Genomic DNA, 72,089 nt, shown 5'->3' with positions numbered 1-72,089 from the left:
ATTATTACAGTGTAGGAGTCTATGTCTCTTTGTATGTCTATGAGAACTTGCTTTATGAATCTGGTTAGCTCTTCTTGTTGCATTGATCCCTTTACCATTATTTAATGCCCTTCTTTGTCTCTTTTGATCTTTGTTGGTTTGAAGTCTGTTTTATCAGAGACTAGGATTGCAACCCCTCCTTTTTTCTTTTCTTTCCATTTGCTTGGCAACTTCCTCCATCCCTTTATTTTTGAGCCTATGTGTATCTTTGCATGTGAGATGGGTCTTCTGAATACAGGACACCGATGGTCTTGACTCTTTATCCAATTTGCCAGTTTGTGTCTTTGATTGGGGCATTTAGCCCATTTACATTTAAGGTTAATATTGTTATGTGTGAATTTGATTCTACCATTAAAATGCTTGTTGGTTATTTTGCCTGTAGTTGATGCAGTTTCTTCCTGTCGTCAATGGTCTTTACAATTTGGTATGTTTTCCCAGTGGCTGGTACTGGTTATTTCTTTCCATGTTTAGTGCTTCCTTCAGGAGCTCTTGTAGGGCATGTCTGGTTGTGACAAAATCTCTCAGCATTTGCTCATCTGTAAAGGATTTTATTTCCTTTGCTTATGAAGCTTAATTTGGCTGGATATGAAATTCTGGGTTGAAAATCCTTTTCTTTCAGGATGTTGAATATTGGCCCCAACTCACTTCTGGCTTGTAAGGCTTCTCCTGAGAGATCCACTGTTAGTTTGATAGGCTCCCCTTTGTGGGTAACATGACCTTTCTCTCTGGCTACCCTTAGCATCCTTCATTTCAAGCTTGGTGACTTTGACGATTATGTGTCTTGGGGTTGCTTTTCTCAAGGAATATCTTTGTGGTATTCTCTGTATTTCCCATATTTGAATGTTGGCCTGCCTTGCTAGGTTGGGAAAGTTCTCCTGGATAACATCCTGAAGAGTGATTTCCAACTTGGTTTCATTCTTCTCATCACTTTCAGGTACGCTGATGAAATGTAGATTTGGTCTTTTCACATAATCCCATATTTCTTGGAGGCTGTGTTTATAAAAAATACAAACTTTTTTTTCTCTAATCTTGCTTGTCTTCTCACTTTTTTCATTGTTAATCTTCAATCTCTGATATCCTTTCTTCTGTTTGATCAATTCAACTATTGAAACTTATGTATGCTTCATGAAGTTCTCCTGCTCTGTTTTTCAGCTCCATCAGGTTGTTTATGTTCCTCTCTAAGCTGGTTATTCTAGTTAGCATTGTGTCTAACCTTTTTTCAAGGTTCTTACCTTCCTTGCATTGAGTTAGAACATTCTCCTTTAGCTCAGAGAAGTTTGTTATTACTCACCTTCAGAAGCCTGCTGCTGTCAATTTGTCAACCTCATTCTCCGTCCAGTTTTGTCCCCTTGCTGGCGAGGAGCTGTGATTCCTTAAAGGAGAAGAGGCTTTTTGGTTTTTGGAGTTTTCAGCCTTTTTGCACTGGTTTCTTCCCATCCTTGTGGATTTACCTTCCTTTGGTCTTTAAGGTCAGTGACCTTTGGATGGGGGTCTCTGAGTGGATGTCCTTTCTGTTGATGTTGAAACTCTTTCTGTTTGTTAGTTTTCCTTATAACAGTCAGGCCCCTCTGTTGTATGTCTGCTGGAGTTTGCTTGAGGTCCACTTCAGACCCTGCTTGCCTAGGAATCACCAGTGGAGACTACAGAACAGCAAAGATTGCTGCCTATTTCTTCCTCTGTTAGTTTCATTCTAGAGGGTACCTGACAGATGCCAGCCAGAGCTCTCCTGAATGAGGTGTCTGTTGGCCCCTACTGGGAGGTATCTCCCAGCCAGGATACACGAGGGTCAGAGAGCCACTTGAGGAGGCAGTCTGTCCCTTATCAGAGCTCAAATGTTATGTTGGGAAATTCGCTTCTCTATTCAGAGCTGCCAGGCAGGGACGTTTAGGTCTGCTGAAGCTGTGCCCACTATCACCCCTTTTCCCAGGTTTCTGTCCCAGGAAGGTGGGGCTTTATTTATAGGTCCTTGGTGGATTGCTGCCTTTTTAAAGAGATGCTCTGCCCAACAAGGCCATCTGGTGAGGCAGTGCCTGCAGCTGCTGAGCTGTGTTGGGCTCTACCCAGTCTGGATTTCTTGGCAGCTTTGCTTACACTGTGTTTTTGAAACTCGAAAACGCTGATGCCTACTTAAGCCTCAGCGATGGCAGACGCCCCTCCCCAGACTAAGCTTGAATGACTCAGGTCAAGCTCAGACTACTGTGCTGGCTGCGAGAATTTCAAGCCAGTGGATTTTAGCTTGCTGGTCTCCATGGGAGGGGAACCCTCCAAGCCAGACCACTTGGCTCCCTCAGCCCCTTTTCCAGGGGAGTGAACAGTTCTGTCTCGCTGGTGTTCCAGACACCAGTGGAGTATGAGAAAAACTCAAAAACTGCAGCTAGCTTGGTTTCTGCCCAAATGGCCACCCAGTTTTGTGCTGGAAACTCAGGGCCCTGGTGGTTGTGTGGTACTGGAGGGAATTTCCTGGTCTGCAGCTAGTGAAGACTGTGAGTAAAGCTCAGTATCTGGGCTGGAGAGCAGTAAACAGTCCCTAATGGCTTCCCTTGGCTAGGAGAGGGAGTTCTCTGGCTCCTTGGACTTCCCAAGTGAGGCAACACCCCACCCTTCTTTGACTCACCCTCTTTGGGCTACACCCACTGTCCAACCCAATGAGATGATCTAGGTACCTCAGTTGGAAATGTGGAAATCACCTACGTCCTGCGTCAGTCTCACTGGGAGATGCGCACCAGAGCTCTTCCTATTTGGCCATCTTGCCTGGGGACTCCTAGAGATACTTTTAAGGAAGCAAAGATGAAAATGAAATTTGAGGCAGATAGTGCAGATAAGACATCTTTCCAAAGGGATACGGTTGAGAGGCAGAGTCTAGATATGAGGCTATAGGATATACCAGGGTTTCCAGCCAAACCTGAGAGCTTTTGGATTGAACCATGGAATGGAAGGAACTAGAAGAGGGCATAGGAGGGAGCTATTTGGAACACTGGGATGCCCAGGCAGACCTCACCTTATTAAAGCAGAATAATCCAGGGGAAGAGCCAAAATAAAAAATAGTCTCAACTACAGAAAACTTCAGGAAAATTGTTTTGTTACTTTAAAGGAAATGTTTATTGTAATATCTTAATTTAGGATACCAATGTAATGTCCAATAGTGACATGTTAAAAATGGTCTTGGTGGTCTGGGCGCATTGCCTCACACCTGTAATCCCAGCACTTTGGGAGACTGAAGTGGGTTGATCATCTGAGGTCAGGATTTCAAGACCAGCCTGGCCAACATGGTGAATCTTTGTCTCTATTAAAAATACAAAAATTAGCTGGGTGTGGTGGTGCATGCCTGTAATCCCAGCTACTTGAGAGGCTGAGACAGGAGAATCACTTGAATCTGGGAGGTGGAGGTTGCAGTGAGCCGAGATTGCTCCATAGTACTCTGGCCTTGGTGACAAGAGTAAAACTCTGTCTCCAAAAAAAAAAAAAGTTCCTAAAGAATAGGTGCTATGGATTGTAATTAAATTTCATATGTTTTCATATTTGTTATTGCTTCTAATATATTTTTAAATGCTTTTCGCTCACTTAGGCATAGCATTTTTCTTGCAATTATGTTTGCATTATTAGTTAAGTCTTTTCCTATGCATTGTGAAAAGTCAACTTTCTTTTAATGCTGCAACTACAGTATCACAAATCTCAGGTTATTAGAACTCAAAATGAGCTTTGAAACATCTCCCATGTCACTCTAAACTAGGAGAAAGGATAACATTTTATTTTCCATTCTATTCATTGTTAATTACCACCAGGACCTTATCTCATTGCAATGAAAACAGTCAGCAAAAACTTACATATCACAACAAATTTAGGAAGATCCTACTATAAATCTGTTGAGAATATAAAGGGATTCAAAAAGAAAACTTGTCTCTTAAGATGATGAATGTATTTCTTCAAATACATTTCCATATTTTAATATTTCTAGAATCTGAATGAGTCTTTCATTATAAAAGAACTTTGCCAGACCCAGTTAAAATTCATTTTATCCTTTAAACTTGTCATTTAATTGATAATATGCCTTGCCATTGAGGGTGTTCAGGAAATAAGAAAACATTGCTTTTAAGATTTTCAACATTCCCGTAATTCAGAATTATTTGCTTTTTTGGATCTAATTTCAACCAATAGGTCTGAGATAAACTTGATCTTCCTACTAAAGTGATTTACTTCTACTCACCTTTTCTTTTGGCCGGTCGAAGAGCACCTTTGCTTAGTAACTTAATACCCAGTAATTCTTTTCCCTGTTCTGACAGGAACCATTACCATTTTCTTTAAGATTTTCAGTTTATTTTTGAGTCTTCACTGTCAAAAGATGACATTTTGGTCTTGATCAGATAACGTTGGCTTGTCAAATTTCTTCCTATCTTCTCCACACCAAACTCTACTTTTATTCATTTTTACTTTTATTATTCCAGTCAGAGGTCTTTTCATCCACATAAATTTGTTATAGATTTGCCCCATTCTTGACTCCCTGTTTCCATAGTATCTGTAATGCGCTTCTATTTTCTCCATTTTGATTCCTTCTCTTCAGGTTTTGAATATAACTGACTTCACTGCACTTCAGTGCCTTAGATGTTCCATAGAGTGCAGAAGTCTGAATTCAACTCTTTGTTAAAATCACTTTCAGTAGTTAACAATTCTGTTCTGGTTACAATATCTCATAGTTTTTTTTTTTTTTCTTACAAATTTATCTTTTTGATATGTGCAGAACTTATACTGATGACCTCCCTCAGACAACATCAGCTGTACTTCTCTTATTACTTCCTTTTCAGTAATGTCAACTGACTTTTAAAAATCTATTCCTTAATTGCTCTAATCTTCCAGGTTTCTAATTCATTGTGTTGGCTGTATGGTGTCTTTTTTGATTCCATATGAATTTTAAAGTAGTTTTTTTCTAATTCTGTGAAGAATGTCGATGGAAGTTTGATGGGGATAGCATTGAATCTATAAGTTGCTTTGGGCAGTATGGCCGTTTTCGTGATATTGATTTCTCCTATCCACAAGCATGAAATGTCTTTTCATTTCTTTGTGTTCACTCTTATTTCTTTGAGCAGTGGTTTGTAGCTCTCCTTGAAGAGTTCCTTCCCCTCCCTTGTTAGCTGTATTCCTAGGTATTGTGAATGGGAGTTCATTCATGATTTGGCTCTCTGCTTGTCTATTGTTGGTGTTTAGGAATACTTGTGATTTTTGCACATTGATTTTCTATCCTGAGAATTTGCTAAAGTTACTTATCAGCTTAAGGAGCTATTGAGCTGAGGCAATGGCATTTTTTAGATATGGGATGATGTTACCTGCAAACAGAGACAATTACCCTTTATTTCTTTCTCTTGCCTTATTGCCCTGGCCAGAAATTCCAATATTATGTTGAATAGGAGTGGTGAAGGAGGGCATCCTTGTCTTGTGGTGGTTTTCAAAGGAAATACTTCAAGCTTTTGCCCTTCTGTATGGTATTGGCTGTGGGTGTGTCACAAGATATGCCCCAACAATATTTAATTTATTGAGAGTTTTTAACATGAAGAGATGTTGAATTTTATTGAAGGCCTTTTCTGCATCTATTGATATAATCATGTGTTTTTTGCATTAGTTTTGTTTATGTGATTAATTTTATTTATTGATTTATGTATGTTGAACCAGCCTTGCATCCCAGGGATGAAGCCAACTTGACCATGGTGGGTAAGGTTTTTGATGGGCTGCTGAATTTGGCTTGCCAGTATTTTATTAAGGATTTTTGCATCAATGTTCATCAGGGATATTGGTCTGAAATTTCCTTTTTTTGTGGTGTCTCTGCCAGGTTTTGTTATTAGAATAATGCTGGCCTCATTAAATGAGGTAGGTAGGAGTCCCTCCTTTTCAGCTGTTTGAAATAGTTTCAGAAGAAATGGTACCAGCTCCTCTTTCTACCTCTTATAGAATTTGACTGCAAATCTGTCTGGTTCTGGGCTTTATTTTTTGCTTGTTTTGTTTTCCAGGCTATTTATTAGTGTTTCAATTTAGAACTTGCGATTGGTCTATTCAAGGATTCAACTTCTTCCTGGTTTAGTCTTGGGAGAGTGTAAAATCCAAGAATTTATCCATTTCTTCTAGATTTTTTACTTTATTTTCACAGAGGCATTTACAGTATTCTCTGGTGGTTGTTTGTATTTCTGTGAGGTCAGTGGTGATATCCCATTTATCATTTTTTATTGTGTCTGTTAGGTTCTTCTCTATTTTCTTCTTTATTAGTCTAGGTAGCAGTCTATTTTATTATTATTATTATTTATTTTTTCCAAAAAAACCACCTCCCGGATTCATTGATGTTTTTGAAGGGCCTTTTATGTCTCTTACCTCCTTCAGTTCCCGGATTCATTCTTTATCTCTTCTTTCTTTGCAATTTAATTCACTTTAATGTCTTCCCATAATTTCTGATATACTGATTGCTACTAAATACATATTTGCTTGCTTTCTGGATATCATCACTGAGATGGGTATCTTAAACTCAAAGTGACCTACCTGACTTTCAAAACTGACTTTGCACTCTATATCCAGGAAACAAACTAGATGCTGCTTATTTTAATTAACTCTTTTACTCTGTTACTAACTCAATATATTAGAAAAAAAGCTCTTCTAATTCTACTTTAGAAATATCTTTACTCAATCTCTCCTTTTCTTTCTATTACCAAATCTTTAGTTCACTTTCTCATCACCATAAAAAATTATTCAAACCCCTATGTCTGTGTCAAAGCTGTTTAAATCTTATTTCTGACTGACCTTTTCAGTGTATTCTCCTGCTGTTCCCCCCTCATTCTTGATACTGTGAGCAATATAACATCTCCTTAATTGTAGTTTAAGGAAGAAAATGTTAGAAAGCATACTACTTTTATGCTTTTGATCATTTTGTTTCCTTTGCTTACTGTGCCTGTTGTACCTTCTCAGCAAGCTATAGTTCTACTCATTACATAAACCCCAATGCAAGTGTTCTGTTTTTAAAGGAAAACTTGCTTACTTTTATGACCAGCTAGAGATAGTTTCTCCCTTCTCCATATCTCATTGTGCCTTTTGTTGTTTGGAAGTAACGTGGAAAATCTTATGTATATTGTTATATCTTGCTAAGTAACAGATTAATCCATAACAGTGTGGCTTAAAACAATACATGTTTATTATACCACAGTCTCTATGGATAAGACACCTAGACATGGCTTAGCAGTGTCTTCTACTTCATAGTCTTATAAAAAGCTGAAATTAAGGTGTTCGAAGGGTCTGCAGTATTAGCCAAAGGCTTGACTAAAGAAAGATTCACTTCCAAACTCAGTACCAACCCCTTAGTTTCACAAAGGCTGTTGGACTGAGGGTCTTAGTTCCTTGCTGGCTATTGGCTGGTGGGTACTTTCCTTTTGTTGCTATGCAGGCTTCTACAATATGGAAGATTTTTTTCATCAAAGCAAACAATATAGAGAGTCTTACAGCAAAAGAGAAGTTAAAATGTTGTAACCTAATCATGAAAGTGTCATCCCATTACCTTTGTTATACTCTGTTGGTTAGTAGCAAGTCACTAGGTTCAGCTCGCATGCAAGTGAAATCTATACAGGAAGTTTAGATCATTTGGTACCATTTTAGGAGGCTGTCTACCATAGCATTCAATCCTCACAACAACCCTTTGAGAAGGACAGCAATACTAACATTGAGAGGTTAAGTAATTTGCTTGTGGTCACATAGCTATTAAGGAAAAGAGATCAGATTCAAAATCAGAGTCAACCTCAATTATCTCTGTGCTTATTCACCCTGAGTTCTCAGGAAAAGAATATAACTGTGGGAACAGCAGCAGTAACTCTGGGGAAGCAGCAGTAATGAAGGTGGTATTTTATGCTAATATGTCACTGATAATATCACTCAGCTCCCACCTCTCTGTGTCTATGTCAATTGGAACCTATTCTTACAAGAAAGTTCCTATCTGCCTGCTAGCCAATGGTAATGTCTTCTGGTCTGATTTCTGCCTTTGGCCTAGGTAATCATGGCCAAGAAGGCTATGAAGAAGAAAAGTAGTTTCTTTCTCTAGGTTATATATATATATATATTTTATAGACAAGAATTGTATAATTAGACATATAGTAATTATACATATAAAAATATATTTATATAAAGTTATAAAGATATAATTATATATATAAAGAATTATATCTCTTATATCTTATATAGTACAATGAAGTTTCTGGATTTCTGCCAGAAGATAATTTCACAGAGATGTTATTAATGGGCCAAAAGAGAGGTCTTGGGTCATGTCCTTAATGCAGTATTCAACATATCACACTGTATTACAGTGAGTTGCTAATATACCTGCCTTTCAAAGCTGTTTGTAGATAAGACTGACCATACCTTACTTATCTCTTGATTGTCAAATGTCTAGCGCAATGAAATTGAGCCTTCCTGAGATGTTTCATGTCAGTTTATTCACAAATGCTTTTGATCTTCATGAAACTGTCAACTTTAAGAGTGAAGCAATCTGAACAATTTCCTCCATTTTTTTTTTTTTTTTTTTAGATAGAATCTTGCTGTTGTTGCCCAGGCTGGAGTGCAGTGGCATGATCTTGGCTCACTACAACGTTTGCTTCCTGAGTTCAAGCTATTCTCCTGCCTCAGCCTCCTAAGTAACTGAGATTACAAGTACCACCACCACACCCTGCTAATTTTTGCATTTTTAGTAGAGACAGGGTTTCACCATGTTGACCAGGCTGGTCTCTAACTCCTGACCTCAGTTGATCCACTTGCCTCAGCCTCTCAAAGTACTAGGATTATGGCGTGAGCCACCACACCTGGCCAACAGTTTTCTTATATGATTCTTGTTGGTGATAAGGACTACAAATAAACTAAAGAAATTGTTTTCTTCCAGGGTCTTTCACTAAAAGTTTGGTTCTATTGTCTTTGATATGTATTGTGTAATTGGGGCTCAACATAAAGAGTTTTGTCTCATTCTGTGATATTGGTAAGTAGTCAAAATATGGGTAATAGAATAATAGTGGTAGTGGTATCTCACAATTTCTCCACTTTGGAATATTGTCCGTTAAAAACCTTTGTTTTTGAAAAGTTTATAGGGGCTACAAAACCACCTTCTCTTTGAAGCCTCCAGTGATAATTTGACAGATACTTTAAAATTTGTGTTTTATATGAACTAAAGGGCTGGATATTGTTAGCATTATGAATACAATTATTTCTGTCCCCAAAATCTTTGTCCACTGGAAGAGATGTATTGGTCCACAAATATGAAATCATTTATTAATTTGTGGACTATTTATAGGAGGAACAGTCATCACAAGTAAACTCCTTTTCCTTGAAGATCTATAGTATTTGCCTGTATTAGTTATGCTTTAAATTACTTATTTTAGTTGCTGTTGTATTCAATTTGTTTCTTATATTAGTAGCAAACTCCTAAAGAGCATGTGACTGAGTAAGATTGTTTCTTTTAAATCTCAGCTCAAGAGTCCCTTTTCTAAGTAAGCCCTCCCTAGCTTCTTGCTTCATATGCTTCCTCCTCCCAAAGCATCCTGACTATATCTCCATTTCTTTCTTTAGCTTGTAAACATTTTTTATGGAAAAGAATTATATCTGTAATATTTTAATCTCCAAATTTCTGGCACAGTAATAGCTTTTGGCTTGTCACAGTGTGATTCTTGGACTGATCATATTGGCACCACTTCTGAGCTTGTCAGCAAAGCAGGATCTCAGGACCCACCTCAGACCTACTGAGTCAGAATCTGCTATTTATCACTGTCTGTAGATGAATATGTGCATGTGAAATTTAATTAACACTATTTTAGGAGATATTGTATATCATAGTAAAGGGTTTTTTCATATAGAAGGGTTTTTTCTTATATAGAAGGACTATATAAGAATTGCATTCAGACTCGGCTGATAGTTTGGTAATAGTGCTGTGGTAGTTTATGGCTTTGTAAAAATTCATGTTTCTTAGCCCACACCAGTACCTACCCCAAAAGAATGATATTTATGCTTTTGTATTTTTAACAAGTTCACCAAATGACTCTTATCCTCATAAAAGTTTAATAACTGATGTAAAACTTTTGAATGGGTTAATCCAGGCGTCCCCAAACTTTTTACACAGGGGGCCAATTCACTGTCCCTCAGACCGTTGGAGGGCCGCCACATACTGTGCTCCTCTCACTGACCACCAATGAAAGAGGTGCCCCTTCCTGAAGTGCGGCGGGGGGGCAGATAAATGGCCTCAGGGAGCCGCATGTGGCCCGCGGGCCGTAGTTTGGGGACTCCGGGGTTAATCAAACGTTTGTAAGAAGTTCTACACTCTGCTGTACACCAATAATGCCTTTTGGATGGGTTTCAACTTACATCTCTGATCTAACTCTCTTCTTCATCCAGGTCTCCTTCCTATTCCCTGAACACACTGTAAGAAAGCTACTCACTAAATATTTATTAAATTGGCTAAGTAGACATATGAATACGTACATGATAAAAGGATGAATGTTGTATTGAATGAATGAAAATACCTTGATTTTTCTTTTCCCCAACTAAGTCTATGTCTACAGAATTAAATTTCAATAGGATTAAAAACACATCTGTTAGTATAGATAAATAGTAAGTTTGATAGAGATGGATAGCTTCATCTATTGGACTATGTGGTTTTTCCTCTAGATTCAGGTTCCTCTTTTATGAACCTGAGCCTCAATTTCTCATTCTATAAAGCAAACCTATTTAGTAAGTCAGCTCCTTTGTAAAAGAAACATTAGCCTGTATCAGTTATTCTTTGGTATTTTAGATTGAAACTTAAGCTTAATTTAAAAAAATTATTTATTTTTAACTTTTATTTTAGGTTATTTATTTTATTCTATTTTATATGGGTAAGCTGTGTGTCCTGGGATTTTGGTGTATACAGAGTATTCTGTCACCCAGGTAATAAGCATAGTACTGGATAGGTATTTTTTTCTGACCCTTCTCCTCTTTCTACTTCCACCCTCGAGTAGGCCCTAGTGTCTGTTGTTCACTGTTTTGTGTCTATGCGTTCTTGTTGTTTAACTCTGACTTGTAAGTGAGAACTTGGAGTATTTGGTTGTTTGTTCTTGCATTAGTTTGCTTAGGATAATGGCCTCCAGCTCCATTCATGTTGCTACAAAGGACGTGATCTCATTCTTTTGTATGGATCATTGTGTATATTTACCACACTTTCTTTATCAAGTCTACCATTGATGGGCATTTAGATTGACTTCATGTCCTTGCTATTGTGAATAGTGCTGTGATAAACATACATGTGCATGTGTCTTTATGGTTGTATTAATCCATTTTCACACTGCTATAAAGATACTTGAGACTGGATAATTTATAAACAGAAAAGATTTAATTGACTCAGTTCTGCATGGCTAAGGAGGCCTCAGGAAACTTACAATTATGGCAGAAGGAGAAGGGGAAGCTGGCACCTTCTTCACAAGGCAACAGGAGAGGCAGCATGCAGGGAAGCTGCCATATTCAAAACCATCACATCTCATGAGAGCTCCCTTACTGTCATGAGAACACCATGGGGGAAACCACCCCTATGATTTAGTCACTTCCCACCAGATTCCTCCCTTGACACATGGCAATTACAATTTGAGATGAGATTTGGGTGGGGACATGGAATCAAACCATATCAATGATAGAATGATTTACATTCATTTGGGTATAAAACCAATAATAGGTTTGCTGTGTTGATTGGTAATTCCATTTTAAGATGTTTGAGGGATTGCTAAACTGATTTCCAAATTTCTAAAAGTGCCACATAAGTGTTCCTTTTTCTCCACAACTTTGCCAGCCATCTGCTATTATTTGACTTTTTAATAATAGCTATTCTGACTGGTGTGAGATGGTATCTTGTTTTGGTTTTGATTTGCATTTCTCTAGCAATTAGTGATGTTGAACATTATTTCATATGCTTGTTGGCCACATGTATGTCTTGTTTTAAAAAAAGAAGTTTGACTTTCTGTCTTCTTATTTGGATGAATGTATTGTTTCTCTTGTCTACTTGTTCTGGCTAGGACTTCCAACACGACGTTGAATAGAAGTGGTGGGAATTGGCATCCATGTCTTGTTTTGGTTCTCAAAGGAAATGCATCCAGCTTTTGCCCAGTCAGTATGATGTTGACTGTAGGGTTGTCTTAGATGGCTCTTATTATTTTGAGGTCTGTAACTTTAATGCCTACTTTATTGAGGCTTTTTAACATGAAGGAATGTTGAATTTTACCAAAAGCCTTTCTGTCATGTCCTTTGGCCATTTATGAATAGGGTTGTTTTTGTGGGTTTTATGGTTTTAGATTTTACATTTAAGTCTTTAATCCATCTTGAGTTGATGTTTGTATATGGTATAATCTTCTGCATATAGCTAGCAAGGTATGCCAGCTTGAGTTGATGTTTGTATATAATCTGCATATAGCTAGCAAGGTATGCCAGCTTGAGTTGATGTTCGTATATGGTATAATCTTCTGCATATAGCTAGCAAGGTATGCCACTATTTATTGAATAGGGAGCCCTTTCTCCATTTATTGTTTTTGTTGAAGATCAGTGGTTGTAGGTGTGTGGATTTATTTCTGAGCTTTCTGTTCTGTTTTACCAGTCTACATATCTGTATTTGTATTCATACCATGCTGTTTTGGTTTCTAAAGGCTTGTAGTATGGTTTGAAGTTGAGTAATGTGATGTCTCCAGCTTTGATTTTTTTTGCTAAGGATTGCTTTGGCTGTTCGGACTATTTTCTCTATCTTAGTGCACACGCAGGGAAAGGAATATGCTTATTAAGGCCTACTGTTTTACTGGTGCCAATTGTATGAGAGTGAAGTTTGGCAGTTACCCAAGAGACTTTCTCCCCCATCTCTGTTTGTGCCTGAACTGTCTTATCTGTGTTTTACTATCTGTTTCTTCTGGCTGCTTGTAGTTAGAAGAGAAGTGATTTCCTTGAAATGCATGAGGCCAGAAGGGAGCTGGAACTTAAAGTGGTGGTGTTTGTTTGAGATGACTGTGCTCCTGCTCTGTTAGTTTTTATTTACATTTTAAAGAAGTTTATTCTAATTCAATGAAAAATATCATTGGTAGTTTGATAGCAGTAGCATTAAATCCGTAAATTGGTTTGGGCATTGTGACCATTTTAATACTGATTCTTTGTACCATGAGCATGAAATGTTTTTCTCTGTATTCGTGTCTCTGATTTCTTTTTGCAGTGTTTTGTAATTCTTGTTGCAGAAATCTTTCACCCCTGGTTAGTTTTATTCCTACATATTTTATTATTTATTTTTGGCTATTGTGAATGGGATTGTATTCTGGACTTGACTCTCAGCTTTGACGATTTTTGTGGATAGAAATAATACTGATTCTGTATATTGATTTTGTATCCTGGAACTCTGTTGTAGTTGTTTATCAGATCTAGAAGATTTGGGGAACAGTCTATGGGGTTTTCTAGGTATAAGATCATATTGTCTGCAAACAGAGATAGTTAACTTCTTACCTTCTTATTTGGATGAATGTATTGTTTCTCCTGTCTGTTTGCTCTGGCTAGGACTTCCAATACTATGTTGAATAGAAGTGATGGGAGTTGGCATCCTTGTCTTGTTTTGGTTCTCAAAGGAAATGCTTCCAGCTTTTGCCCAGTCAGTATGTGTTGACTGTGGGGTTGTCATGGATGGCTCTATTATTTTGAGGTCTGTAACTTTAATGCCTACTTTATTGAGCCTTTTAACATGAAGGAATGTTGAATTTTACCAAAAGCCTTTTCTGCATCTATTGAGATGATCATGTTGTTTTGCTCTTGTTTTTCTAGTTCCTTTAGGTGTGATATTAGGTTGTTAATTTGAGATCTTTCTAACTTTTTGATATGAGCATTTAGTGCTATAAACTTTCCTCTTAATATTGCTTTTGCTGTGTCCCAGAGATTCTGGTAAGTTGTATCTTTATTTTCATTAATTTCAAAGAAGTTTTTGATTTTGGCCTAAACTTTGTTATTTATTTAAAAGTTATTCAGGAGCTGAGTGTTTAATTTCCAGGTAATTGTGTGGTTTTGGGTTATCTTCTTACCTTTGAATTCTATTTTTATTTTGCTATGGTCCAAGAGATTGGGCCATATGATTTTGTTTACTTTGAATTTGCTGAGAATTATTTTATGATCAATTGTGTGGAAGATTTAGAGTATGTCCCATGTACAGATGAGAAGATGGTATATTTTGTTCTTTTTGGATAGAGAGTTTGTAGATGTCTGTTAGTTCCATTTGGTCAGTTGTTGAGTTCAGGTCCCAAATATCTTTGCTAGTTTTCTGCTACAGTAATCTGTCTAATGCTGTCAGTGGGGTGTTGAAGTCTCCCATTATTATTTTGTGGTTATCTAAGTATTTTCATAGATCTGTAAGACTTTTATTCATAAATCTTTGTGCTCCTGTGTTGGGTAAACATATATTTAGGATAGTTAAGGCTTCTTGTTGGATTGAACCCTTTACCATTACATAATGCACCCCCTCCAAATTTTTCTTTGCTATTTTTGATGGTTGTTGGTTTAAAGACTATCAATACGATTTGGCTCTGTATTCCCACCCAAGTTGCATGTTGAATTGTAATCCACAGTGTTGGAGGTGGGGCCTGGTGAGAAGTGATTGGATCATGGGGATGGGTTCTAATGGTTCAGCACCATCCCCTTAGTGCTCTCTTGTGATACAGCTCTCATGAGAAGTGGTTGTTTGAAAGTGTGTAGCACCTCCACCTTTGCCCTCTTCCTCCTTCTCTGGCCATGTAAGTGGTGCCTCCATCCTCTTATTTTTCCATCATGATTGTAAATTTCCTGAGGTCTCCCCAGCCATGATCCCCATACAGCCTGTGGAAACATAAGCTGATTAAACCTCTTTTCTTTATAAATTACCCAGTTTCAGTTAGTTGTTTATAGGAGTGTGATAATGAACTAATTCAGAAAATTAATAATGAATTAGTGGGATATTACAATAGAGATACCCCAAAATGTGGAAGCAACTTGGGAGGTGGATAATAGGCAGAGGTTAGAACAGCTTGAAGGGCTCAGAAGATAGGAAGATCAGAGAAAGTTTGGAACTTCTCAGAGACTTGTTATATCATTGTGATCAAAATGCTGATAGTGATATGGGCAATGAAGTCCATGCTGAGGTGGTCTTAAATGGAGTGAGAAACTAATTGGGAACCAGAGTAAAAGTCACACTTGCTATGTTTCAGAATAGAGTCTAGGAGTATTGTGACTCTGCTCGAGAGATCTGTGGAATTTTGAACTTGAGAGAGATGATTTAGGATATCTGGTAGAAGAAATTTTTAAGCAGCAAAACATTTGAGAGATGGCCTGGCTGCTTCTTACTTACAAGTTTATATTCCTGAGCAAAGATACGATCTGGAACTGAACTGGAACTTATATTTTAAGGAGAAGCAGAGCATAAAAGTTTGGAAAACTTGCAACCTGACCATGTGGTAGAAAAGCAAAATCTATTTTTGGGGAGGAATTCAAGCCAGCTGCAGAAATCTGCATGAGTAATGTTGATTCAGCATAAGCTGAATGTTAATAAATAAGACAATGGGAAAAAATGCTTTGAAGGCATTTAAGAGACCTTGACAGCAGCCCCTTCCATCACAAACCTGGAGGCTTAGGAGGAAATAATAGTTTTATGGTCTATGTTGAGGGCCTTGCTGCCCTGTACAACCTTGGGACACTGCTCTTTTCATCTCAGCTGCTCCCAGGTACAAAGGACCCCAGATACATATTAGGCCACTGCTCTGGAGGGTGCAAACTCCAAACTGCCAAGCCTTCAACAGAGTGTTAAGCCTGCAGGTGTGTAGAGGGCAAGAGTTAAGGCTTGGAAGCCTCTGCCTAGAATCCAGAGGATGTATGGAAAAGCCTGTATGTCCAGGCAGAATTCTGCTACAGGGACAGTGACCTTATGGAGAACCTCTATTAGGGAAGTATGGAGGAAAAATGTGGAGTTAGAATCCCCTCAAAGAGCCCCCACTGAGGAATTGCCTAATGGAGCAATGGAGAAGAGACCTACTGTCCTCCAGATGTCAGGATGGTAGATTCACCAACAGCTTGCACCATGCACCTGAAAAAGCCACAGGCACTTCACACCAGCCCATGAAAACAGCCACAGGACTGTGTCCTGCAAAGCCACAGCCATGGAGCTTCTCAAGGCATTGGGAACCCACCCCTTGCATCAGTGTTGCCTGAGATATGGAGTCAAAAGAGATTATTTTGGAGCTTTGATATTTAATGACTGGATGTACCTGGGGCATGTAGCCTCTTTGTTTTCACCAATTTCTCCCTTTTGAAGTGGGAGTATTTACCCAATGCCTGTACTCCCATTGTATCATGGAAGCAACTAACTTGTTTTTGATTTTACAGGCTCACAGGCAGAAGGGACTTGGCCTTGTCGTAGGTGAGACTGTATTTGGACATTTGAGTTAATGCTGTAATGAGTTAAGAATTTGGGGGACTGTTGGAAAGTCATGATTGCATTCTAAAATGTGAGAAGGACATGGGATTTGGGAGAGGCCAGGGGCAGAATAATGTGGTTTGGCTCTATGTCCCCACCCAAATCTCTTATAATCCCCAGTGTTGGAGATGGGGACTGGTGGGAGGTAACTGGATCATGGGAGTAGTTTTTAATGGTTTAGCACCATCTTGCTGGTGAAGTATCATGATAGAATTCTCATGAGATGTGGTTGTTAAAAAGATAGCTCTCCTTCACTATCTTCCTCTTGCTCTGGCTGTGAAAGACATGCATCCTCCTTCTTTGCCTTCCGCCATAATTGTAAGTTTCCTGAGGCCTTCCAAGCTATGCTTCCAATATAGCCTGTGGAGCTGTGAGCTTATTAGATCTTTCTTCTTTATAAATTACCCAGTTTCAGGTAGTCATAGCAGTGTGGGATGAACTAATACAGCTATTTTGTCTGAAATTAGATTAGCAACCTCTGCTTCTTCTTGTTTTCTGTTTGATTACTAGATTTTTCCTTGTTCCCTTACTGTGAAACCATAAGCATCCATGCATGTGAGATGGGTCTCTTGAAGACAGTATATAGTTGGATCTTCTTTATTCAGCTCACCACACTGTGCCTTTTAATTAGGACATTTAGCCCATTTACATTGAAGGATAATATTGATATATGAAGATTTGATCTGGTCATTGTTTTGTTAGCTGGTTTTTATACAGACTTTATAGTGTAATTATTTTACAGTGTCAGTGATTTATGTATTTTAGTGTGTTTTTGTGGTGATTGGTAATGGTATTTTATTTCCACATCTAGCACTCCCTTAAGGACCTCTTATAAGTCAGGTCTGGTGGTAATAAATTCCCTTAGCACTTAATGGTCTAAAAAGGATCTTATTTCTTCTTTGCTTATGAAGCTTAGTTTGGCTACATATGATATTTTTGATTGGAATTTCTTTTCTTTAAGAGTGTTGCAGATGGGCCAGCAATGTCTTCTGGCTTATACAGTTTCTGCTGAAAGACCTGCTGTAAGTCTTACTGGGTTTCCTTTTTACGTGACTTGACCTTCTCTCTAGCTGCCTTTAATATTTTTTCTTTAATGTTGACCTTGGAAAATCTGATGACTATGTGTCTTGGGGATGACTATGTGTACCTGCAAGGTACAACCCTTGCACCTTGTATCTTGCAGGGGTTCTCTGCATTTTCTGAATTTGAATGTTGGCCTCTGTAGTGAAGTTGGAGCAAGTTTCATGGACAATATCATTACATATGTTTTTTAAGTTGTTTGCTCTTTCTCCTTCACTTTCAGGTATATCAATGAGTTATAGATTTGATCTCTTTGCACAATCTCATTTCTCTTAGTTTTTTTTTTTTTTCTTCATTGTTTCATTTCTTTTTTTCTTTATTTTTAGCTGAGTTGATTCAAAAAAACCTGTCTTTGAGCTCTCAGATTCTTTCCTCAGTTTGGTCTATTCTGCTGATAATACTTGTGATTGTCTTGAAAATTTTTTCAGCTCTATCAGATCTATTTGATTATTTCTAAATATGATTATTTTGTTTTTCAGCTCCTGTATTATTTTATTGTATTCCTTAGATTCTTTGGCTTAGGTTTCAACTTTCTCTTAAATTTTTATTAATACTCATCCTTATCCAAATTCCTCATTTGTTCAGCTTATTTCTTCCCCAGGTGTCACTGGGGGCCAGGAATAAGTCCCATTGTTAAGCAGCCTCTTATAAGGTTCACGGCTTCCTTCTCCTTCAGCCCAGTGTTTGTGTCCTCCTTCTATCCTCTCTCAATGTCTTCCATCTAAAGATCTGCTCAGAGTTTGCCAGTCTTCACAATGTCCTGGTCTCTTGGTGGGAGATGTTCTTTCTGGCTGTGTCTAGTTGGCTATCTTGGCTCCTACACCTCCATTTTTTATTTTTATCATGTAATTCATCATTAAATTGATAACCTGATGCGTTGCTTATTACATGAGTTAATGTAGTTTGCATGTGAATCGTTTTTCAGACTTCTGGGATCTGGTCCTCATTTTCTCTGTGACCCATTTATAAAACCTCTAATGCAAACATGTTTAGTATAATTATAGCAAAATATTCCCAACATTCATTATTTGATATTTCTTGAACTTAATGAAAGCTCATTGAAGGGAATGATCAGAAACCAAAGTATCTTCTTTTATTTATCTCTGTATTCGAATTCAATATTTGTAAAACAACACTTGATATTGAAAACATTTGCCAGTTCAGGAAAAAATTTGTGATTCACATGAGAGAAGGGTATGTGTATACAGGAGTGGTTCAGAGAGAATAATTCTGATTGGAATCAGGCTCATGTCCAGGCTCTGAAGCATTTTGGTGGTACATCAATTTCTTCAAATAAAATAGTGACACCAATTTTTGGCTTGCCCAATTCCATTCAGTTAAATAGATGAACGAGTTCCAATGGAGTTCCTTGGTGGCAAAGAGACACAAAGTTTTTACAGGCTTTGAAGATTTCTTTGCAGAATTTTAATGGGGAATTGGGAGTCCAGAATTTTTTAGCCTAAGTGTCTATAGAGATTCGTAAATAAATTCACATTTCAGTTGCAGGCCACATATCTTGCAGTGGATGTACTTAGGAAAAATCAGAAATACACATATGCACCATTTATACAGAAAGGAAGGGACTGTGTGCAGAAAGATTAGATATTTTCTCTTTAGTCATTTTTGAATTAGTCTAAATTGTTACTTTTGGCCACCAAGGATACTTTCATTCTCTTCTTTTGAAACTGTTGGTACAATGCATTTTAATATAATAATTCAGTTGTGTTTTCATTTATTTAAAATAACAAGCTGTAATGAGGAAATCAGTTAAAATATGTGAAAGCATCTGTCATGAGTAGATTACGCCATTTCCTCACTTTCGTTTCCATTATTGGTTTTATTTATAAACAATAAAACTATCTAAATCTCTGTTTTTAGAGAAAATGAATTCATTGACTATAGAAACTACCTTGCTAATGCTTAGTGTATAAAAATGTTTTCTTTTTGCTGTTTTTGAAAGTAATTATAGTGAGGCATGCTGGTTTTTTGTCATAAATTGTTGGTGTGAAATCTCAATGTGAATATAAAAACTAAGCAAAGAGAATAAGAAGGCAAGGAGACATACAAAAGCTGCTCTGCTGGAATATGTAGCATTAGAAGTTGGCTTAGCACTGTTGACAAAGGAATCCAATTCATAGAAAAAATAACACTGAAATGAAATACACATCTAGCTTTGTAGCTTTCAATCAACCTGATTTTTAAATTTTCTTATGAGTAAGGGCTGTTAACTCAGGGAGGGAGCTTACACCTAAATTAAATTTTTTCTTCACTTTGTGAAAATGGGATTCAGGTCAAAAAACATTATAGACAATATACTTTGTCCACCCAAAGTCATGTGTCTATTTTGGGTCTCAGACAGAACTAGAGAGGTGAATTCTTTATTCCACATCTTTACTATAACGCAATACCGCTTATGAAAATTAACTTCTGCCTAGATCTATTATATATCTTTATGCCTGCATACATGAAAAAATTCCTCATGAAAGACCTCCCAACATCGTTCACTCTGTTAGTTATCTATTGTGTGGAACATATTATCCCAAAACTTAAACAAAAAATATTTATTCCCTCAAAATTGTTGTGAGTTAGACTTCCAGGCATGACTTCGTTGAATTGTCTGGCTCAGAGTATACCAGAAGGCTGCATCAAGGTGTCACCCAGGGCTGTAGTCATCTCAAGGCTCAACTGGAAGAGGATCTGCTTTCAATCTTATTCATGTGGCTTCTGGCAGGATTTGGTTTCTCTCAGGCTAGAGCGTAGAGGCTGTCCCCTGTTCTTTGCCAACTTCTACTTCCTTGCCTTGCCACAGGACAGCAGATAATATGGCAGCTTAGAAGATGAACAAGAAAGGCCAGAGAGAGAGAGTGAAAGCACGAGAGAAGTCAATGTCATTCATAACCTAACCTTGCTGTATTCTATTCATTGGAAGCAGCTCATAGATCCAGCTCACACACCAGAGTGTAAATCTAGAAGTTAGGGATGACTGGAGGCCATTTCAGCTGCTGTGTACCACCTTGACTAAATACTTCCCTTTGTAGTACTTCGTGGTTGCAATATTACATGAGTGGAAAGATATATTGAAGGGTAGGCAATAAGCAGTGGTCTTTCTATTGGTTTCATTTAATTGTAGACTGTGCTGGAATGTGACGTCTTGAGATATAGGGGCGCTTGCTGAAACAGCCCAGGCTCTGCTCCAGTCATCTCTAGAAACATGATGTCTTTCTTGCTTTAGCCCAGTGAATCATGTTGCCCTGGGGGATAAAACCCAGTGTGGGCTACTTTCTGGGACTCCTTTGCTGTGGTACAGGGGGTACAATCAATATAAACTTTATCCACCAGGAAAACTTTTCTGAATCTTAGGGGTATGGTTTGTGATGAATTATAGGCGTCTATCCTTTGTGGCCAATGTATAACTAATAATGTCATGTAACTTATGAGTGTGTTCTGTCTCACCAGACTTAGATGAGTTGGTAACTAATGCACAGTTAACTTGTTTTATAGTCAGATTCCTTGCTTGTCCTACCCTTTGTCTCCCACCCTCTCCCCTAACTCAGACATACACATAAGTACACACTCATATCTCCAGGACCCCTCAGAGTGAATGATACCAATATGAATAGAATAAATAATTTGTGAATTGATGATTAGATTGTCCTCAGAGAACACTAGCCTTGCATACAGATCCCTATTGCAGATAGAAATGTGTGTGTGGAATCACACAAAAGAAATAAAGGCAGTTCCATATCCTGTTAGCATTCTTTAGCGTCTTGTTTCTTTACACACGAGATACCCTATGTAGCATATATTCACATGCTAAACATCACTGTAAACATAAGAGTTATGTTTAATGAGCAGACACTTGGGAGCAAGGCTGGGCTGTTATTTAATCACTTATTCACTCACCAATCAATCAGTGCAGTGATTTTGGTGACATTATGTGTTTTGAGATTTAGTTAATGCTCTAAGTGGTCTATCGTTAAATATACAAAATGTTCTCTGTTGTGAAAGAACTTTATCTAATTAGTGAATTGAGACTAATATTTGAAAAGCCAATTAACTTTATGTTTATACTTTAAGTGTAAAATAAATGAAAGGGACAAAGAGGTTAAAAGGGGAAGAGAATTTTCAATTGAACTAATCAGGAAGGCCTTACAGAGGGTTCTCTTAGTTTATCTATAACTTCAAGGATGACTAGGGTTTAGATGTCTTAGGGAAGTCAAGGGAGAAACAACACTTTTGAAGAAAATACTGTGGACAGCAGAGGAGCTCAATAAATTTTAGAAAAAAAAAACGGGGAAGAACAATGCTTGAATCATAGGCAGTACTATCAAGGTTTTTATTCGTATTGGCTTCATTTTGAAAGGCAAAAACAGAAATATAATGGTCATTTTTTAAAAGACCTTTAACTCTGGCCCATCTCTAATATGCAGCTGATAATAAGGCCAACACTAGGTAAATTTTGGAAGAAGGGCCTATATCCCTAGTATGTTTCTGAATTCTTAATGCATTAAATTCTTCCCTGTATCATGTTAATTAAACTCTTTTGCTTCAAGCTTACTTTTTGTCCTTCCTCTCATTTCTCAGATTTTAACCAATCTCAGTTATTTGAGAAAGCAGACAAAACAAGATGTGAATGACTGATATCCCTGCAACTCACTTTAAATTGAAAAATACTCCAGGAAGGGTGTTAATGCCATTTTTCACTTCAGGAAAATGGAAGCGTAATTATTATTTTGAAGGCTCAAGAGGAAGGCCAATCTACATGCATTCATCTTTTTCAGATATTTAGTTTCTTCAAAGGAACCCCATGGCTGTTCTGCACAGTGCACTCATTATGTCAGCTTCATTCAGCTGAAACCAATGATGCTTTCTTCACTGAGCATTTATAGGCCCTACCCAGACCCAGACCCAGGCCCAGGATAGTGCTTTTTTTTTTTTTTTTTTTTTTTTTTTTTGAGTTGGGATACAGTGAATTTGCCAGGGCTGCCATAACAAAATACCATAGACTGGGTAGCTTCAACCACAGAAATTTACTTTTTTTCTGTTCTAGAGGCTGGAAGTGTAAGATTAAGATGCCAGCAGGAGTGGTTTCTCCTGAGATCGCTCTCCCTGGCTTGCAGATGGCTGCCTTCTTACTACGTCCTGACAGAGGATTTTCACATGCACACATATCCCTCAGGTCTCTTCCTCTTCTTATAAGGGCACTGGTCATATTGGATTACTACCCTTATGATCTCATTTAACTTAATTATCTCTTTAAAGGCCATTTCTGCAAGTAAAGTCATACTGGGAATTAGAGCTTCAACAGGTAAATTTTGGGAGACAAAATTCAGTCCATAACACACGGATACCTTTCACCGGATAATATCTCAAGAAACCGTCTTAAGGTTATGCTGTGCAGTAGCCTAAAGAAGTACACAAACAAGACCCAAAGTATTTCAGTTTAATGGACATTTATTCAGCACTTATTTGAGATCACATTCTAGGCTAGACTTAAACATCAAAGGCAGTTAAGATACTATCATATCCCTTGCTTCCTCAGTCTAACAGATGAAACAGAAATATTAATACATAATTATAACAGATAATGGTTAACTTTATATATCAGTTTGGTTGGGCCATGATGATGCCCAGATTTTTGGTCAAACTTGATTCTGGATGTCTCTGTGAGGGTTTTTTTAGTGGATGCGATTAGCATTTTAAATTGATGGACTTTGATTAAAGCAGACTGCCCTTCATAAGGGTCATGGGCCTCATTCAGACAGTTGAGGTCTTCCTAGAGTAAGACTGACCCCTGGAGGAATTCCACCAGCACAGGGCCTTCAGACTTGGACTGCAACACTGGTTTCTCCATGGGTCTCCACACTGTTGGCCCACCCTGCAGATTTTGAACTTACTTATGTGAGCCAATTCCTTAAAATAGATCTTTCTCTCTCTCTCTCTCCATATATATATACACAACCTGTTGGTTCTGTTTCTCTAACGATCCCTGACTAATACACAGATAGATTTTAATAACAGGGTGTGCCCCCCTTCTTCTGTCACCTGCCTTTTCTTCTATAGGGTTTAACTGTTCAGAACATGTCTCCTTTGGAAAGTAGGAGCAGATGAAAGGAGCTAGAATGTCAGTTTAGTTGAACTCTGTTCAAAGAATCAACGAGAACTGGCCCTTGTGGCTAGGTTTTCATATTATGTGATTTGATTTTATGGTCAGCAATTCATAACTTTATGAAAATTAGAATAAATAGATAATCAAATCATTCTTTCTGATCTTAATTGGGCTAGCTCTAGTGCAGAGATTTCTCTATATGAGAGTCTGTTGAAAATTGTGCATATGGATATGGTACAGCACTGTAGGAAGACAGTATACATCAGGTGTCCCCTAACTATGGCCCGTGGGCCGCATGCGGCCTCCTGAGGCCATATATCCGGCCCCCCCGCCACACTTCAGGAAGGGGCACCTCTTTCATTGGTGGTCAGTGAGAGGAGCACAGTATGTGACAGCCCTCCAATGGTCTGAGGGACAGTGAACTGGCCCCCTGTGTAAAAAGTTTGGGGACGCCTGGTATACATAATATAGGCTGGGCTGGGGCCTGCTTTATATATAGTCTTTGTGTAGTTGTGTTCTGAGAATAGCATAAGGCTCCATATCACCAGAGCATGTTTTTGGTAAGTTACTGATTTATAGCCTTTTCCAGTCAGCCTTCTAACCTTGCCTGAAGGGGATTGGTGATAAGCTTTATTAACTCCTTAGTGGCATCTAGGGATGCTGAAATGCAAGGAGGAAGGTGACCTGCCCTATATCATCCTGCAGCTTTGGAGATAATTTCACTGCACAAAGCAATCTTCTGTGTTAATCCTTTGAAGCCACTGTTGGGGTCTGAAAGTTAAGTAATTACAGGAAACAATATGGTCCTTCTTCTGTTCTTTGGGAAATATTGTTTGTTGCAATCTTTTATGTAATGAAAGAGAGAAAAAAGTAACTTCTCAATGAGTGCATAAATAGATGTTATATTTTTCATTCCTGAAATGGCAAAGTCAACCAGTATAGGACTGTGCTGACCTGAAACAAAAAAGAGGAAACTTTAGCAGTTCACATTATTGTCATATTTATTTCTCTACTCTGTTTGCATACAGTATCACAGGCTCCATGGGAAATGGAAAAAAAAAAGATGATTGCCTTATCTAGAGATTGTTTATGGGGAACAAGGTGCAGTCATTCATATTTCACTCCTATAAATGAAATATATAATTATTGTCTCTCAAAGTATTTTTTTCCACCTCACTAAAAGCATGATAAGCACACTGCATTTTAATATTTTAGCTTTTCACCATCTTTTCTAGCACAACTGCCTTCAAGGAAACTTGAAAATAGTTTTCCTTCTCTTGCATCCCATAATCCTAGCATCTTGCCAAATACTTATGAAGGTTAAATGACCAGCCATTTATTACACAGTTATTTGAATTTTATTTTATTTTGATTATGTATGTATGTGTGACTGAAAAGGGTACCTTACTTTCATTTCCAGCATAGTGAAAAGATTCCACATGCAAAAGCAAAATAATGTTTGCTGCCTTGTGTGCTACTTTCACTTAAACTTTGTCTGCCACAACTCTTTGTTAAATAAAAAGCAATTGGTAGAGTCTAGTATTGGAAGTGACTGATGAGTGCAGTTGAATGCAAGCCAGTAGTTAGAATGGGAATTAGTGGGTATTCATACTGGAGTGTGCTTTTCCTTTAAGAATGTTCTTTCATTACTGAAGGAGTAAAAATGACTCCCAAGCCTACACACTATCTTCTCAAACTATTGTACAATGGGTAACAGCAAGAATTTTCGTGTTACAATAAACCTAAGTTTCAGTTCTTGCTCTCCTATTTTATCTATATGTGAGTTTGGGAATGTTAATTAACTTTTGATGGTATGGCACCTACTTCAGAGTATTACAGAGATTAAATATTACAATGCATATAAAGTACTTCCATAAATAGCTTCTTTTTTATGATTTTTATTGTTATAACGTTACTTTCTTATTTGACCTTATATATATTTTTATTTCCTCTGTGTTTTTGTCGTGAAACCTAAAATGTCTATTAGTAGATTGAACTGTTATGCTCAATGCAAAGGCAGGAGATTGGGTATATCACAGGGAAGATGGAGAAGTCAAAATCCACATTGAGGAAATAAATTATTTATTTTATTTACAATTCTTTTTACCTCTGTTTACCTTCTTCCAGATAAATGAAACCAATAGCATCAGAAAACCACTTCCATTTATTAAGTACTTATTCTGTACAATATTCACTGTTAAGTGTTTTGGTTAAATTAGCTCATTTGATCTCTGTTATAAATACTATAAAATTGTTATTCCACCTTTTTGGACAAGAGAATTGAGGCTCAAAGGGTTAGGCAATTGCTTATGGTAAATTAATTAGCTAATTGCAGAGTTTGGATTCAAATCTGGGTGTGCCTGATTTTAGTACTATAAATATTTGTCATTATTATCTTGCAGTATTATAGAATAAAAAGATGAGATTGGAAGTTGATAAAACTTAAATATGACATGTTCAGTTGCATGAAAACCATATCCTCCTGAGTCTTTGCTGTACAATTTTCATCTTTTCTCTAGTGATAAGCTCAGGAAAATGTGTAATAACTTGTCAGCAGAAAAGTAAGAATTTTTCAATAAGTGATATGGAGACAAAATAAAATTAAAATTAAAAAATATCGGCCGGGCATGGTGGCTCACTCTTGTAATCCCGGCACTTTGGGAGGCTGAGGCGGGTGGATCATGAGGTCAAGAGATCAAGACCATCCTGGCTAACACGGTGAAACCCTGTCTGTACAAAAAATACAAAAAATTAGCTGGGTGTGGTGGCATGTGCCTGTAATCCCAGCTACTCGGAAGACTGAGGCAGGGAAATTGCTTTAACCTGAGAGGTGGAGTGTACAGTGAGCTGAAATTGTGTCACTGCACTCCAGCCTGATGACAGAGAGAATTTCCAAAATTAAAATTTACCAAAAGAGACTAATACTTTCAACTGATTAAAACTAAAATGACTATTAGATGAAAAGATACTGTAAGTAAAATCATAACAAAAGACACGGGAAGTTTTTGTAGCATATATGTAGCCAACAAAGTTTTCTATGCAAAACATGTAAAATATGCTAACAAATAAATAAGAAAATGATGAGAAGCTAAAAATAACCTAAAGAATAGACAGAATATATGAGTTAGAGTTACTTTTGGCTACAAGTGCCAAAAAGCCTGTAAACAGTCAAGAGAAATTAATTTTTCTCATATAAAGAGGTAACAAGATAATCAGTCACGATTATCAGTAATTAGTTCAAAGGCTGGTTGATACTTTCACTGTCATTTCACTCGCATGGCTGATAATGATTATGTCATTCGAGATTCTTTCAACCTATTGCTCTGCCATCTTCCACTTGTGACATCCACCAGTGATCTAAAGTGGCTAGTCCTGCTCCAGGAATCATAACCATATTAAAACTCATAAGAAGGGGAAAGGAGAAGAGATGGGCAAGTTCTCTCACTTTATGGACATTTGTTAGAATTTACACACCAGATTTCTATTTATATCTCATTGGCTAGAACTGTGGTGCATAACCACACCTAACCTCTATAGAGATTCAGAAATAAAGTCTTTATTTTGGGTGGCAATGTACTTAACTACACATGGAAAGTTCTATTTCTCAAGAAGACAGCTTTCCTGAGGACATAAACAAGAAATTCACCAAAGTAGAAACACAGAAAGGCAATACATATTTTAAAAGATAATCAACCTCTTCAAAAATCAGGAATTGAAAATGGAAAAAAATGACATATAATTCACATACATTAGATGGGCAAAAATTTAAAAGCCTGAAATATTTATGCAGATATAGAGCAATAGAAATTTTTTGAGCACTGCTTACAAAAGTGTGTAAGTTGGTAAAAAACAATTTGACAGTATTTATAACTGCTAAAGATATATACACCTTCAACCAAGTATTTCCACTTTTAAGTATATTAACCAGTAATATCCTGGCATAGGCTCAAGAAAACATGCTTCAAAATGCCATTGCAGTTTGCAATATTGCAATATTATACATATATGTTTGTGTGTGTTTGTATGTACATATACAAACACTTATATATACTGCATATTGCAATGGCATTCTTAAGCATGTTTTATATATATGAATGCATATATATATAATATAAATCTGAACTATATGTGTAATGGAGACTGAATAGAAATAATCTAAATTTCAGTATCAGGAGAACGAATAAATTGTGGTGTATTTATAAAATAGAATATATGTGTAATATTGAAAATAAATTAACTAGAGCTAAATGTATTAATGAATATATTTTCCAAACGAAGCTGAGTGGAATGGTAGCTGTAAAAAATGCATATATTGTGATAAAACTCACAGTAAGTCTAAAAACATATGAAAATGCCAAAGATCAGATGGTTGTAGATGTGTGGCATTGCTTCTGAGGTCTCTGTTCTGTTCCATTGGTCTGTATCTCTGTTTTGGTACCAGTACCATGCTGTTTTGATTACTGTAGCCTTAGCCTTGTAATATAATTTGAAGTCAGGTAGCATGATGCCTCCAGCTTTGTATTTTTTGCTTAGGATTCTCTTGGCTATGCAGGTTCTTTTTTGGTTTTGTATGAAGTTTAAGGTGTTTTTTTCCAGTTCTGTGAAGAAGATAAATGGCACCTTGGTGGGGATAGAATTGAAAAAGCTCATCATAACTGGTCATTAGAGAAATGGAAATCAAAACCACATCGAGATACCATCTCATGCCAGTTAGAATGGTGATCATTAAAAAATCTGGAGACAACAGATGCTGGAGAGTATGTGGAAGAATAGGAATGCTTTTACACTGTTGGTGGGAGTGTAAATTAGTTCAACTATTGTGAAAAACAGTGTAGTGATTCCTCAGGGATCTAGAAATAGAAATTCCATTTGACCCAGCAGTCTCATTACTGGGTATATACCCAAAGGATTATAAATAATTCTATTATAAAGATGCATGCATATGTTTATTGCAGCACTGTTTAGAATAGCAAGGACTTGCAACCAACTCAAATGCCCATCAGTGATAGATTGGATAAAGAAAATGTGGCACATGTACATCATGGAATACTATGCAGCCATAAAGAAGAATGAGTTCATGTCCTTTGCAGGGACATGGATGAATCTGGAAACCATCATTCTCAGCAAACTGACACAAGAACAGAAAACCAAACACTGAATGTTCTCACTCATAAACTGGTGTTGAACAATGAGAACACATGGACACAGGGATGCGAACATTACACATTGGGGCCTGTTGGGGGATGGGGAGGCTAGGGAATAAATAGCAGGGGTTGGGGAAATTGGGGAGAGATAACATTAGGAGAAATACCTAGTGTAGTTGAATTGGGGATGGATGTAGCAAACCACTTTGGCATGTGTATACCTATGTAACAATCCTGCACGATCTGCACATGTACCCCAGAACTTAAAGTATAATTTAAAAAAAGGTAAAAAAAAAAAAAAAAAGAAAATGCCAGCTATTATTTACTGATATACACACAGATGTAATAAAACAATTTAAAAATGCATGAGAATGATGAACAACAAATTCAGGGTCGTGGTTACCACTACTCAGAGCAGGAGAGAAAGGGGACGGAAGAAGAGGATGTGACCACTTCAATTTTATTTGTAGTGTTTTATTTACTAAACTGAGTAGTGGGTACATAATGATTTATTATATTTTCCTTATGTTTCTGCGTGACTGAACTATTTTGTAATAAAAAATACATGAAAACTGAGTAACTTCAATCATTAGGAGAATAATAGGTTAAGAAAGAGGAAAAGAATAGCTCAGTACTCGCCTGGCAAGACATCTACTTGTTTAGAAGAGATTAGAGAATTAGTCAAGAGGTAAATTTAAGGAGCAGAAATCATCTGGCTCTTTTTCCTATTTGTCCTTAAAGTTGTCAGCAAAGTGGTGATTATTGCAATATCTGACACCATTTAGAAGAGTTTTTTGACATATTGTGTTTCCTCAAGGCAATTTCTCATAGTTAACTTGGTTACCATACATAAGTCCTGCAGTGCCTTCTTGAAGGGTGATGTAGGGGTGTTGTTTGTCCTGTTGAGGAAGGAAAAATATCCTTATTTGGTAAGCAAGGACCAGGGAAGCTCCATGTACTATGTATACAGCTCAGTACTGCACAAAATGCCATGATCTCCTCTAATGAGCTGAGGAGGGATGACGTTGGTAGAACTACCTTTAATCTCAAGGTGTGTGTTTTGTGTATGTGTGTGTGAATTACAAGAAATGTATCACCTTAGAACTCTATTTCCTATCAGAATTACAGGTACATAAAGGAAAAAACCTCCATAACCTCAGGGAAATTATTACATTTCCTCCTTCTACAGTAAAGATGTGTACAACTAAACTTTGTAGATTAGTTTCACAAAGGATTTGATCCCCCAACTTCTTGTTGTATCCTTATAAACTTGAAGTTTCTATATAGCTAGTTTTCAAACACTTCTTTTTGTTCAGAATAAAAGATAAAGACAGTAGAAAAAAATCAAAGAAGAATATTCACATGAAACATGAGTAACTGAAACCAGGTAGATCTGATTTTGTGTCCCAACCCATCAATAACTGTTTAAGTTAACTACCATTCTAGTTGTTATGCAACAAGTGATCCTGTGGTATTAATGTGTAGACCAGTTGTTTAAAGGCCCTGTTTGGAAAAAGTAAGCAATATTTAATGTGAAAACTTTATCTCCTAAGTGTTGCCTGGAAGTGAGTTCTGTATTGTCTAAGTGTCTATTACTGATGCCAGATAACTTTACATCTGCAGATAGAGCAATTTACATTCACTGTGGCTGCTACCAGAGGCTGATCCTTAAATTATTTATGCAAAGAAACAAATCGTTCTGATCTTTCTCTGAAATTATGCCAATTGCAAACTTAAGAAGGCTAAATTTTTCACTGAAAATTTAGCTTCATTTTCAGGCTTGTATTTTTTTATCTTGTCACTAACTGTTCACACTTATGAAGATGAATTCTGGTCACAAGTACAGCGCTTTGCACAGGCTCTTGAGAGGATGATAGAAATTATGATAACAGATTCCTCAAGCAAAAGTAACAGGTTTTTACTCCAGTCAATGGGCTATTAATGCTTCCTGAAGTTATACTGCTGAACAAACAAGTTTCAAAAATTATTATTTTTACTCAACAGAATGTATTCTTAACAAAAAAAAAAATTGGATAAAAGACTGTCATTCAAAGTCTGTTTGCTATACAACTAATGAGCTTCATGTGCCAAAGAAAACTCAGAAGTATAAGAGTAGGGATTTGGTTTACTAAAGAAGTTGAAAAGAACATAGCCCAAGTAATTTATTAGATATATAACATTTTTGAAAATCAAAATTAGTTTGGACATTAATCAATAAGCCCAAGGCAAAAGAACACATTGGACACTCATATTTACTTGATATTATGCCCAGTATTTTTTGTATAAATGGTCTCATGTGTAGTGTGCAATCTTCTGTGTAATGCACACGATTATCCAGACTCTGACAAGAGAAATGGCTTAGTCACAGCCAACAATTAGTTGATCACAGAATAGCACTGAAGCTCTGAAGTTTTATTTTTCACATTGGGCTTCTGACACATTACTTGAAAATTTGTCATTTTACAGGTTTTCTGCAGTACAAGCAAGACATTTAATATCTTCCTTTGTATTTCTGTGAATCATTAAAAGAATATGAATTGATGCTAACAGATCTTTTTCTTTGGATGCCTAAATTGAATGTGGTTTGCTCTTTGTCATAAACTGCATGACCTCTTAATAACATAACTTTGCCTAAGCTTACAGCAAGAAGCAAAACTATTTGGAGACAAAATAAACCAAAATTAGTCTCTTTAAGTGTGATTGAACAAACCTAGCTTCATTTTGGTTCTTGTTCCATTAGTCTATCTAGTTTTCTCTTTCTAGGCCAGTACCAAACTGTTTTCATTTCAGTGGCTGTAGAGTACCTTTAAATTGTACTTAGAAGTAAAGCTGCTATTTCTTTCTCTCCTCTGTTCTCTTTTTTCTCCTTGAACATCCTTGGCAATTTTTGCTAAATTTATTCTTCTATATTTAATTGAATATTTTTCTAGTTCTGAAAATGAGCAACATATAATGTTGTTTTAAATTGAAATTGTATTACTTTAATATTAATTGGAGGGATAATTTGTTTTTTTATTTATAGGCCTTTCTTATCCAAGAACATGGCATTTCCAATTATTCAATGTATGTGACTTTATATTTTTCACCCTTACAAGTTAAATACTTAATATTTTTCTATTTCTTATTGGTTACTGCCACTAGAAAAGTTTTATATATATATATATATATATATGTATATATATATATATATATGTACATATATACACACACACACACACACACACACATATATATATATATATATATATATATATGTGTGTGTATGTATACTATCACCTTTATTTTCTTACTAAATACAGTAGTTTTGATAGTGATTCACAGGACTGTAGAAGAAAGAAGGATTGACTGAGAAAGCTTACCCAGGCATTGCAATATCACAATTGAAAGAGAATACTTTAATAAAGGAATTTTGGTCAAGTGTGTTACATGTTTTCAGGAAGTGAAGGAAACTGAGGATTAAGAAAACCAGAATAGGATTGAACAGCTAGGGTGTAGTTTTATAATTTATGTTAGGAATATCATATGATACCGTACTCTTGATTAGTTCAAAACTATAAATTACCTGACCACAATTTTTAACTAGAACATTTAAATTGGAAATCACATCAGTAAGCTCCATATTACAGTCTTACATCATTTCATTGATTATCTCTTGACCTTTCAAACTGACTTTAGTGATGTTTTTAAACAACATAATTTTATGCAGGTAACTGTTTTTCAGATACAGCTGGCTAAATAATACTTTGACCATAGTTTTCATTTCTAATAAATTGTTTTAATATCACACAGGATGTTTCATGTCAACTTTAGGTCATCATCTGAACTTAAATGGGCTTTTCCATGTGCCAAGCATTTTTCTGGTGCTTTTACTTGTCCCACCTTATTTAAATTTCATAGCAATACTATGAGGAAGATAACATTACTATCCTTGTTTTATGGATAGAAAAGGTGAAACAAAGAAGAGTTAAGGAACAAGTCCAAGTTTCTACAGCTAGTAAGTGGCCCCAGCCAATGTGCTTTTAACCAATACATTGACTGCCTCATTTTAACTCCTAACATGTTTATATATGACAAAAGAGAAAATATTCATGATAAAATGAGACAAATACAGCCATAGTGCACACGTATCTCTCCAGTTTTTTTTTTGTTTGTTTTGTTTTTTTTTTTTTGGTAGGAGGTTTTTTGGTTTACAAGGATCTACTTTATATAATGTACTACATATTTTATGTACATAAATTTTGTATGTAAACTTAAATCTGTTATTGAAAATGTAGGTTTACAAAAACTCAGTAAAAACATTGCAGCACAAAAATGTATGGCCATTCAGTAGGATATTCCTATGTTATAATTTTTCTATCTGTAGCATTCCTTGTCTGTGATGTCCCTATTGAGAGAGAGGCTTTTATGTCCCAGCACTGCTGAACTCCAGAAGTAGTCATGAGACTTTTTCTAGCCAAAGAAATATGGGTGGAGGTGACTTGCATAAAATAGGAACCTCAAGGGCCTGTATATGATTCTCCATGTTTTGTTTCTCTGTGCCAAAGACCATCAATATTTCAGATAGAGAACTTCATCTTGGAAAGAAAACAATGTGACCCATTCACTGAAGCTATGTATGGGTCAAGGGTGGTTGAGACTTAGCTGCATGTTGTCATAACTCACTGAGATTTTGTGTCACTTGTTATCTAGCACATTTTAGCCAATTCTGACTAATAAAGAGTTACAACTTGTTGATGATATTTTTATGGTTTTGCATTAAAATTACCTTTTCTGTAATTACTGAGAAGAGTTTTGGAGATGTCTCGGACTTAGTAATCTAGTTTCTGAGTGCATTAGAATTTTAATCAGGCCATTAAACAGCTTTAAATAAATAACCAATAATACCAGGATGATGAAATATCCTAAAGGGATATGTTTAGTGTGTGTGTGTGTGTGTGTGTGTGTGTGTGTGTGTGTGTGTGTTTTATTTCTAGAGTCTTTTAACCTTACTTTGCAAATTAGACTTCAGTTTTGTCTACTGCATTCCTCTGAAGAAGAATGACCTTTTTAAAGTGCCTACTATCATGGACACTTTAAAAGAATTTTGCATACGATAAAAGTATTACCTTTTAGCTCCCAAATCACCAACTTGGGTAAAAAAAACTGCTAAATTATTTTTGTTGTTGTATATAAAGCATAACAATCAAGACATAATTTTCATTTGTTAATGATTTAGATGTAGAGATAGATAGGAAAGTTGGTAGACAAGTAGATGATAGATCAGTAGATAAATAGTTAATAATGGTATTTGTTTCAGATAGATGTACTATGTTGCCTTATAAAAGTTTCTAATTAGGACCATCAGTTTAGAGCTGCTTAGGACAGTTGTCTTGATTTATATTTTTAGGCAAAATAATAATGAAAATTTGTGATTGAAAGAATGGCAGAAAAAGTTTTAAATCAGGGGAACTTATTTTTACTAGTGGCATTCTACATTTTAACTAATGTAGACTCTATTATTTTGTCTATTATTCTTATTTTAAAGATTAGAAGTAAACAGCATTTATATTCTCTAAACAGTTTTATTTTGTACAATTATAAAATATTAAAGCTAGGAGACTTGGTGACTATATGGATGAATCTCTCTTCTCTACAAGTTAGAAAACTGGCACAGTGAGTGACTTGTTAAATGTCTCATAGTTAATTCAGGACAGACTAGGAGATTGGACTCTTAGCCTACTACTCTTTCCCCTTTGTTATTAACCTATGCATCTGTATAGGTTGAACAATTTGTAGATTGTAGATTTTCTATAATTTATAAAGTGATCAATTTATAGATAATGAATTGTTATTTGCAACTGAATAGTCAGTGGAAGAGCAATTTTGGAGGCAAGTAAAATATGAAAGAAACAAAGTGAGAAAATTTGTTGTTGCATCTGACTTTCAGTGAGAAAAGCAACTTGGTAGAGGGATGTGAGAAATCATCTCACATATCTGTAAATCTAATATGTGAGGGACAGAGTCAAAAGAGATAAGTCTGGCCTCTTGGCTTTTAAGAAAACCACAGCCGGGTGCAGTGGTTCATACCTGTAATCCCAGCACTTTGGGAGGCTGAGGCAGGGGTATCACGAGGTCAGGAGATCGAGACCATCCTGGCCAACATGGTGAAACCCCATTTCTACTAAAATACAAAAAATTAGCCAGGTGTGGTGGCATGTGCCTGTTGTCCCAGCCACTAGGGAGGCTGAGGCAGGGGAATCGCTTGCACCTGGGAGGCGGAGGCTGCAGTTAGCCAAGATCACATCACTATACTGCCTGGCGACAGAGCAAGATTCTGTCTCAAAAAAAAAAAAAAAAAAAAAAAAAAAAAGAAAAAGAAAGAAAGGAAGAAAAGAAAAGAAAAGAACTGCATAAACTGTTACTTCTGACTGAGTCGGCTTTTCCCAAAAGTTGAGATTCTTTCCTGTTTAAAGACAGGTATCATGAAGCAAATACATGAAACCAAAAGTAAACATCAAGCAGTGCAATCTTTATTCTGTGGCCATTGAAGTGAGACGTGGGAACACAGCTCACAAATCAACTCAGCTCCTGAGAGCTGTAAAACCACAGATACAGGGGCATCTGTAATGAAAGGGTTGGGCTTTAAAAGCAAGGGAGGAATATTCATGTCTTTTCTGAAAATGACTGGAGCACTTCTTGAAATCAGAGTGTCACTTTCCTTTTTGTCTTTATGGTTTCTTCATGTTAATGTCATAGTGATTGTCAACTGTCATGGTGCTGGTGGGAATGCCACTTTCCATAGATTATAATGAAGTTAGAGGTTCTTCAAAGATCAAGTCAACTGTCATCTTGGATCCCCCCAGTTTTAGATGGTTTGGTCATGAGGGGGAATTTCTGACCTCTGACGTCTTGTTTCTTGAAGATAAGCAGAGTTTAGGCAGGGTAGAAATTCGCTTTGGTCACATAGGCATTACACTGGGTAGCACTGGCATGCAAATATCTATACTTAGCAAGAATCTTTCCTAAAATATCTGTATATATACAGGTTAGAAAGAAAAAAGTCAAGATAGATTTTCCAGATCTTACCAGAAAGAGTAAAAGGCTAGCCAGTTTGATTAGTACCTTTAGACCCATAAGGTCTATCACACTTCTAAAGCCAGGATGCAAAATCATATGAATCCTCACATTTGGAAAGAATCTAGATACATAGTGCAGTGATATTTTCCTCATCTGAAGACTAAGTGACTCCTTCTAGACAGTTGTAAGATGGGATGTTTTCCGTCCTCCAACATTGAAATAAAAAAACATACACTTCACCTACTTTCCAGGGCATATGGAAGGTCAGGATGAGCTAATATCTGAGGTGGTTTATGAAAAAGGTAAAAAGCATGTAAATTTTATATCAGTGTTTTGTAAATCACTGAGTTTGGAGTAGTTTATTGCTTCTCTAAGAACACTCTGTTGCTCTACCAAGAGGAGAAAGTAGCACTGGCAGGTAATTTATAGTTTAGGTCAATAAAGGTAATTTTTGTGCCCTGCACAGCCCTTGATTAAAATATTAAAAGCTATGTCTGACATATGCTATGAGTTTTTAAAATTATATATTTTACTATTGTAAACAGTGCTGCAATGAACATTCGTGTGCATGTGTCCTTGCAGTAGAATGATTTATAATCCTTTGGATATATACCCAGTAATGGGATTGCTGGGTCAAATGGGATTTCTATTTTTAGGTCCTTGAGGAATCGCCACACTGTCTTCCACAATGGTTGAATTAATTTACATTCCCACCAACAGTGTAAAAGTGTTCCTATTTCTCCACATCCTCTCCAGCATCTGTTGTTTCCCGATTTTTTAATGATCGCCATTCTAACTGGTGTGAGATGGTATCTCAATGTGGTTTTGATTTGCATTTCTCTGATGACCAGTGATGATGAGCATTTTTTCATATGTTTGTTGGCCTCCCATATGTCTTCTTTTGTAAGGTATCTGTTCATATCCTTTGCCCATTTTTGAATGGGCTTGTTTGTTTTTTTCTTGTAGGTCTGCTTTAGTTCTTTGTAAATTCTGGATATCAGCCCCTTGTCAGATGGGTAGACTGCAAAAATTTTTTCCCATTCTGTTGGTTGCTGATTCACTCTACGGGCTGTTTCTTTTGCCGTGCAGAAGCTGTGGAGTTTGATTAGGTCCCATTTGTCTATTTTGGCCAACCCAAATGCCCAACGATGATAGACTGGATAGGGAAAATGTGGTACATATACACCATGAAATATTATGCAGCCATCAAAAACGATGAGTTCACGTCCTTTGTAGGGACATGGATGAACCTGGAAACCATTATTCTCAGCAAACTGACACAAGAGCAGAAAATCAAACACCGTATATTCTCGCTCATAGGCGGGTGTTGAACAATGAGAACACATGGACACAGGGAGGGGAGCACTACACACTGGGATCCGTTGGGGGGAAACGGGGGAGGGGCGGGGGGTGGGGAGGTGGGAAGAGATAGCATGGGGAGAAATGACAGATACAGGTGAGGGGACGGAAGGCAGCAAAGCACACTGCCATGTGTGTACCTATGCAACAATCTTGCATGTTCATCACATGTACCCCAAAACCTAAAATGCAATAAAAAAAAAGAAGAAAACAAGCCAAGGCAGAAAGAATCAGATATAGTGAATACAATGATTAACAATAGTTGGTATACAATAGTTAACAAAATGGTATACAATAGTTAACAAAACGTGCCTTTTAGTATGGTAACAGATTACCAACCAATAAAAGTATATTTACTGAGATAAAAACAAAACAAAAAAAATTATATATTTTACATAAATTTGCAAATAAAATATTTCAATGTGATATGACCACAAGCTAAAGTCTCAGTAGTTAAACTGAATAAATAAGCATCTCTTTTTAATCTGTAGCCTCATTATTATCAAGTGCATACAAAAGAGAAGAAAATTTAAAATAGCAATTGGTGACTATTTAGGAGTGAGCAGTAGAAACCATGTTTGCATCCAGTTTTACAAATTGATGGTGATGGGCACTGCTTTTGAATATAACCTCCTCAAGTTTAAATGCTGCTTTTAGTTTGGTGTTTAGTTGCTTTTTTAAAATTGTTAGTAGCCTCGTTCATTTGGAACATGTTTGTATTTTATAACTCTGTATGTCAGTATCATCTATTAAGTTACAAAAATATTTGGATATGATTCCATAAACTTTTATAATATTCTTTTGAGATCACACTGAGAAGAAAACAATTTGATAGCAACCTGAGTGACATGAAAAATGTAAATTCCGCCAGTTGTTATGTGGCTATAAAATAAGCACTAACATACTATTATTTTTTCTATTTCTGAGATACTGATTCATGTAAGTATAAATTTATGTGTATCCTAGACATAGTATTTTGAAAGGAATTAAAAAAAAATTTTTTTTGTATACAATAGTTACAAATTGTAGACAAAAATTGTTGACCATACTAAAAAGTTATTTAATGAAACATTGGAGAAAATGGATGACTATATGATATTAATAATGGATATATATAATACAAAGAGGGAATCATATTTAGTAGACCATTTCAAGTTACATTTTGTAATTTTAGCTACCAATAACATATGCATTAGGTATATCCATTTCTCTTTCTGTGTGCACACACATAAACACACACATACATAACATTAAATTTTATAAGAAAAAAATTCTTCCGTATTTAGCAAACTGTTATTATATGTTTATTCATCTATCCATTCAAGTATTAACTTTTCTATTCATTCAATGTATATTTATTAAACATAAATATTTGCTCTGAAATTTCTAAATTTCACTCACTTTAAGTTTGCTGAATTTTTAAATTAAAAATTCTATTTTCTCTCCATGTATTCATGTCTGTGTCATTTTCCAAATCATTTAATACATGTAAATTCTAAACTCTAATGAATTTTCATTAAGATAACATATTAACTCCTGCTTGACTTATTTCTCCCCCGGTAGTATTCTGGCAAATCAGAGCTCTTTATGGGTGGTTTTTGAGGGGAGAATCAAACTCAATACGATATTTGGCTAGTTTTCCAAAAAGAAAAAAATAAATCTCAAGAGGTATGATATTCATTTACTGTGCTATATGACAGGTTCCTAATGGCTCCTACTACCATGTAGTCATTTCACAATTTAACCTGATATAAATATCTTTCCTGGAAAATATATATTTTAAAGATACGTACATGTATGTAGTAGTCCCCTAAACACAGCCTATGTATATTTCATCTTTTCTTACAAACTATGGTTTGAAATTTGATGCCCGTACCTAGAAATTCATGTTCTATTGCATTTATTTTACAGTATCTAATCTAGAGATTAGATACTCTAGCTATAGTTAAAAGTTCAAAAATCTTTTATGTAAAATAAGAATAAGAATGAATTTGCAAGATAAACCAAATGCAGGATTAGTATCATAGAGTGTAGTCTCTGTAATGGCTTTCTGTCAGAAAATGATCTTACAGACTCTTTATAATTCCCTAAGAACTTCTATTGACAAATTAGTCTGCCGTTAGTGTCATTTATTGTAGGTCATTTCTATTTTCTCCAGGTTTTTTTTTTTTTTTTTTTTTTTTTTTTTTTTTTTTTGGCAGGCCTGTTATAAAGCATGTATTTTATAAGTAATACTTATTGAATAGATTTTTCTTTCAATAGGCAGTAAATTCCAGCCACACTTCAACTCTGAAAATACTTATTGAGATAACTGTGAAAGTATTCATGAAAAATTCAGCTTTTAAACACTGAAATATCTGAAGTTTTCTAAGAGATAGGCCAGGAAAGGACTGAGAGAAACATGGAATTTAAAAGGCATGATTAACTGAAATTCTAGTAAGAGTCAGTGAGGCTAGGTGTCATTTATCACACTGATTTGACATGAGGGATATGGGATTTCAAGGTTAGGCAAGGTGAGGTGGGAATTTCATGGAAGCAGTGCTGTTATTCTTTATTCTTTTCTGGACCAAGATTGTCAACCCATAATAATCAAAAAGAAGAGAAGGAAAGCCCTTATGGAAACTAAACTCTATGATACTAAATCCTATATTTGGTTTATCTTTGAAATTTATTCTTATTTTACATAAAAGATTTTTGAACTTTAAACTACAGAGAAAACAGTTTTCTCTAGATGAGACAAAATGATTGCTCAAATGCCTTAAAGTCATGCTACTTTCATAAAAGGATGCAGGTAAATACTTATTGATCAAACTGTCTTACCCTGTAGCAAATTATAAGAAAAAATAATATGGTTATTGGCAGGTTGGTAAGTCAAGGCATAACATCACTTTCTCTCTGCTTGTATTTGAAAGCACCTAAGAAACAGATGTTTGAATTGTGTCTCAAAACTGTATTTGGTAAAATGTTGCTCAGCCTATAGCATAGAAGGCCTGTCATTACCTTCATATTTGAATTTACCTTACAATGTAGTCACAGGCATTTGTAAAAATCCAACGACCTCCCCTCTGGATATTTGATTATGTAACATTTAGGGCAAGTTCTAGGGGACAGAGATTATGTGCTTCCTGTGGGCAACTGCCTCTCACAAAGAGAAAGGAAAGATGGGTCATCTTGAGTCTTTCTTCCAAACTCGCAAATCAGAGGAGTGATTAGTCTTCCCTGAAAAAGACTGATTAAGGGTGCATGGGGATAAAGGCCAGAATTTTACTTCAGGGAAGTCTCTCTGGATGGAATTCTAGAGTGGAGAATGCATGTACTTCTTTATGTCTTGCAGATCTGAAATAAATCATACCCATTAAACAATTTAATAGTGTATCATATTATGTTAGTTAGACTCACAAGAAAGTTTATTAATTTAATTTTGGTTACAAGAGACCTAGAATTTACTTCCGTTGGTTAATATAAAAGATACAGCAAAGTTTCAAAAAGGTAAACTTTTGAGCTGATTTCTCTTTGCTTTATTTTTTGGAGAGAATAAAATATTTGCATTACTAATTCTTAGCATGGAAGAAAAATAAACCAAAAATCCCACAAACATTTTAAAAGCATACTTAATTCAAGTATTTAATATAGTGTTTGGCAATGAATATATCTATCTACTACTTAAGGCAGGTTCAATGAAGATTTTCCTTGCAATGTTTTGTTAGACAAACTAGCGATAGTATATAAGTGTAAAATAGTCTACTTCTTTAAAAGTACACAATAATCCAGATTTAAATAAATGAAGAGTGAGTCCAACTCTTCATATGAATCAATTTATTTTACTCCTCAGGCATACTTCCCATGTAATCATGTGGACATGATAATGTGATAGCTGCCTTTGGGAATATTAAGAAGGTTTCTTCATGTCTCCCTTTATGGTGAATGACTTACGCCTATCACCTAAGAAAAACTTGCATTCTTAAAACAAGCATTCCTCTAGCTTCATTTAAAATTCTGACCATTTTGTTTAAGACAATTTTTATTCTCTACTTTTTTTTATAAATTAATTTATTTATTCAATAAGTAGTACATATAGATAGTAAAATTTTCAGAAGTTTCAAAGTGAAAAAATTTGTTTTCCTTGCAAGTCCCCTAGTTATTCTCTCCAGGGGGAAAAATTCAGCGGTCTCTTGTGTATCTTTCCAAATGTGTCCTATGCTTATAAAATATTATTCCCCTCCCAAGAAAAATACTAGTCGATTTTTACTATCATTATGTACATTTATAGGTAAATCCTGGTTTATAAGAAGAAGAACATCAAATAACTTTTAATTTACTGTTGGTAAATTAAATGATTGGTAAATGATACTGTAAAATAAATGCAATAGAACATGAATTTCTCAGCTACGGGCATTGCTGGGCCTCGTGATGGTCAAGATAAAAGGGTGTGCCTAGAAAGAATGAACAAATACTTCAGTGGGGAGTATTTGCTTGCATATGTAAGCAAAGTTGTATCCTAAGAAGTGAGTCTCACAAAATAGTTGAGAGTGGATTAAATTGCAAAACACATTATGCTTATAATTATTAATGTTAATCCCTTCCCTTATATAGTTATCTTGCATCGTATTAGGCAAAAGCTTCTGTTTACTTTGTGTGTGATTCTCCTCTGCAGAGAATATTTTTCAGTAGTATCTGTGGCATGTTTTGATAAAGTGTTTCTTCAGCATTTTAACATCAATACAAGCAGAAGTTTATGCTGTCTATTAAATACTAGACTGTCCTGGAAGTCAATGATTTCATCATATTCTAAAACCTTTTTGGCTACTTGTAAGTCCACAACTAAGGAATGGCTTACAACAAAGGTGATAAGTCATTTTAGCAATGGTTTTGTTTTATAGAGGAAAATACAGTGAAAATAATGTGTTTTTAGAAAACCTTGAAAATATTGCTCCATTTTTGTTGCAAAGTAGTTAGAGAAATACTAGTTTAAAATCTTGACATCTCAGTGGTTTAATATGATTTAACTATATTTCTTGCTCATATGAAGTCCAAAATGGGTGTGTGTATTAGGGCTTTCTACAGGAACAGAACTAATATATATATAAAGGGGAATTTATGAAGTAGTATTAACTCACACAATCACAAGGTCCCACAATAGGCCATCTGCAAGCTGAGGAGAAGGAGAGCCAGTGTTAGTCCCAAAGTTGAAGAACTTGGAGTCCGATGTTCGAAGGTAGGAAGCATCTAGAACAGGAGAAAAATGTAGGCTGGGAGGCTAAGCCAGTGTAGCTGTTTCATGTTTTTCTGCCTGCTTTATATTCTGGCTGCACTGGCAGCTGATTAGGTGGTGCACACCCAGATTAAGGGGATGGGGGTCTGCCTTTACCAGCCCACTGACTTAAATGTTAATCTCCTTTGGCAACATCCTTACAGACATACCCAGGATCAATATTTTGCATCCTTCAAACTAATCAAGTTGATACTGTGTACTAACTATCACAAGTTCACTCATTGTCAGCTTGAACCTATATACATCTCCTGAGATCATACATAATCTTCAAATAAATGCAATAATGTCATAATTAAGCCTAAAATAATACAACTATCCTTCATACAATTGGAAACACACCAATTCCCAATCAAAATGCTATTACGTAAAGTTAACAATACTTAAATGCTGATATGAAGTCAATAAATCTTATGTCACATGATAAAGGAGAAAGGAAATACAATGAAGATATTTTCTTATTACAAGTGTATACATACACAAACATGTTTTTAACAAAAGAAGGAAGAAATGCTTATGACAATTACAGTCCTTGTTTCTGCAACTGGTTACATGGTCATAGCTGGTATTAATAACTACTTCTTTTACTACCCATTCTATATTCCCTTTGCCTTCAGCAAGTACCTCAGCAGGTCACGTTTTTTTTTCCTGGTGGAGTGACCCAAACCTTCATTCCTGAAGGGTCTGAACCATTTGTAGCCCTGCCTGGACTGAGCTGTTGTAGTTCCTCATTGATGTTAATCACAGCACATGGTAATACTAAGAGACACTCTAATGGATCTCCTGTATTTCATATACACTCTTACCCCCACTGTGGAGTAGTAGACTCATTTCGTCTTGATAGTCTGGGTCAGTCACCCCAACCAATACTGTAACCCCTTCTTAGCCTGTTGACTTAAAGGCAGGAAGAGTCGAAAGAGCCCAGGTGGCAATCTTAACTTCCAGTTTAATAGAAACATTGTTGTATCTCCTGATGGCAGCATTCCTCCCTCTGGAACTAAGACCTCTAGGCCAGCAGAACATAATGCTGCAGGATCAGAAAGCAAAAATTTTCCTAGTGGATTGCTAGGCGTGATGGTGAGTGGTGCCACTTCTGCTTCCACCCCTTGATTCCTGAACCCGTGAATCCTTGCTATGGGAGAAACAGTACCATATATCGGATGCTGATTCACAGCATACATGGCCTTCTGGAGAGCTTTTTCCCAGCCCTGCAAAGTATTGTCACCTAATTGGCATTGTAATTGTGACTTCAAAAGGCTGTTCCATCATTCTATCAACCCAACTGTTTCAGGATTGACCCCAACCCAGTGATGGATTAACAAATGCACGTAGAACAGATATCTAGTGAAAGAGCAGGCTTTGGGGTCCAGGCCACTCACAGATACTGAGAAGGGTCTGGTAAAGGGTTGGCAGCTGCATCCCTGACTAGCTAGTGAAGTTTGCATTTATTTAGTATGGATTAAATTACAAAGGTCTTGAGAAACACCACTAGTGGGTAATTAACTTTGCCAACCCCCCTAATAGAGAGTGGTTCCCCAGGCACAAGATTTAAGGTTGGTTTTAGGACCACCTGAGTAAACAAGCTGTTTAGATAAACTCCTCTACATTCTATGTATTTATACCCTAAGCTTTTTTTAAAAAATTGTACTTTAGGTTCTAGAGTACATATGCCCTAAGATTTTAAGGGAATTCAGCTGCCTTCAGCCAAACCTTTTACTGAAGCTATGCAACCCACCCCCCTCAGCCTTCCAAGAAGGTTTGTTCCTATTTCCTATAACTTTATCTTTGTAATTTCTCTTACAACTTTTCCCACCACTCTGACTGAACCTCTACACAGGATGATGGGGAACATGGTAAGACCAGTGATTTCTATGAGCATGAGCCTACTTCTGTACTTTAGCCATAAAGTGAGTGTACTAGTCAGAAGCAATACTGTGTGGAATACCATGATGTTGGGTAAAGCATTCTGTGAGTCCACGGATGGTAGTCTTGGCAGAAACATTGTGTTCAGGATAGGCAAACTCATATCTGGAGTAAGTGTCTATTGCAGAGAGGACAAACATCTGCATTTTCCATGATGGAGGAGGTTCAATATAATAACCTGCCACCAGGTAGCTGGCTGATCACCCCAAGGAATTGTTGGAGATAAAAGTGCTCAGTGCTGCAAAGTGGAACCAACACTCAGGCAAAAGTTTCCTCAGCAAGGCAATTTACTTCTATAGAGGGACATCTCCTGCATGCAAAGCAGAAGTATGTGAGAGTGCCTAGAACAAAGGAGAGCAGCAGTTTTTATTTCCTCATGCAGACCCTGTTCCCGTGTCCTCCCTCTGTGGGCTGGGGTCAGACCACACAATCTAGGCTAATTCCAATTGGCTACTGTTGACATCATCAAGAGGGGGCAAGGGTGGGATTTTGACGGGAAAGACAGTTACATAGGTGGTGGGAAATGCTTGGGCATGTTTGGTCACAGCAGAGATAGGAAGACCTGATAAATGAATGAGTAAGATTACTTATAGAATGGAACAGAGTGCCAGAACCTGAAACCCTTTGAAGAGAAACTATTTGTTCTCAAGAATAGTTTCCCCCACTCTGAAATGTATACATTTTCTCCTTCAAACTTAGCTAACATGACGTGGCTTTGTTGTTCTTCTAGAATAATCTGTTAGTATAGGATTGGGAGAAACTAGGGAAGGTCTTGGTAACAGTTGTTTCTATAAGTCTCTGAACTAGTCCACGAATACAGGATATGATGCAATATCTGACAAGAATAAGCACACTTATTACTATTGCAAGAGAAGTAAGAATTGAGGCCAATATACCACTTCCATCTGATGATGGAATGCTGCTGTGCATGACTCAGTTTATGGGTAGATGGGTCAGAAAGCCTCCAGTTCATGATAGGCTGTTCAGGTTGCATGGTGACTTGATGACACATAGTCAAACATTCAGTTTCCACCAAAGCCCACTAACAGGCCAAGAGCTGTCTTTCAAAAGGAGAGAAGTTATTTGCAGAAGGTGGCAGGGCCTTGCTCCAAAATCCTAGAGGACTTCACTGTGATTCACCTATGAGGGCCTGCCAGAGATTTCAGACAGCATCCCTATTTGCCATTGACACCTCAAGTACCATTGGATCTGCTGGATCATATGGCCCAAGTGGCAGAGCTGCTTACATAGCAGCCTGTAACTGTTGAAGAGCCTTCTCCTGTTCTGGAGTCCACTCAAAAAAGGCAGCTTTTTGGGTCACTCAATAAATGGGCCAGAGTAACACGCCCAAATGAGGAATGTATTGCCTCCCAAATCCAAATAGGTCCACTATGCATTGTGTCTCTTTCTTGGTTGTAGGAAAGGCCAAATGTGGCAACTTATCCTTCACCTTAGAAGGAATATCTTGATAAGCCCCATACCATTGGACCCCTAGATATTTTACTGAGTTTGATGTTCCCTGAAATTTAGTTGGATTTATTTCCTATCCTCTGGCACACAAATCTTTTATCAACAGTCCATTTTGTTTCCTACTTCTTGCTCATTGGATCCAATCAGCACAATATTATCAATGTAATGAACCAGTGTGATATCTTGTGGGAGCAAAAAGCAATCAAATTCTCTGAATAAGATTATGACACTATTATATTTTAGCTATGTCTCCACCCAAATCTTCCAGATTTGAGTTGTATGTCCCAGAATTCCCATGTGTTGTGAGAGGGATCTGGAAGGGGGTAATTTTATCACAGGGGTCAGTCTTTTCTATGGTAGTCTTGTGATAGTGAATAAGTCTCATGAGATCAGATGGGTTTATCAGTTTACACTTTTGCTTCCTCCTCATTTTTCTCTTGCTGCCACCATGTAAGAAGTGCCTTTTGCCTTCCACCATGATTCTGAGGCCTCCCAGCTATGTGGAATTGTAAGTCCAATTAAACTTCTTTTTCTTCCCAGTTTTGGATATGTCTTTATCAGCAGTATGAAAACAGATCAGTACAGTAAATTGATACCAGTAGAGTGGGGCATTGCCGAAAAGATACCTGAAAATGTGGAAGTGACTTTGGAACTGGGTAACAGGCAGAGATTGGAACAGTTTGAAGGGCTCAGAACAAGACAGGAAAATGTTGGAAAGTTTGGAACTTCCTAGAGACTTGTTGAATGGCTTAGCCTAAAATGCTGATAGCAATATGGACAATAAAATCCAGGCTAAGGTGGTCACAGATGGAGATGAGAAACTTGCTGAGAACTGGAGAAAAGGTGACTTGTGTTATGTTTTAGCAAAGAGATTGGTGGCATTTTGCCCCTGTCCTAGAGACTTGTGAAACTTTGAACGTAAGGAAGATGATTTAGGGTATCGGGTGGAAGAAATTTCTAAGCAGAAAAGCATTCAAGAGGTGACTTGGGTACTAATAAAGGTATTCAGTTTTATAAGGGAAGGAGAGCATAAAGGTTTAGAAAATTTGCAGCCTGACTGTATGATAGAAAAGAAAAACCCAGTTTTCTGGGGAGAAATTGAAGCTGGCTGTAGAAATTTGCTAAGTAGCGAGGAGCTGAAGATTAATTCCCAAGGTCATGGGGAAAATGTCTCTAGGCCATGTTAGAGACCTTCATGGTAGCCCCTCCTATCACAGGCCTGGAGGCCCAGTAGGGAAAAAATGGTTTTGTGGGCTGTGGCCCAGGGTCCCCCTGCTGTCTGCATCCTAGACACTTGGTACCCTGTATCCCAGACACTCCATCCATGGCTGAAAAGGGACCAGGATGTACAAAAATATCAGAAATTGCAGGCCAGCAAAATTATTACTCGAAGTTATATAAAAACAGCCAGTGAATAACATACAAGATACTTTCTCAAATAGGTTTTTTTTTTCAATAGGATTGAAGAGTTTGCTTCATGCACAACTAGATATGAGTACTCCTGAAACTCAGGTACTATAATTTCACCACTAGTCTTTCTATGTCTTATTTACTATTAAGCTTCATTTTCAAAACAATTGGACTGATCTTTCAAATGTATGTTTGTTATGAGGACACCTATTAGATTAAATATTACTTGCTTTGTTTATCCTTAAATAGCAAAAAAGTCCCTGCCACCAAGTGTCTTACATTTTGGTAGAAAGAACACAAAATAAACAAATAAATACAGCATGAATCAAGTAGCAAGAAGTGTGAAGGAAATTAAACCTGGCTATAGGGCAAGAAGTTGACAGAGGAGGCTAAATTAGGTAGTCAGATCTTTTTTTTTTTTTTTTTTTGCTGTACATTTCTTTTTTTTTTTTTATTGCATTTTAGGTTTTGGGGTACATGTGATGAACATGCAAGATTGTTGCATAGGTACACACATGGCAGTGTGCTTTGCTGCCTTCCATCCCCTCACCTATATCTGTCATTTCTCCCCATGCTATCTCTTCCCACCTCCCCACACCCCCCGCCCCTCCCCCATTTCCCCCCAACGGACCCCAGTGTGTAGTGCTCCCCTCCCTGTGTCCATGTGTTCTCATTGTTCAACACCCGCCTATGAGCGAGAATATACGGTGTTTGATTTTCTGCTCTTGTGTCAGTTTGCTGAGAATGATGGTTTCCAGGTTCATCCATGTCCCTACAAAGGACGTGAACTCATCGTTTTTGATGGCTGCATAATATTCCATGGTGTATATGTACCACATTTTCCCTATCCAGTCTATCATCGTTGGACATTTGGGTTGGTTCCAGGTCTTTGCTATTGTAAACAGTGCTGCAATGAACATTCGTGTGCACGTGTCCTTGTAGTAGAATGATTTATAATCCTTTGGATATATACCCAGTAATGGGATTGCTGGGTCAAATGGGATTTCTAATTTTAGGTCCTTGAGGAATCGCCACACTGTCTTCCACAATGGTTGAATTAATTTACATTCCCACCAACAGTGTAAAAGTGTTCCTATTTCTCCACATCCTCTCCAGCATCTGTTGTTTCCCGATTTTTTAATGATCGCCATTCTAACTGGTGTGAGATGGTATCTCAAAGTGGTTTTGATTTGCATTTCTCTGATGACCAGTGATGATGAGCATTTTTTCATATGTTTGTTGGCCTCCTGTATGTCTTCTTTTGTAAAGTATCTGTTCATATCCTTCGCCCATTTTTGAATGGGCTTGTTTGTTTTTTTCTTGTAGATCTGCTTTAGTTCTTTGTAAATTCTGGATATCAGCCCCTTGTCAGATGGGTAGACTGCAAAAATTTTTTCCCATTCTGTCAGATCTTATAACTCTTCTCTGAGGTAGTATTTTAGACATGAGACATGAGTAAAGGCAGGTGAACATCTTTGCAGAAGAGCACTGTAGGCTAAGGAAAGAGCAAGTGCAAAGGCACTGAATGTGTGTCAGATATACTGGATATGTCTAAAACACAGAACAAGCCCATGTGGTTGGCATGGGATGAGAAAAAAAGAAAACTAGAAGGTAATTACTTTAGATAGCAGCCAGGATCTAGATACTAAATAGCATCACAAGAACTTTGGATTTTAAGTACAGTGAGAAGTTATTCGATTTCAGCTCTAATTATCTGATTTAAACTTTAGAGATATTACTCTGCCTGATGCATTGAGACTAAATTTTTTGGAGGGCGAGAGAGGAAGCAGGAAGAAATTTTATTCAAAATATCTGTAGCATTTATTATATTTCTACTTTAGCAGCTGAAGATACATCAGTGAATTACATGGAAAATGTCCCTGCTTTCATGATGCTTAGATGAAAATGAAAATATTTTGTATAAAATGACACCATATAGAAAAATAACACAGGATAAAGGCATAGAAAGTGGTAGTGGAGGTGTATGGGTTATTTTATATGGAGGTGGTATTTGAACATACACTTGAAAAAAAATGAGGCTATTTCAGGGAAGAAAGCTTAAGAAGAGGAAGGAGCAAGGGCAAAGGGCCTGGTGAAGCATGTCCCTGAGATGGGGTTGGACTGAAGTCGATAAAAGGGAAGTGGTTAAATGAAGTCAGAGGGACAGCGAAGGAGCAAATGATGTAGTGTCTTCTAGGTCATAGATTTTATGTTAAGTGACTTGAAAAGCTATTGAAGGCTTTTGAACAGAGTAATGATGTGATCTGACTTACATTTTAAAAGTAACATCTTGCTGCCACGTGTGGAATAGACAGTAGAGGGATAAGAATAGATGGTAGATGAACAAAGGTTTTCTGGCAGAGAAAGACTTGTATCACTTCAATCCCCTTTAAGACGGGACTCACTTTCCCAGATGTGAAATGTGTGGTTAGCTGACTGCCTCCAGTTGTTCGCTTCATGAGGGTTCCACCTTAGTTTTCAGGTGTAATCAAACCCTTCTTAAAGTGGCTTGAGTCCGTTTAAGTGACTCAATCACTGAGCAAGTAGAGGTACAATGGGCTAGCCATTTCCACCAAATGTGGTGTTTTCCAATTGGCAGTCTTTGCTTCAGAGTCTCCTGTTGGCTCAGCAGACACGTTGTCAGGTTGGCATCACTGTCTGACAGCATCACCGTCTGCCCAATCTGGCTTCCTTTTCAAGATCTTACTCCGCAATAAAGTTTTTGTACTTTTTATGCCATTTTAATATCTGCTTCCTGGGGAACCCAACCATAATAGATGGGAAGAGGGAGATGAATTAAGAAGCTAATTCAGGTGAGAGATGATGGTGCCTTATCCAGGTTAATGAGAGTAGAGATCTTGGGAAAAAGATTGCAGGTATACTCTGAAGGTGAAATCAACAGTAATTGTTAAGAAAATGAATGTGGAATGTGACAGAAAGACTGGAGTCGAGGTTGACGTCACATTTTGGTCTTGAACATTTGGAAGTGTGGAGTTGCTTCTCTTTACCAAATGAAGCAAATGGTCAAAGGAACAGGCAGGAAGATCTTAGCAAAAATTGAGTTCAGTGGTAGCATATTAATTTTGTCATGTTAAGTTGGATTTTCCAGTGTGGATTTTGGGTAAATGGTCACTGATGAATGCATACATTTGGAAGTTACCAGTCTATTGTAGTATGTAAGCTACACACATGGAAAGCTCACGTAGGAAATGGAAGTGGATAGAAAAGTATTACATTTTATGACCCTTCAACATTTAGAAGTCAGTTAAAAAAACTAGGAGAAGCCAGTTAAAAAGTTTGAGAAGACATTACTGGGTTAGTCAAACAGGCAAGAGAGCTTGTACCAGGCAATAACTGATGGAAGTGTTTCAAAAAAGAAGGAAAGACCGTTTGATTCAAATGTTGCTAAAAAGATATAGTATAATGAAAACTGGGAAATCACTACTGGATTTAAAATCACGGAATCGGTGACCTTGATAAGGTTGTTACAGTGAGGTGGTAAAGATTGAAGCCTGAGTGATGTGCATTGAGAGCAAATGTTTATGAAAGTATGAAAATGCAAGCATGTAGCACCATTCTAGATAAATTGGGCAATAGCTACAGACAGGTTTAGTGCTAAAACAGGGTGTGTTAGGTCATTTTTGCATTACTATAAAGAAACTAAGACTTGGTCATTTATAAAGAAAATATATTTAATCGACTCACAGTTCTGCAGGCTATACAGAAACATAGCAGCATCTGCTTCTAGGGAGGACTCAGGAAGCTTACAATCGTGGTGGAAGGCAAAGGGGGAGTAAGCACATCACACGGTAAAAGCAAGAACAAGAGAAAGAGAGCAGGGAGATTTCACAAACTTTTTTGTTGTCATTGTGATGGAGGAGTCTTGCTCTGTTGCCCAGGCTGGAGGGCAGTGGCACCATCTCAGCTACTGCAACCTCCACCTCCCAGGTTCAAGCAATTCTCCTGCCTCAGCCTCCTGAGTAGCTGAGACTACAGTACATGCCAGCATGCCTGGCTAATTTTTGTATTTTTAGTAGAGATGGGATTTCACCGTGTAAGCCAGGATGGTCCCGATCTCCTGACCTCATGATCTGCCCGCTTTGGCCTCCCAAAGTGCTGGGATTACAGGCTTGAGCCATTGTGCCTGGCCATTTCACACATGGTTAAATGACCAGATCTTGATAGATATCACTATCACAAGGACAGTACTGAGGAGATGGTACTAAACCATTCATGAGAAATCTGCCCCATGATCTTATCACCTCTTACCAGGTCCCACTTTCAACATTGGGGATTAGAATTTAACATGATATTTGGACACACATCTAAATCATATGACAGGGACTTATCTAGGTGACTGCTACAGTTGACCCTTCAACAACATAGGTTTGAACTGCGTGAGTCCACTTATGCATGGGTTTTCTTCTGTCTCTGTCACTCCTGAGTAAACAAGAACAAGCCCCATCTTTTTTCTCTTCAACCTACTCAACATAAAGATGACAAGAATGAAGACCTTTATGATGATTCACTTCCACTTAGCAAATTTATTTTCTCTTTCTTATAATGTTTAAAATTATATTTTCTTTCCTGTAGCTTATTTGATTGTAAGAATGTAGTATATACTTTGGGAGGCCAAGGTGTGTGGATCACCTGAGGTCAGGAGTTCGAGACCAGCCTGGCCAACATGGTGAAACCCCATCCCTACTATTAAAAAAATACAAAAATTAGCCAGGCATGGTAGCAGGCACCTGTAGTCCCAGCTACTCAGAAGGCTGATGCAGGAGAATTTCTTGAACCCAGGAAGTGAAGGTTGCAGTGAGCCAAGATTGTGCTACTGAACTCCAGCCTAGGTGATGGAGCAAGCTCTGTCCAAAAAAAAAAAAAAAAAAAAAAGCAGTATATAGCATAACTAACATGCAAAATAGTTGTTAATTAGCTGTTTATATTTTTGGTAAGACCTCCAGTCAACAGCAGGTTATTAGTATTTAAATTCTGGGGAAGTCAAAAGTTATATGTGGATTTTCATATATGTGCTCCTTATCTTCACATTGTTCCAGGGTCAACTCTACTATCTTAATAAACATTTATGTATCAATTACAGTATTCTAGACATTTTTAATGTATTCTAGGACATAGTTGCTTTAATACTCATAACTACTCTAGGAGGGATGGATGCCTATTTTAGTTGGGAATTTGAGGAGAGATATATTAAGTAATAATATATATTGCCTAAGGTCGTACAACTAGTAATGCGTGAAGATGGTAATTGAACCTAAGTAATCAGAATTAAAATCTTCTCAGTAATCAACTATTCTAACTCTAAACCCTATAGCACAAGCAGTTTTTATATTGGAGTTTAAATACTAATGTGAATATGATTACAAAGAAAATTTGAGGATGTGAGAGAGTAAAAAAATTATAGGAACAAATACTTTGGATATTCAGAAGGTATGTAAGTGCAGTGCATAAATGGAGCATTTGGCTTTTGATAGAAGCAGGGATATCTCACTTATTGTGACTATTGAGAAGGCTAAATACTTGAGTGCACACAGGCACATACATTTTTATATTTGGTTTTGAGACAATGAGAAAGTTCTCTTTGGATTCTTTCTATTTTCTACTTAAATGTGAACGGAAAGGAGAAGGTGTGAAATAATGATACTTTTTGGATGGGAGAGTAAAATGACTTGAAAAATATGAAAGGATTGACTTGGACTGGTTACAGCCAGATATGGATATTTGTGGTCTTAAAAATAAAGTAATTCATTCAGCACATTTCTCATGTTGTTTTTCTATAGCAAGTTCAGCTGCTTATGCATATCCATAAAATAGGTGAAGAATAATATTTAACTGGATTTGAAGTTTCGCCAGATGCATGTTATAAAGGGAGGGAAGGATGAGGGATTTGAGGTTTTATGAAAGGGACCTGGAGTTTTTGTTTGTTGACGCAAGAGGGAAGGACATGAGATAAGGAAGCTGATAATAACAAGTGTGTAAGGCACTAGATCACAGGTCCTAGTGTGGAAAAATAATTGATGGAAATGGAAGTATTAGGAAGAGTGAACTGGAGTTGAAGGCAGTAACATTAAGATTGACGAAGAGCAGACTCACTCTATGTATAAAGTCAACAGTAACTTCTAAGTTTATTAAAAATTGTTTCTTTATGTGAAGTGCAGTTATTCAATCTCAATGAATAGATGTTCTACTAGAGTAAATTATTATAGTTTTAAATTTGTATAAGCCATAGGAATGCTTCTCTGTGTGTTTAAAACATAAAATGATTATTCTAAATGAATATCTTTTGCTTAGTAGAGCTGATGGTGTAACAGGCAAAGTCAGCATTTGTCTATACTGGTGTGTGAAATTTAAAAATTTAGTAAGTAATAAAAATTATTATTATCTTATGTAATATTATTAAGCACTTAATACTATCATAGTACTGTGCTTAATAATATTACATGTGCTATCTCCAAACTGATTGTTGATACCTGTGGGATGGAATTCACTGGTAGCTAGACCTGGGTCTGGAAGGGGCGGCATTAGTCCAATGTGAACTTTATGAGCTGAGTTGAAAAGATTGCCTCTTAAATAAAATTTGAGACGTCCTTGTTACAAAAAGGGGAGCTGACTGTGAGGCAGGCCTGAACCAAAAATCCATTACTATTATTGACCACCTTTAGTAATCTCATAAGATCACTTGTAGGTCTTCAGTTCATCTAAAACAGCCTAATGAAAGGTCACTGAGTATTTGTCAAGACTAGGAGAGTCAGCATTATTTATATTCTTACTAGTAGATGATTAGCACCATTTGAACAAAATTATCAAAATTTCCTCCTAGCACTTTTTAGTCAAATCCTAAACGTTTGCCAGTTTGTGAGGTTTTGCTCAGTGTACTTTACCAAATTTTGCTCCATTTCTTTCAAATTGAGATGGAATTTTGCTCCTTGTTGCCCAGGCTGTAGTGTAGTGGTGAGATCTTGGCTCACTACAACCCCCACCTTGTAGGTTCAAGCTATTCTCTTGCCTCAGCCTCCTGAGTAGCTGGAATTACAGGTGTCTGCCACCATGCCTGGCTAATTTTTTCTAATTTTAGTAAAGACTAGGTTTCACTATGTTGGCCAGGCTGGTCTCAAACTCCTGACCTCAGGCGATCCACCCACCTCGGCCTCCCAAAGTGCTGGAATTACAAGTGTGAGCCACTGTGCCCAGCCCACTTTTGTTTTATTTAACTGCAACTTGCACTTATATAATGATACCTCTGAAGGAAGCATTTTCAATGTGCTTAGAATAATTAATAGCTATAATTTTATGTACAGGGAGTCTGTTCTGAAAGATTAAATAATTCATTCCAAGATTCATATCAGCTGAGATAGAAATAAATACTCAGCTTTGACTTTTCATTTTAGTTATTCTCACCTATTCCCATTCTTCCTTCAGTGATTAATTTTTCTCTTAAAAAAATGATGAAATTTGATTTACCAATAGAAGTGACTGGTATGCCAATAGAAGACTAATTACCTGAATCTGTCTGACTCTAGGCAGAGCTTATAACATGAATATATATCTGGGAAACATTGTATGGAATTGTTCATATCTCATTTTATAGTTATGCAATTTTTTGGAATTATTTTAATGTGTATTTTCATTTGTATATAAATGCAGATTATAGTACAATAAACTGTAATTTATATATCATCCAGCTTCAAAAATTGTTAACTCATGGCCATTTCTATCTTTAATGTCATAATCAAATTTGCATTTTATAGAAGTAACACTTTTTTGGTGACATTAACACTGGTGGAAGTGGTTTGAAATATAGTGAAGCTCATGTCAGAAAACCATTTAGGTAGTTATGATGTTAATCCAGGTGAGAATCAGAATTTAAGTCAACAAGACATTGGAGATTATACATATATAATCTCCATATATATACACACACATATATGTATATGACATCCAATCCTTATATATATAAAGATACAAGATCTGGAGAGGAGATGGAGCAAGGTGGCTGAAGAGAAGCCACCGCTGATCATTCTCTCTGCAGGAACACCATATTTAACAACTATCTACATAGGAAAGCATCTTCCTAAGAACCAAAAATCAGGTTAGCAATCACAGTACCTGGGGTTAACATTGTATCAATGAAAGAGGCACTGAAGTGGGCAGGAAAGTTTTGAATTGCAGACATTACCCCTTCTCCACTCTGTGGCAGTGGCTGTGCAGCTCAGAAAACCTGCATTTGGGGAAGTAACAGTGCAGCGATTGTGGGACTTTGCATTGAAACTCAGCGCTGCCCCGTCACAACAGTGTTTAGTTATGCTCCTGCTGAAAGTAAGAGGGTTGGGCTGATTCTTTTATTGTACAATGCTATAAGTAAACTGTGTTTTTTCTTAATTAAATGCAGTGTGTGTGTGTGTGTGTGTGTGTACGTGTGCATGTGTGTGTATTAGTATTTAATGATGCAGGATAACTTAACAACATATTTGGTTTAACACTGAAATATCACAAAGTGAAAAAAATAAACATGACTTTGATTTCTAAATTTTTTATAGGAGAACATATTGCCATTTCAAATACAACAATCCATGAAAAATGACCCCATTTCTACTTTAACTTTACCACTTGTAACAACATTGGGGATGAAGAGAGATATCCTGCACTTTGATCATTAATATGTAGTGTCTATATAAATTTAGATATGACATGATGGCATTATGGGAGCTGATACTTGCAAAAACACACTGGGATAAAGTGCAACCTTATCTTTTCATCTTGAAAATTTCATAATTCCCACTTTAAGAAAAGTTCTCCCTACTAATCTTCCTCTGCTTTCCCCACCACCACTAATGTTGAAAAAATGTAGAACTTTCAGCAACATATTTTGTCTCCAAACTGCCAGAATTTGGAATTCAATATTGTTTATATACAAATCTGATTAGTATTCTTTGGAGAGTATGTACTTCATTGGTTCTACTTAGTCTGAGAGCAGATGGAGCCCTAAAATGAGACTATTATTATTTTTCAAAAGCATAACCTATTCTGGAAGTGTTCTCTTTTGAATGAAGTGAGCCATCAGAAATGGAGAAGAATGCCTTACTTATCTTATGATTAATATGCATGGTAATGATTTCCTGGTGTGAAATACATAATCTACTTTGGAAATCATGTTTTCATCCAAAGCTGTGGACAAAATTTATTTTGAAATTTAAAATATCATCTGATATTGTCTCCCTTTTAATTATATTAGGATTTTATGAGTCCTTTCAGTCTGGGCACTCTGGTGTTTCTGAGTTCATTGTTTTGTGTGCTTTTTGGCATGTAAGGAAAAGGCAACTTGGGTAAATCATGGAAGAGGTCCTTTGAAATTAGCCTACCATCCAATGCAAAAATCCTCTTCCAATTCCAATAAATTAGCCAAACTCTTGAGATTTCCTGTGTTCTTAAAACCTTTCAAAAGTCACAAGAACAATGGGCTGATAGCAATGTCATTTCTCACTTGTATTTGCAAACATTAATAAAAATAGCCATATAATGACTGCCTTTCAGTTTGGTTAATTAAACTATTCTAATGAAGAAACAGGAGCTGTGGGAGAAACATGAGCATTTATTTGTTCGCTCCTTCAATATTTAATTTAATAAATATTTATTATCAGTAATATGTTGCATCATTTGTTAAGATGTGAAAACTAATATTTTGGATGAGATACCCTTGTACTTTATACCGTATATCTACCATCATGAAGCCTAAAATATGACTCACTATTATGGTAACTAATAATTTGATTTTGTGCTTAAAGCATAATCCCCCAAAAGTACAAGCCAACTGACTTTATGAAACTCTGTGCCAATAAAATTTATGTAGTAATTTTATAAAAGTGGTAAGTGCTAGTATAAGCATGTTAAACTCATAAAGAACTTATGACAGTACCATACTTAGCTATTGAGAAGATGTTCTTATCACATTCTACTTTCTGTATGAATTTGTTTGCAAGAGTTTTAGAACCTAAAACAGACTGACATGTAATAAAAAGTGAGTGAATAAAGCAGTAAATTATCAGTATCTCAGTTGTAGATACTCATTGGAAAATTTGTCATTAGATAGCAGTTTTGTTTTGGATAAATGGTCTCTCTTGCCCCAAAGAATCAAGTTGATAAGCAGCCAATTAAACTCATAAATGTACCTTTCTACTTCAATATTCAAAATTGATGTAGTGTCAGCAATACAACATGATCTATAACATTAAATTATGCTAACAACTGAATTTTAATGGTTGTATGGTCTTTTCCCACTTAATATATAAATTTATTTTACTTTATAGGTATATAGAGTTACTGCAAAACATGTATAAGTACTTATGGTTGTTAAATATTATTCTCCTTGAAGAAATGAGAAAATCAGCCTGTCTAGACTCACTTTTGAAGGTCACCACATATTGTAAAGGGCAAAGAGTGACATTTACTGTGAGTGCATGAATGGAGTGGCACAGCCTTTAGAGGCATAAATGAGGATGGAGAACTCAGTAATCCATATTACTATTTGCATGGTCTGCCTCTGCTTCCTGAAAAGCACTAGAACATTCTGTTCTTACTTTTCAGAGATTGCATAAACTGAGAGCAGAAGGAAGCATTTTTCCTTATTGTTCTGATTATAAATAATCGATTTGGAAATCAAGATTGAAACCATTAAAAAAATCATAGTTTAAAGGCAGAAGTATTCAGGATAAAAATAAAATAATCCAGAGTATTCTTGAGCATCAAATGTGAGCCTCCATTTGTAGGCACATGGATCTGGCAGTGTAGACATTAACCCCCCTGACTTTATGGATTGATATTTCTTTCTACCTGAAGAAAGAGAGAAGGGAGGAAAGAAGACTCAAATGATAATTTGGAGTTGTGCCCACTCTGATGCTAATTATCTTTTGACATTTTCAGGCATTTTACCTTTGCTTACTCACTCATAACATGTTTTGAAGTTGTAGTTTGTATTTGGAAATAATTTCAAACTTATAGAAAAGTTGTAAGAACAGTACCAAAAACGCTCATACCAAATTTATTTGAAAAAAGTCTTCACTAGCTATTGAAATAGCTAATGAAATAATAGCAAAAGGATGTAATCCAGGATCTAATGTTGCATGAAGTTGTCATATCTTTTCAATTCCCTTCTATATAGAACTGTTCTTCTTTGTTCTTCATGACCGATATGGTTTGGCAGTGTCCCCACCCAAATATCTTGAATTGTAGCTCCCATAGTACCCATGTGTCATGGGAAGAACCTGACAGGAGATAATTGAATCATGAGGGCAGTTTCCACCACGCTATTCTAGTGATAGTGAGTTCTCATTAGATCTGATAGTTTTATAAGGGGCTTCCTCCTTCACTTGGCATGGCAGTCACTCTGTCTCCTGCTGCCTTGTGAAGAGGTTCCTTCTGCCATGATTGTAAGTTTCCTGAGGTCTCTCCAACCATGCCAAACTCTGAGTCAATTAAATCTTTCTCCTTTCTACAATACCCAGTCTTGGATATGTCCTTATAGCAGTGTGAGAATGCATATGGACAGTGAAGACCAGGCTGAGGTGGTCTCAGATAGAGATGAGAAACTTGTTAAGAACTGGAGTAAAGGCCACTCTTGATATGCAAAAAGACTAGTAGCATTTTTTCCCTGCCCTAAAGATTTGTGGAACTTTGAACTTGAGAAAGATGTTTTAGGGTATCTGATGGAAGAAATTCTAAATGGAAAAATGTTCAAGAGGAAGCAGAGTATAAAAGTTTGGAAAATTTGTAGGTTGATTGTGCAAAAGAAAAAAAAGACACCTATTTTCTGGGGATAAATTCAAGCGTGCCACCGAAATTTGCATAAGTAATGAGAAGCTGAATATTAATAAAGAAAATGTATCCGGGACAGGTCAGAGGCCTTCACAGCAGCTCCTCTCATCACACTGAGAGGCCTAGGAGGGTAAAAAGGTTTCCTGGTCTGGGTTCAGAGCCCCCTGGTGTCTGCAGCCTGGAGACTTGGTAGCCTGCATGTAAGCTGCTCCTGCTGTGGCTTAAAAGAGGCCGAGGTACAGCTCAGACCATTGCTTCAGAGGATGCAAGCCCCAGGCCTTGGCAGCTTCCACATGGTGTTGAGCCTGTGGGTGCACAGAAGTCAATAACTGAGGTTTGGGAAGCTCCACCTAGATTTTGGAGGATGTATCAAAATGCCTGGATGTCTTAGAAGAAATTTGCTGCAGGGGCAGAGCCCTCATGGAGAACTTCTTCTAGGGCAGTGCAGAAGGGAAATGTGGAGTTGGAGCCCCCACACAGAGTTCCTACTGGGGCACTGCATAGTGGAGCTTTAAGAATAGGGCCACCATCCTCCAGACCCCAGAATAGCAGCTCCACCAACAGCTGGCACTGGGTACCTGGAAAAACCACAGACACTCAATGCCAGCCTGAAAGCAGCTATGAAGGGGGCTGGACTCTGCAAAGCCACAGAAGTGGAGCTGCCCAAGGTGTGGGAACACACATCTTGCATCAGCGTAACCTGGATGTAAGACATGAAGTCAAAGAAAATTGTTTTGGAACTTTAAGGTTTAATGACTGTCCTGTTGGGATTTCGAACTTGCATGGGGCCTGTAGCCAATTTCTCCCATTTGGGATGGGGGTATTTACCCAATGTCTGTACCCCTATTATATCTAGGAAGCAACTAATTTGCTTTTGATTTTACAGATTCATAGGCAAAAGGGACTTGCCTTATCTCAGATGAGACCTTGGACTGGACTTTCTTTTTTTTGAGACAGATTCTCACTCTGTTGCTAGGCTGGAGTGCAGTGAAGTGATCTTGCCTCACTGAAACCTCTGCTTCCGGGGTTCAAGTGATTCTCATGCCTTAGCCTCCTGAGCCCAAGTAGCTGGGACTTCAAGCACATTTTACCATGCCCAGCTAATTTTTGTAATTTTTTCTTTTCTTTCTTTTTCTTTTCTTTTCTTTTTTCTTTTTTTCTTTCTTTTTTTTTTTTTAGTAGAGGTGGGGTTTCACCATGTTGGCCAAGATAGTCTTTATCTCTTGACCCTGTGATTCACACACCTCAGCCTCCAGAAGTGCTGGGATTATAGGCATGAGCCACCACACCTGGCCTGGACTTGGACTTGTGAGTTAATGCTGGAATGAGTTAAGACTTTGGGGGACTGTTGGAAGAGCATTATTGTCTTATAATGTGAGGACATGAAATTTGAGAAGGGTTAGGGGTGGAATGCTATGTTTTGGCTACATGCCAACCCAAATCTTATCTTGAATTGCAGTTCCCATAATCTCCACGTATCATGGGAAGCACCCAGTGGGAGGTTTAATTAAATCTTGGGAGTGGTTTTCCTCATGCTGCTCATGCTGTTCTTGGATAGTGAGTTTGTTCTCATGAGATCTGATGGCTTTATAAGGGAATTCCTACCTCATTTGGCACTCATTCTCTCTCCTGCTGTCCTGTGAAAAGTTGCCTTCCACCATGATTGTGTATTTCCTAAGGCCTCCCTAGCCATGTGGAACCGTGAGTCAGTTAAACCTCTTTTCTTTAGAAATTAGCCAGTCTTCAGTATTTCTTCACAGCAGCATTAGAATGGATTAATATAACGACCTTCAGATATTTGGAGATTACAGGCCAATTATTTTGCATATTTTTGTGTTGTCTGGTGTTTCCTTTTACTATACTCAAATTAGCAATGTCATAGGAATGATTCTGTGCTCTTTTCACTGCACTCCCTCAGGGAGTGCATGAGGTTGTTTCATTTTGTCATGGTAGTGTTAGCTTTGACCATTTGAGGAACGTCATAATCATCCATGTTTCTCTACTGCAAGGCTGTTCTTTAAAAAAAAACAAAACAAAACATTTTTTCGCTCCTGCTTCTGCTTCGGTTTGCCTCCGCCTCCGCCTCCGCCTCCGCCTCCGCCTCCGCCTCCGCCTCCGCCTCCGCCTCCGCCTCCGCCTCCGCCTCTTCTTCAATAGGTGAGACTCCAACTACTGGGCTCGGTGATCATCTGACCTCAGGCCTCAGCCTCCTGTGTACTGAAACTCCAGGTGTGCACCGGCGTGCCTGCTTCGTTCTTTTCTGTTTCTTAATTTGTATGTGTTTTGCAGGAAAATACTTTACACTACATATACATCCCATTCTTCATTCCACCCACTTGTTACAACTTTCACCCACTAGTTTTAACTAGTTTTGTTGATGTTTCTCGTGTGAATTATTATGATTGTAGTTGATAAGCAGTGATTTTCAAATTTCATCATCTGTTCTACATTTATTAGTTGTCATTTTACTATTTGGTAAACCTTATCTCCTTCCTCCCTCGATGTTTATTTCATCATTGCAGACTTACAGATTCCTATTTTATTCAGTGGGATATGATCTATTACTATCACTAAATGTCCCAGGTTTGGCCAGTAGAAACTTTCTTCAAGCTGGCCTCTATGTCTGACAGGGTCCTAACATTCTTTACATATTTCCTTAATTTCTGGCATAACATGTTCCAGGCTTATTTTGTGATTTTTCTTGGTCTCATCCTAAAATTAGCAATTATAATCCGAGGAACCCTGGCAGGTCTTAGTGATATGTATACTCACTGATGTGGGGTATCACTTTTCCAAGACCCTCTCAGTGTTCAGAGCTAGTTAGTAGATCTCTGTATCTTATCTGAATGCATGTATATCTCATCTAGGCTTGGCTTTTCATATTTATAACATTTCATTTTCAATGAGAAAATTGGGCTCCATTCTCAATTCATTATTTTGTTTGTTCAATTTCAAAATCTTCATGGGTTGCTGTCCCACTTGGGGGTCTGCCTTACCTTCCCTCAATTCCTGTCAGACCTTGCTTCTTTCTGACTGGGACCTTCTGATGGCTTTTTGGCTGCATTATTAAGAAGAAGAGAAAGCAGGAAGGAAGAATGGAAAATACTAATTTTGAACAAGGACAATAATGGCTATGCAGATTTTTCCAACTAGGATAAAAGGTATTTAATTTTGCCTATTAATTTGGCCAATTAAGTTAAAGCACTAACTTATTGTAAATTAGGCCAAATTGCTATTTTCATCAAATTCACCTCATATTTTCAGCATTTTGGATATCGACTAAATTCAGAATTGGGATATTTGAAATTTGTGATATGGATCAATTATATGATGCTGTATTAATAAAGTGAAATACAGACTATATTTTTAGTTTCTATATGTGTACTTTCAGCTGCCTTGTCCCATAAAATCTAATGTTCTTTCCTAGTGCCTATAGAAATGTCTTTGGATTCCACATTTGCTGTCTACACTGCTTTTCAGTCTTTAAAGGGGAAATAAGTAAATACATGGAATTCTTGATTTCATTTGGCTAACTACTAAGGAATATGCTATCAAGTTTTTAAAAACATGGGCATTTTTAATTTAAAAATGAGTGAATTAAAAGTAGGCTTCCTAAGCAAAAATGAATCCACAATTTCCTAATGGTTTGTAAGCCTTAAAATAACTTAAAAAAATGAAAATACCTTGACATTCTTATTTTCAAAACTTGAACTTAAAAGTAGCTTGACAAAAACAAACCATGATTAGACATTGCACTGTAACATTACAGAAACAAATAAGTCTGAAAAAGACAGAAGAATGCTGAGGGCAGTAGTCTCCCAGTGGAAAAACAGTGAGTAAAGTCTAACTGTATTTCAGCAAGCATTTATGATTAGATAATATTCTGAGTGGGGGTGGGCTGACATATTTAGTGTTTTATCTAATGAAAGAATCACAACTTGAAAAACTTGCTTGTTTGATGTTTCTCAGCTATTATTCACTCATGTAATTTTTCTAACACCTGTAAACCCATCACTTGACTTACAGAAGCATTTCATTTTCAGTTTTTCCACAGACACTTCTAAATCTTCAAAGCCTTGTTCTTATTTTAAAAGAAGCTGGTTTTTAAATACATAATGCATATTCCCAGCTGTTTCCCAGGATCTTTGTTCCTGATTTTCCCTTCTGCCATGACGAAGATATATCATAGGCTTGTTCCTGCTCTGGCTGATGGGTATCAAGTTTCCTGAGTGAGAGGATTTATTCAGTCATTGAAATGGTTTTCAGAGCACCTACTGTGTGCAATGCCCCCAAGAGACAACATTGTTCTAGGACAACTGAGATGGTTGATTACTTCTTCAGAAACACTTGCTGGAAATTCTATCCTTGTACAAGAAAGAAATTTAATGTATCTGTATTATAGAAAAGTATATCTCATAGTTAATATCCCAAATTCTGAAAATATGAGGTGAATTTGATTAAAATAGCAATTTAGCTTAATTTACAATAAGTTAGTGCTTTAACTTAATAGGCCACTATAGATAGCCTTATCGATCAATAATTTGATGTAGGCACAGCCACAGTTGAATTTATATAAAATCTTTCCACATACTTTATGCTCTGTTTTAAGCTCCCCATTCACTGTAAAATCATTTCTAACAATTCTGGTCTTTTTCTTACTGCAACTTTTGTATTTGTTATAAAAATATGAACTCTACATTCTCTCTTATTTATTGACTTCCTTTGGACAGGTGCTTTGCTGAGTGTTCTGTCTATATTATCTCATTTAATTCTCACAACTCTATGAGGTATTGTGGTATTAGTACTTTACAAGTCAAACAATTGATTCAGAAAGGTTTAGCTTGCTCACAGTCACCTAACTAGTAAGCAGAAGAGCCAAAATTAGAAGGCACATTTATTTGATTCTAGAACTTAAGAACTTCATCTACATTGTCTCCCACTTGTCCCTGGATGTAATTTTTTAAAAAGGTATTTTCTTTTTACATAATATTTTTGAGTGCAGGTGATATCTCCTGCAATAGCTGATATAGTTGATAGAATGATGATTCTCTAACCTAGGGAAGGTTTAAAAGTATTGATGTCTAGGCTTTCCCCACAGAAATTCCGATTTAGCTCATTTGGTGTGGGCCCTGATCACTTAATATATTAAATAAAAACCTCACCAGATGTTCTTATATGCTGCCAGTGTTGAGAAACCATTGGTATAGTGTATTAGCTAATATCTCTGCAACCATGGGGCTCTGAGCCATTGAGAAAAAGGAGTTGATCCTAATTAAGCTGAGGTAGATTTGAAAAATCAAGTAAGTATCTAAGCAAACTACTGAGCCTTAATTTTGGTATTCTAACTGAATTAAGACATATACAGAAAATCAGGGCTTAGATAAGCTCAAAGCTACATGGAGAGACAATAACCAAGCATCTTAATTTCCTCATTCCAATAGATAAGATTCATAATTTTATCCTTAAGATGCTTCAATCAGAAGGAGTAAATATTACCTTTTAGGCTCAATTTACAGCTAAAGTATGTATATATACTTTTAGACTCTAATTATATATGTGTGTATATATACACACCTATGCTGTATATATGTACACTTAAGTATATATGTGTGTATATATATATGCATATATACAGCTTATATATGTAATATACATATATGTATATATAAGCTATATATGTGTATATGCATATGTGTGCATATACATATATACACAGCTTAGGTATATATGTATTTATATATGTATATAAACATATATAAATGTGTATATGTACATATACATATATACAGCTTAAGTATATATGTACTTAAGTATATATAAGCATATATTTAAGTGTATGTATATAAATATATGAGTGTATAAATAAGTATATATATGTGTATATATACTCATATATAAGTATATATACTTATATGGTAAATATAAATTATTATATAAATATAAATAATATAAATATAAATTATTATTTATATGGTAAACCTAAATCTAAATAAGTGTATATACTTATACAAGCCAGCTAAACCTTTCTGACTCAATTGTTTCATATATGTATCATATACATATATATATATATCATATACTAGTATATGCACACATATGCATATACCAATATATGATATATATGTATACATACACATACATATACACCTATGTATATGTATACATATATATGTATACATATACATATCACATATGTATATGATACATCTATGTATATGATATATATGTATACACATATACATATATATGATATATATGTATACACATATACATATATATGATATATATGTATACACATATACATATATATGATATATATGTATACACATATACACATATGTGTATACACATATACACATATATGTGTATACACATATACATATATATCATATATATGATATATATGTATACATATATATATCATATACATAGATGTATCATATACTAGTGTATGATACATATATGAAACAATTGAGTCAGAAGGGTTTAGCTTGCTTGTATAAGTATATATATTATAAGTATATATACTTATTTAGATTTACCATATAAATAATAATTTATATTTATATAATTTATATTATATAATATATATTATATATAATTATATTATATATAATTACATATATATTATATATAATTATATAATTTTATATATAATAATTTATATATAAATATATTTACATATTTATATATTTATTTATTTATATAGTTACATATATATTTATTTATATATAGAAATATAATTATATTTATACATATAAATTATATATAAAATTATATAATTATATAATTTATATTTATATAATTTATAATTTACATTTATATATTATATATAAATAATATACTTTGTTTATATGGTAGTATATGATACATACATGATAGTATATGATAGATACTTATATAAGTATATATACTTATCTTTATTTATATATGCTTAATTATATATGTATATAAAATATATGAAATTGAGGATAAAATATCATTGAACAATTCGCATTTGATTTGATCAAGGTTTTCCTGAAAAATAACGATCTGTCTTTTTATATCAGCACCAGCACTGTATTCATTTCAGCTGTTTTCATATTTTATTACATCCATTCCCTTGGTCACCCACGGTTAAAATGAAAATGCACAGAACCACTGAAACAAACAATTTGTTAGCAAATCACCATGTTGCTCCCTTAAATTAGGTATGTTTTCTAAACGAAATTGCATTGCATCTGATGATGAGTGAGTACAGCATAAATTATACCCCTAATTTTGATTTCTAAATATCCAATTCCAGTTTTGAATTCTTCTCATGTAAGAGAAATAGACTGCTGAGAAAAAGAACAAGCTGGAGATTCCCAGTCTAGATAGCTGGGAACTGGAAAAGAAATCAAAATTCCAGGCAAATACATAGGTGATAATATAGGCACTAAAAGATAAAGCAAAATAAATAGCCAGGAAGGCAGCAGAGGTAACTTGGAGATTGTCATAACTGGTACCTTCTGTCCCAGAGCAGTAGCATTTCTGGAATCCTATTAAAGACTTTATTCGTCATTTAGCTAGTTTGATTGTTTGGTTGAGTTATTTGAGCATCGTATACTGAGAGGCAGAGAAGTGAAGTGATTTTTGACAGCATAATGGATGACTTTTTGATTGAATTATATCATGATTAAAGATAGTACCATTATATTCTCTTGAAACAATTAACCAACTTACGCTAAATTACCTGCATGACATAGCTCTTAGAAGCTAAAAAAAGGCACATTGGATTTTTTGAATGTTTTTCTTCTGGATTTGAAATGACCACATTGAAATCTGAGTTGAAAATGCTTTCTCATAGAGGATTATATATATCACTTTATAGGAAAAACACAAACTCAGTTTGAAAGCAGATGTGGTACTTCAGTGTAGCACCAACAGGGTAATATAGTTGTTAAATTGACCCCAAATACCAGCACATATATTTAAAAAAAAAAATAAGTTGACAGAAAAATCATATCTCTTGGGAATGTAGGCTAGACCATCTGTCACAGGGAGAATTGAAACCATATTTCCATTAGAAGTGGTCATTGATCATTTGGTGAAGATTTCTGTAGACAAATTGCATAGACTATGTCATCTGCTAGTATCTTATCTTATATGTACAGGCCCCAGACATTCTTCAAGGAAAGGCAATTTGGTACTTAGAATTTGAGCAGGATTGTTAAAAAATGTGATTCCAAGGAAAGGAGCTCTTCAGACATCAGCTGAAAAAAAAGTACTTGGAGAAAATGGATAGAGGTTGTACGTTCGAGCTGGACACCAGTAAATCAGCTATAGTACTATCAAAAGCCAAATCCCGGAAGTAGCTCTGATTTTAAGACAAATTTCTTTTGATTTACTTATTTGATATATAAATGGGAACAATCTTTAAATGAATTAACTGAAAAATCAGTGAAGAAAGATCTGGATTTTTCTTTTTGGTGGTGATACCTGGAGATAAACATTACTACATTACATAGAAAGACGTTAAATCATCCAGTTTTTTTTTTCAAATATACTTATGCATACAGATAGTATGTTAATAGCATTATTAACCTTGAACAATCATAGTGAGTGACAGAAAATTTATATATCCCTTCCCAGAAAATAGAATTACCTGCTAATTTCTACAGTAAGGTTGGGACATTTTCTTTTTAGCAAATAGGAAATCTTAGCACTTTCTGTGTTTAAATCCTTCATATGTATAATAATACTTACCTTATTATATGGTATAAACATCTTGCAGATTCGTGTACAGATCAAATAAGAAAGACTTTTCATACTATCATTAATGTCTAATTATTATTTAAGTTTTCCCATGTATACACATTATGTGTCCCCTAAAAGGACTGGGAACTCTATAAAGCTGTGGATGGGTAGCTGTACTTCCATATATTCTCAATTGCATTTACCACAGGGCTACACAGTTCGTTGATACATACACTTATTTATTGACATTATTTACTATGCAGGTGAGTAGTACATATGAAATTGACTAATAGAATTTTCAGTATTCAATATACATAAATTATTAAAGCACTTATACTTAATCCTATTCATTCACATCTGCTATGGCCAATACCGTCCAGTAATTAGTAAACTAGACTATGCCATTTTTTGGAAGCAGTACACAAACATTTTTTTTCCTCTTTTACTGTCAGTATTTGCAGATAATATAAAGCATTTAACAAATGTGAGTTTTTATTTGTCTTGAGAAGTTGTCTCAAAAACCTATGGCAAAGCAATACTTATCTCCCACTGTGAATTGACTTGCTGTATGAATGCCACTTGACTACACATGCAAAGAAGAGCAACTTTCTACCTGAAAATAATGTAACTGGCTAACTTCTGATCCTCAGTGAGAGTGAATACAAGTAGGTGCTTTTGTGGTTGTTCGGCCTGAACAATTTATGTTAACCTGTGTTGACATGTACAAAAGCAAACAAGGCTAAGTGTATTGAACAACGTGAAAGCTGAAGATGAGAAGGAGGATGAGTTCTGAAAAGAATAGAAAGGTGTGATGATTAATGCTGAGTGTCAACTTGATTGGATTGAAGGATGCAATGTATTGATCCTGGGTGTGTCTGTGAAGGTGTTGCCAAAGGAGATAAACATTTGAGTGGGAAAGGAAGACCCACTTTTAATCTGGGTGGGCACCATCTAATCAGCTGCCAGTGTGGCTAGAATATAAAGCAGGCAGAAAAATGTGAAAAGGCTTGACTGGCTTAACCTCCCAACCTACATCTTTCTCCTAAGCTTGGGGATGGCCTATTGTGGGACCTTGTGATTGTGTGAATTAATACTTAATAAACTCCACCTTACACATGTATATAGCTATCCTATTAGTTCTGTTCCTCTAGAGAACCTGACTAATATAAAAGGGAGCAGGTACAAGTACAACATCTTCCTGTGATTGCTAAATAGATGGCCTCTTGTTCTGTCTACCTCTCTGGGGGGTAACAGACAGAACTTTAACTGTGCAATGAATGTTTTTAATCTTAGCTATATTAAGGAGAATCTTAGAGATAAGTTTTTTCCAATTGCCTCTCAGTGATCAGTCTTGATTGTATATATTCATTATGTCCCTATGTCTTAGCAGACTAATGTTGTATTTCTCCATTCTCACACTACTATAAAGAACTACCTGAGACTCGGTAATTTATGAAAATAAGAGGTTAATTGACTCGCAGGTCTGCCAGTTGTACAGGAAGCATGGCTGGGAGACCTCAGGGAGCTTACAATCATGGCAGAAGGGTGAAGGAGAAGCAAGTACATCTTCAAATGGCATCAGGGGAGAGACAGAAAGTGAAGGGGGAAGTGCTACACACTTTCAAACAACAAGATCTCATGAGAACTCACGCACTATCACCAGAACAGCAAGGGAGAAATCCATCCTCATAATCCAGCCGCCTCCTACCAGGTCCCTCCCCAACAATAAGGATTACAATTCAACATGAGATTTGGGTGGAAACAGAGATTCAAACCATTTCAAAGGTATTGGGAAAGAAAATAGAATGTATTTGGAGTCAAATATGATGGTAATTTAAAAGCACTTGCCTGAGCATAACTTTGACCTAGAGCGTTAGTGTAGGAGGTTTCAAATTATTCAAAACTGGATATGTTAACCCATTATTATCTTCATAAATCTTATAGATGCCTTCCTCATACCATTATACATAACATTTTCACAGTCTGCATATGAATGAAGAATAACTTTTTGATATGTTCTTATTTTTCAAAATATGAAAATTTGGACAACCATAGTATAAATATTCTGGTAACCAGAATTTGTATTTAATCATCAGATATATCTTTTTTTCATCATATTTAGACATTTATATAATGGGAAAGCTAATGTTTAAAAATCATTTAAAAAGTTCCATCACATACCCATCTTTCCTACATATACCTCAGCACAAACTTTAGTAATTCTAAAAAACTTTTGACAATGTGATAATTTCCATTGTTTTAAAAATTTTATAATTAACTATAGACTTTAGTCACTAATTAGAATATTTTTAAAGCTTATTCTAACATCACCTACTTTCATGAAATAAATCAAATAGTTACTCTTTGTGTAATTTCTTCCCATTCAATTACAAATAACACATTTTTAATTATAATTACAAATTCTCTTTCACTCATTACTCCTGTTCCTTAACTCTTATCTTTAGTTAAAATCTTATTTTCTAACACACTTTTCTAACATACGATAAGGACAGAATATCATGCTAATGTCTACTTTAAGTGCAAAGATGTATTTTACATGGAAATAGTTTTTTAGTCTTTGTTGGGAATGACTTTCCTACAGACTTAAATCTTACTCAAAGTATAGCATTTCCCTGATGTTCAGTTAATAGAGCTAGAATAAGTAAGAGTCCATCTACAGAAAATATAATATAAATTTCATTTACATTTTTATTTAGCTACTCAAACTATACAATGATTTCAAAATAATATAAAAAGCCGAAGATTTGAGTTCTAAAAATTAACCTAACCAAAGAGAGTCATTCAGATGTTTAAAAACAAAATCATGTCACTTATATATTACAGCTCTCCTAAACAAGGTTAAAGAAAGAAGACTTAGGATAGCATCACATTATTATTATTATCGTTTCCATGATAAAAATGTCAAATTGGAAGATATATTCACACAGCATATCCAAATAGCATTTCAGTGAATGAACAAAGACAAGACTGTCAGGGCATTTCTCTCTGAGAGAATTCCTTTCCACTGCTCAGGCAAATATATCACATTTTGAAAGGCTAGATCTTGTGGATAGAATAAAGCAATACAACATGAATAGGAAGAGCCTTTTTCTCATGCTGGTATTAACATCCATCAAAAACCCAAGGTCTACTTTCAAACTAACTCTTTCCCATCAAACAAAATTACTTATGACTTCATTCACGAAAACAGGCTTTTGGTTTCCCATCAATAAATGACAAGATGTTTTTGCCAATCCAGCCAACAAGTTGGTCTATTTTACATCAGATATAGTATGCAGTTTCAGTCAGTGAAATCATTTATAGATATAAAGCAGGAGAAGAAAGCTCAAAGTAGACAGGGGCTAAATGTGTTTAATCCACCATGTGTATTTTGTTGTCCCAAAGGAATCATATAAAAGTATTTTCCTCCCTAAGCCTTCCTTCACCATTTAGAAAGGAAATATGAAATATGTTTATTTTGAACTTTTGAACCGTCTGAACTTATTCTATCCACTGAATTATTGCCTTGAAAATACCTTTTTCTGTCATCTAGTGACATGACAACTAAAGCTGTTGTGTTCTGTATTATACAGCTGGAAACTCTGAAAATTATATTTGTTAGCATTATCCTGAAAATGGGTAAGCTGTATAGTGAGTAATTAACATTGGCAGAGTCATTATAAACCTCTGTAGATAGACTCCATCATACTCTATTGGAGTACATCCCAAGTACAAAGCAGCTTTGATTTAATTCATTGTCTGTTCCAGATTTGTTTTTATTTTACTAGCCTTCCCTCTATGTAAGACATCATATAAATAAAATTACTGCTTCTGGCTTGAATCATCCCTAGACTTGAGTTAGTGGTTGCATGAAAGGCTAATTTAAACAACAGGCAGGGCCACTGCCTTATACAGAAGACAGGAAGGAGCTCTGTCCACGACCATCTTTGGCAGTAATGCTATGTGCAATTAGAATGAATCATATTCACATTACATGTAAAATATATCATTCTAAGGTAAACTAAGAGTTGTTCTTATAGAGTCAGGAGTGAAAGAAAGCTTCAAAGATCATTAGCCTGTCCTCTGGCTTTCATAGGGCTACAATTAAAAAGTCCTTGAGAATTATCTGCCAAGTCCTTAAAATTATTCAGACAAGTAGGCACCATAGTCTCCTTCTGTAAGTCATTACCAGGTCTGCCAGCCTTTACA

This window comes from Saimiri boliviensis, chromosome 7 (genome assembly GCF_048565385.1).
Source record: "Saimiri boliviensis isolate mSaiBol1 chromosome 7, mSaiBol1.pri, whole genome shotgun sequence".
NCBI classification, from domain to species: domain Eukaryota; kingdom Metazoa; phylum Chordata; class Mammalia; order Primates; family Cebidae; genus Saimiri; species Saimiri boliviensis.
The sequence above is the reverse complement of the archived record's forward strand: the minus strand, read 5'-3'. Positions refer to the sequence as shown.